Consider the following 72089-nt stretch of genomic DNA (forward strand, 5'->3'; position numbering starts at 1 on the left):
TCTACCATGTCACCCCGCTCCTCCGTGCACTCCACTGGCTTCCAGTCGAAGCTCAAATCCACTACACAACCATGATGCATGCCTAAATAGCAGCAAGGGTAACTGCCCTCCCTACCTTCAGTCTATAGACAAATCCTACATCCCAACACGAGCATTCCGTTCCGCCCAACCCAACCCTACAGGTCAGCTCCCGCTAAGCCCAATGCTCGTCTCTGTCCTGGCACCCAATGGTGGAATCGAACCAGCTTCCCTCTGATGCTAGGACACCAGTCCTTGTCCATCTTCCGAAAACATCTGAAACCCACCTTTTCAAAGTATCTTAAATAAGACATCGCAGTCTCAGTCTACCCCCCCCCCCCAAAAAAACCCCAGATAATTTCATTGAGGAAAAAAATGCACATGCTAGTCATGTGGGGGCAGGTGCACCTTTTCTAAAAAGTTTAACGATTATCAGTTGAACTATTCGGTTATTGAAAAGGAAGCGCTAGCACTCATTTGGGCGCTACAACACTTCGAAGTGTATATCGGGTCGGGGGTAGTACCTATTGTGGTCTACACCGACCATAACCCCCTCACTTTTTTGAGGTCCATGATGTGTCCTAACCAGAGGATAATGCGATGGTGTTTATTTTTACAATCATTCCATCTCGATGTGCGGCACATCCGGGGGACTGAAAACGTGATTGCTGATGCACTCTCTCGTGCGCCATGTTCGTAAATGTTTACGTGAAGGTTGCTGAGGTCTAGGGAGGAGGTTGGCTGGGGCAAATGGTAAGTGAACACGTAACTCCTCATCAATTTGGGACGCAGAAGCTGTGCCAAGTTGGGACGCAGAGGGCTGTGTCGTTGTTCCGGGGCCCTTGTTGGTCCCCGGCTTCATGGGGGAGGGGGGATTGTGACGACCCTCCCACTCTGTCTGCCGTATTCTCTCTTTGTTGATTCCTTATTAGGATGCCGGTGGGCGGAGTTGGGAGGGTCGTCAGCTACATGGGAAACACCTGGTCCCGGTGTCTCCCAGGATAAATACACCACTTCCCCATTCATGGAGGAGACTCTCTCCATGCAGACACCTTTATGGATTTTGTTGTGTTTCTTGGTGTTTTTTGAGTTGTTTGCTTTAGCATCTTTTCAACACCCTGCATTATCACATTCATGCATGCAAAACACTCACTTACACCACTGATTACTGATTACACACACCATTGTATATTTTCCTTAGTTGCTTTAGCCTTATCTCCACGTTGTCTCCCTTTTGTTACGGGCTTTGAGCCGGTTCGTGACATGATACAGTGATATATGTGCATGAAAAGAGCAAACAAGCTGCACAAGAACTCACTACTGTAACGGTCCAGGTTACAAAGTGGCTCAGTGACTCGTGTTTGCATCTCAATGTGAAAAAAACTGTTTGCATGTTCTTTACAAAGAGGGCAACAGATGCTACTGAACCAGATGTGTCTATGTGTCAGGGGAGAAACTCCAGGTGGTATCTGATTTTAAGTACCTTGGCATCATACTTGATTCCAACCTCTCTTTTAAAAAGCATGTGAAAAAGGTCATTCAGATAACCAAATTCAACCTAGCTAATTTCCGATTTATACGAAATTGTTTGACCACAGAGGTAGCAAAACTGTACTTCAAATCTATGATACTCCCCCACTTCACATACTGCTGGACTAGTCGGGCCCAAGCTTGCTGTACAACATTAAAACCTATTCAGTCTGTCTACAAACAGACACTCAAAGTGCTTGATAGGAAACCCAATAGCCATCATCACTGTTACATCCTCAGAAAGCATGAGCTCCTGAGTTCGGAAAATCTTGTGCAATACACCGACGCATGTCTTGTATTCAAGATCCTAAATGGCCTGGCTCCCCCTCCACTCAGTATTTTTGTTAAACAGAAAACCCAAACATATGGCAGCAGATCCACAAGGTCCGCCATGAGAGGTGACTTTATAGTTCCCTTAAGGAAAAGCACCTTTAGTAAATCTGCTTTCTCTGTGAGAGCTTCCCATGTCTGGAATACACTGTCATCAGACACACAACTGCACCACCTATCACACTTTCACAAAATGTATGAATACATGGCTAAAGGTCAATCAGATTTGTGATCAAATCGTCAGCTACATGGGAAACACCTGGTCCACCGTCCATAGACGTCATTTCCGGTCACAACTTGCAGGCTTGTTTTCGAGTTGCTGTGCGTTTTGTTGCTAACCTGTTTTGCTACCTGACAACTTTACGGTTTTCACTTTTTAATTACCGTTCATATATTTATTTATTTTTTCCTCAACTTTTTCACTCCGGACGCTTTATCTGGACACGATTCGTCAGGACCTCCAACAGCCGAAGCTAAGTAGTAACATTAACATGATGACTTCTAATTGCAGCCGCTGTACTCGGCTTACGGCGAGGATAGTTGTGCTGCAAGCCCAGCTTCAGACGCAATCGTTAGGCAAGGGTAATTTCAGTGTAGGAAAGGATGAAATAGCGTCTGTGGCACCAGTAAGTACAGATAGTAGTGTAAATCCCCTGGCACAGTCCCCGCAGCCGGACAACTTTCTCACGGTTTCTGGAAGGAAATGCTGTAGGAACGCTCAACCGGTGTCGCTCATTCAGCCGACAGAAACTTTCAACCGGTTTTCCCCATTAAGCAGCGGGTCGGAGTCAGAGGCCGATTCTTCTCTGGTCTCTACTCCTCCCGTTACGGGGTCTGAGACGCCGAAGCTTCCCACCATTAGCTCTGACAAATTGAAAACTCTAGTCATTGGCGACTCCATTACCCGCAGTATTAGACTTAAAGCGAATCATCCAGCGATCATACACTGTTTACCCGGGGGCAGGGCTACCGACGTTAAGGCTAATCTGAAGATGGTGCTGGCTAAAGCTAAAACTGGCGAGTGTAGAGAGTATAGAGATATTGTTATCCACGTCGGCACCAACGATGTTAGGATGAAACAGTCAGAAATCACTAAGCGCAACATAGCTTCTGCGTGCATATCAGCTAGAAAGATGTGTCGGCATCGAGTAATTGTCTCTGGCCCCCTCCCAGTTAGGGGGAGTGATGAGCTCTACAGCAGAGTCTCACAACTCAATCGCTGGTTGAAAACTGTTTTCTGCCCCTCCCAAAAGTTAGAATTTGTAGATAATTGGCCCTCTTTCTGGGACTCACCCACAAACAGGACCAAGCCTGACCTGCTGAGGAGTGACGGACTCCATCCTAGCTGGAGGGGTGCTCTCATCTTATCTACCAACATAGACAGGGCTCTAACTCCTCTAGCTCCACAATGAAATAGGGTGCAGGCCAGGCAGCAGGCTGTTAGCCAGCCTGCCAGCATAGTGGAGTCTGCCATTAGCACAGTCAGTGTAGTCAGCTCAGCTATCACCATTGAGACCGTGTCTGTGCCTCGACCTAGGTTGGGCAAAACTAAACATGGCGGTGTTCGCCTTAGCAATCTCACTAGGATAAAGACCACCTCCATTCCTGTCATTACTGAAAGAGATCATGATACCTCACATCTCAAAATAGGGCTACTTAATGTTAGATCCCTTACTTCAAAGGCAATTATAGTCAATGAACTAATCACTGATCATAATCTTGATGTGATTGGCCTGACTGAAACATGGCTTAAGCCTGATGAATTTACTGTTTTAAATGAGGCCTCACCTCCTGGCTACACTAGTGACCATATCCCCCGTGCATCCCGCAAAGGCGGAGGTGTTGCTAACATTTACGATAGCAAATTTCAATTTACAAAAAAAATAAAGACATTTTCGTCTTTTGAGCTTCTAGTCATGAAATCTATGCAGCCTACTCAATCACTTTTTATAGCTACTGTTTACAGGCCTCCTGGGCCATATACAGCGTTTCTCACTGAGTTCCCTGAATTCCTATCGGACCTTGTAGTCATAGCAGATAATATTCTAATCTTTGGTGACTTTAATATTCACATGGAAAAGTCCACAGACCCACTCCAAAAGGCTTTCAGAGCCATCATCGACTCAGTGGGTTTTGTCCAACATGTCTCTGGACCCACTCACTGTCACAGTCATACGCTGGACCTAGTTTTGTCCCATGGAATAAATGTGGTGGATCTTAATGTTTTTCCTCATAATCCTGGACTATCGGACCACCATTTTATTACGTTTGCAATTGCAACAAATAATCTGCTTAGACCCCAACCAAGGAACATCAAAAGTCGTGCTATAAATTCACAGACAACACAAAGATTCCTTGATGCCCTTCCAGACTCCCTCTGCCTACCCAAGGACGCCAGAGGACAAAAATCAGTTAACCACCTAACTGAGGATCTCAATCTAACCTTGCGCAATACCCTAGATGCAGTTGCACCCCTAAAAACAAAAAAAATATCTCATAAGAAACTAGCTCCCTGGTACACAGAAAATACCCGAGCTCTGAAGCAAGCTTCCAGAAAATTGGAACGGAAATGGCGCCACACCAAACTGGAAGTCTTCCGACTAGCTTGGAAGGACGGTACCGTGCAGTACCGTAGAGCCCTTACTGCTGCTCGATCATCCTATTTTTCTAACTTAATTGAGGAAAATAAGAACAATCCGAAATTCCTTTTTAATACTGTCGCAAAGCTAACTAAAAAGCAGCATTCCCCAAGAGAGGATGACTTTCACTTTAGCAGTGATAAATTCATGAACTTCTTTGAGGAAAAGATTATGATTATTAGAAAGCAAATTACGGACTCCTCTTTAAACCTGCGTATTCCTCCAAACCTCAGTTGTCCTGAGTCTGCACAACTCTGCCAGGACCTAGGATCAAGAGAGACGCTCAAGTGTTTTAGTACTATATCTCTTGACACAATGATGAAAATAATCATGGCCTCTAAACCTTCAAGCTGCATACTGGACCCTATTCCAACTAAACTACTGAAAGAGCTGCTTCCTGTGCTTGGCCCTCCTATGTTGAACATAATAAACGGCTCTCTATCCACTGGATGTGTACCAAACTCACTAAAAGTGGCAGTAATAAAGCCTCTCTTGAAAAAGCCAAACCTTGATCCAGAAAATATAAAAAACTATCGGCCTATATCGAATCTTCCATTCCCCTCAAAAATTTTAGAGAAGGCTGTTGCGCAGCAACTCACTGCCTTCCTGAAGACAAACAATGTATACGAAATGCTTCAGTCTGGTTTTAGACCCCATCATAGCACTGAGACGGCACTTGTGAAGGTGGTAAATGACATTTTAATGGCATCGGACCGAGGCTCTGCATCTGTCCTCGTGCTCCTAGACCTTAGTGCTGCTTTTGATACCATCGATCACCACATTCTTTTGGAGAGATTGGAAACCCAAATTGGTCTACACGGACATGTTCTGGCCTGGTTTAGATCTTATCTGTCGGAAAGATATCAGTTTGTCTCTGTGAATGGTTTGTCCTCTGACAAATCAACTGTAAATTTCGGTGTTCCTCAAGGTTCCGTTTTAGGACCACTATTGTTTTCACTATATATTTTACCTCTTGGGGATGTTATTCGAAAACATAATGTAAACTTTCACTGCTATGCGGATGACACACAGCTGTACATTTCAATGAAACATGGTGAAGCCCCAAAATTGCCCTCGCTAGAAGCATGTGTTTCAGACATAAGGAAGTGGATGGCTGCAAACTTTCTACTATTAAACTCGGACAAAACAGAGATGCTTGTTCTAGGTCCCAAGAAACAAAGAGATCTTCTGTTGAATCTGACAATTAATCTTAATGGTTGTACAGTCGTCTCAAATAAAACTGTGAAGGACCTCGGCGTTACTCTGGACCCTGATCTCTCTTTTGAAGAACATATCAAGACCATTTCGAGGACAGCTTTTTTCCATCTACGTAACATTGCAAAAATCAGAAACTTTCTGTCCAAAAATGATGCAGAAAAATTAATCCATGCTTTTGTCACTTCTAGGTTAGACTACTGCAATGCTCTATTTTACGGCTACCCGGATAAAGCACTAAATAAACTTCAGTTAGTGCTAAATACGGCTGCTAGAATCCTGAATAGAACCAAAAAATTTGATCATATTACTCCAGTGCTAGCCTCTCTACACTGGCTTCCTGTCAAAGCAAGGGCTGATTTCAAGGTTTTACTGCTAACCTACAAAGCATTACATGGGCTTGCTCCTACCTATCTCTCTGATTTGGTCCTGCCGTACATACCTATACGTACGCTACGGTCACAAGACGCAGGCCTCCTAATTGTCCCTAGAATTTCTAAGCAAACAGCTGGAGGCAGGGCTTTCTCCTATAGAGCTCCATTTTTATGGAACGGTCTGCCTACCCATGTCAGAGACGCAAACTCGGTCTCAACCTTTAAGTCTTTACTGAAGACTCATCTCTTCAGTGGGTCATATGATTGAGTGTAGTCTGGCCCAGGAGTGGGAAGGTGAACGGAAAGGCTCTGGAGCAACGAACCGCCCTTGCTGTCTCTGCCTGGCCGGTTCCCCTCTTTCCACTGGGATTCTCTGCCTCTAACCCTATTACAGGGGCTGAGTCACTGGCTTGCTGGGGCTCTCTCATGCCGTCCCTGGAGGGGGTGCGTCACCTGAGTGGGTTGATTCACTGTTGTGGTCATCCTGTCTGGGTTGGCGCCCCCCCCCCCCCTTGGGTTGTGCCGTGGCGGAGATCTTTGTGGGCTATACTCAGCCTTGTCTCAGGATGGTAGGTTGGTGGTTGAAGATATCCCTCTAGTGGTGTGGGGGCTGTGCTTTGGCAAAGTGGGTGGGGTTATATCCTTCCTGTTTGGCCCTGTCCGGGGGTGTCCTCGGATGGGGCCACAGTGTCTCCTGACCCCTCCTGTCTCAGCCTCCAGTATTTATGCTGCAGTAGTTTATGTGTCGGGGGGCTGGGGTCAGTTTGTTATATCTGGAGTACTTCTCCTGTCCTATTCGGTGTCCTGTGTGAATCTAAGTGTGCGTTCTCTAATTCTCTCCTTCTCTCTTTCTTTCTCTCTCTCGGAGGACCTGAGCCCTAGGACCATGCCCCAGGACTACCTGACATGATGACTCCTTGCTGTCCCCAGTCCACCTGGCCATGCTGCTGTTCCAGTTTCAACTGACCTGAGCCCTAGGACCATGCCCCAGGACTACCTGACATGATGACTCCTTGCTGTCCCCAGTCTACCTGGCCATGCTGCTGCTCCAGTTTCAACTTCCACCTGACTGTGCTGCTGCTCTAGTTTCAACTGTTCTGCCTTATTATTATTCGACCATGCTGGTCATTTATGAACATTGAACATCTTGACCATGTTCTGTTATAATCTCCACCCGGCACAGCCAGAAGAGGACTGGCCACCCCACATAGCCTGGTTCCTCTCTAGGTTTCTTCCTAGGTATTGGCCTTTCTAGGGAGTTTTTCCTAGCCACCGTGCTTCTCCACCTGCATTGCTTGCTGTTTGGGGTTTTAGGCTGGGTTTCTGTACAGCACTTTGAGATATCAGCTGAAGGGCTATATAAATAAATTTGATTTGATTTGATTTGATCATAATCCCTAGCTGTGTATTGCCGCTTTCCATGTTGTCTGTTGTCTGTAGCTTGTGAGGTGTGGAAACACTTTGTTGCTTTTAGGAATTTTGTCTTACTGCTTTTTGTTCTGTTGCTCTGTCTGTATGCTACGTCTTGCTTGTCCTATGTTGCTCTGTCTGTATGCTACGTCTTGCTTGTCCTATGTTGCTCTGCGTGTGCTCACTGCTTCAATGATTGTCTATATTGTAATTGTTTTTAATAACCTGCCCAGGGACTGAGGTTGAAAATTGGCCGGCTGGCTAAAACCGGCACTTTTACTGAAAAGTTGATTAATGTACACTGTCCCTGTAAAAATAAAATAAACTCAAATTCAAACTGTAGTCTGGCTTTTTTTTATGGCGGTTTTGGAGCAGTGGCTTCTTCCTTGCTGAGCGGCCTTTCAGGTTATGTCGATATAGGACTTGTTTTACTGTGGATAGAGATATTTTTGTACCTGTTTCCTCCAGCATCTTCACACGGTTCTTTGCTGTTGTTCTGGGATTGATTTGCACTTTTCGCACCAAAGTACGTTCATCTCTAGCAGACAGAATGCGTCTCCTTCCTGAGCGTTATGACGGCTGCGCGGTCCCATGGTGTTTATACTTGCGTACTATTGTTTGTACAGATGAACGTGGTACTTTCAGGCATTTGGAAATTGCTCCCAAGGATGAACCAGACTTGTGGAGTTCTACAATTTTTTTAATGAGGTCTTGGCTGATTTCGTTTGATTTTCCCATGACGTCAAGCAAAGAGGCACTGAGTTGGAAGGTAGGCATTGAAATACATCCACAGGTACACCTCCAATTGACTCAAATCATGTCAATTAGCCTATCAGAAGCTTCAAAAGCCATGACATAATTTTCTGGAATTTTCCAAGATGTTTAAAGGCACAGTCAACTTAGTGTATGTAAACTTCTGACCCACTGGAATTGTGATACAGTGAATTATAAGTGAAATAATCTGTCTGTAAACAATTGTTGTAAAAATGGCTTGTGTCATGCACAAAGTAGATGACCTAACCGACTTGCCAAAACTATAGTTTGCTAACAAGAAATGTGTGGAGTGATTGAAAAACGAGTTTTAATGACCCCAACCTAAGTGTATGTAAACTCTGTACCTACAGATGCAAACTCTTTGAATTACATGTGTGCATACATGTATACACTGAGTGTACAAAACATTAGGAACACCTTCCTAATATTAACACAGTTGTGTGAAGTTAGCTGTGTGGTGGACCATTCTTGATACACACAGGTATTTGTTGTGTGTGAAACCCAGCAGCATTATAGTTCTTGACACACTCAAACTGGTGCGCCTGGCACCTACTACCTAGACCATACCTCATTCAAAGGCACTTGAATATTTTGTCTTGCCCATTCACCCTCTGAATGGTACACACGCAATCCATGTCTCAATTGTCTTTAACCTATTCCCCCTTCATCTACACTAATACAGTTAAATGTACAGTATCAATCAAATAACAGTCCTTAGGCTAGTTTTTAATTGGTTGAAAAACCACCCCGAAATGTACATGCAAATGACTACTTCCTTGAAAAAAGTCACAGAAAAATGACAAATACTTTTTCCATTCCCAATGCTCCCTCATTAGCTTTTTCTGATTCCAAACTCCTTCCCTAAACGTCTTCAGCTCAAATGGTGCCGAACGTTTTTTTAAAAACTTCTTCTCCTCTCTTCTTCCTCCCTCCCTCATTCAAACCTGCCCGAAGCTAATACCGGCTACACTGCATCTCTCTACTCCATTCTAATGACAGGGACTAACAAGGTGCAGATCTCCCGACGCTAGAGAGAGAGAGAGAGTCTGTACTGTAGGCTACATAGGGGAACACCTGGGGTCAACAATTAATATTTAAAATGACTTACACATCAAATTAGAGATGTCCTTTAGTGTGTGCTGGTGCCTGATAAAGCCTAAAAAAGCCTAATTTGCATTGAATCACCCCGTAATGGTGATGCCTGGAAGGGTTTCACAATGTTAGGAGAATTAACACAACCTCTCTTTTTGTTGTACAATCACCTTTGTTGAAACACAAAGTGTGTCTCAAGTTTTAATGTCACGTGCACAAGTCCGGTGAAATGCCTTTCTTGCAAACTCTAAACCCAACAATGCAGTAAGCAATATCAATGTTGTACTAAAAATAACATTGGTTGAACAAAAACACATGACAAATAAAAATAAGAAATAAGAAGAACGTGAGAAGTAAGTAATCAGTGTCAGTTCCAATACCATATTTACAATGTGCAGGGATACTGGAGTGATAAAGGTAGATATGTATAGGGGTAATGTGGCTAGGCATCAGGATATATAATAAACAGATTAGCAGCAGCGTGTAGAGTGTGTGTGTGTGTGTGTGTGTGTGTGTGTGTGTGCGCATGAGTGTGCATAGAGAGAGTGAAAAAATAAATACAAGGGGTCAACTCAGGTAGTCCATGTAGCTATTCTGTTATCTATTTAGCAGTCTTATGGCTTGGGGATAGAAGCTTGTTCAGGAGCTTGTTGGTGTCAGATTTGATGCACCGTTACTGCTTTCTATGTGGAAGCAAAGAGAACAGTCTATAGCTTGGGTGTGTGGAGTCTTTAATGATTTTCTGGTCCTTCTTTTCACCGCCTGATATGGACGTTCTGGATGTTAGGGAGCTCAGCCCCAGTGATGTACTGGGCTGTCCACACCACCCTCAATTAAGCCAAATGTATTTATAAAGTCCTTTTTACATCAGCAGATGTCACAAAGTGCTTATACAGAAACCCAGCCTAAAACCCCAAAGAGCAAGCAATGTAGATGTAGAATCACGGTGCCTAGGAGAAACTCCCTAGAAAGGCAGGAACCTAGGGAGAAAGCTAAAGAGGAACCTGTCTCTGAGGTGCACAGTCGCCCTCTGTAGAGCCATGCAATCGAGGGCGGTGCTGTTCCCATAGCAGGCAGTGATGCAGCCAGTCAAGATGCTCTCAATGGTCTCAATGCAGCTGTAGAACTTTTTTAGGATTTGAGAGCTCATGCCAAACCTTTTGAACCTCCTGAGGGCGATGAGGCGCTGTCCATTTTGTGGACCATTTGAACCTTTTCAGGAGTGAGTTCTAAATATCTCTAACAGTCACCCCAGCGTGAGTTTTTTTCATGCGCGTGATGTTAGAATGCAGTCACTGTTCCAAAATGTGATTGTTACGCTCTCAACCCAAGACACGCTCCCTGCTAATTATCTAAAAGCTTAGCCTATAGATAATTATCTTTCAACTTGTCAATTTCAAATGATTTTCTAACAAGGTTTATTCTCTAACAACAATTTGAATTGAGATGTGTTCCGCCTCCTCATTAATTCATATAGAAGTAGCCCATTTCACTGTTGTGGACAAGTTATGTTTGAGGATTTACTGAGCCGGACAAACTTCTCTGTTCCATGAGAGCCCAAGCACTTCCCCAGTGTTTCCTCAGATCAAGTATGCAGACAACTTTTTCTCCCTGGCACATTTTCGGTTCACCTTGCCTTCATTGTTGTTTTCCTTACAAATAACAACTTTGGACATGTGTGCGTTCCTATCAAAGTAAGTGCCTTATTTTCTGTATATTGTGCTGTAGCATACACCATTTTAAAGATAAACTTCTTGTAAATCCAATCACAGTGTCCGATTTCAAAAAGGCTTTACGGGGAAAGCACACTGTGTGATTATGTTAGGTCAGCGCCTAGTCACAGAAAACCATACAGCCATTTTCCAGCCAAGGAGAGGGCTCACAAAAGTCAGAAATAGCGATTAAATTAATCACTAACCTTTGATGATCTTCATCAGATGGCACTCGTAGGACTTCATGTTACACAATAAATGTGTGTTTTGTTCGATAAAGTTAATCTTTATATGCAAAAACCTCATTTTAAATTGGTGCGTTATGTTAAAAAATGCATTGTCTCAAACAAACATCCGGTGAAAGTGCAGAGAGCCACATCAAATTACATAAATACTCATCATAAACATTGATTAGTTAGTAGAAACATGTCAAACGATGTTTCAAATCAATCCTCAGGTTGTTTTTGTCATAAATAATCAATAATATTTCAACCGGACAAAAGCTTCGTCAATAGAAAAGGAGAAACAAGAAAGGCTGTATTGCCCTCATTTTTCAGAGTAAAAGTCTGAAACATTGCCTAAAGACTGGCCACATGTAGAGGAAGCCATAGATATCGTGAACTGGGTCCTAAGTCTTTGTATGGTGGACAGGCTTTCAATGGAGAAACAGCCTTTCAAAATAATAGTACTTCCTGGTTGGATTTTCCTCAGGTTTTCGCCTGCCATATACGTTCTGTTATACTCACAGACATTATTTTTAACAGTTTTGGAAACTTTAGAGTGCTTTCTATCCAAATCTACTAATATATGCATATCCTAGCTTCTGGGCCTGAGTAGCAGGCAGTTTAATTTGGGCACGCTTTTCATCCAACATTCCAAATGCTGCCTCCTACCCTAGTGAAGTTAATAAACGCAAAAGAGGGAGAGTGATGAGTTTCAGTACTTGCTCTCAACTTGTGCTGGGTGGCGTGCTGCCCGGAAATGGGTCCTCTTCCTTTGGGCAGAGAAAAAGAAGAGAGAGACAGGTGAGTCAAGCATTGCCTAGTATCTTCTTTGCCGTCTGATCGATGTGCTTATCCTACTCACTCCGGTTCTTCTGAGGTCTAGGCGTACCCTCTGCCTGGTTGCCCAAGTGCCCGAGTGACTGCACCTCTACTTATACCCATTTGGGGTGATGAGGGAAAGGTGGGACCAATTCCAGGTGCTAATTGGTTGCAGCACCTGGACTGGGTAGTATTGGTGTTGAATCACCAGCCGCAGTTGGTGCCTGTAGAGCTGTCCATGTTACTGACTCACCTTGGCCTCTCTAGCCCTCTGGAGCTGACCAAGGTCCTCCTCCTTCTTTCGTGCAGTAGCTTCCTACTGGCCCCCGGGCAGCCACATACCCTCCCAAGGTCAACGTCGGCTGAAGGGCTGTCAATCAACCAGCATGCATCCCTCTTGGACAGGGCATTGACATTCTCCACAATAAAGTTAAAGGCTTGCAACTCTAAAAAACATCTAGTGACAGTTATTGATATCTTTGGCCGTGGCCATCCATTTGATGGAGGCATGATCTGTCACTAAGGTACATTTCTTCCCCAGTACATAGTAGTTGAGCTTCATTAAGGCCCATTTTAAGATGGCGCCGGCAGACACGTTAGCTCTACTTATAGCTAAGCAACTTTGCAGTGTTTTTTTTTGTGTGTTATTTCTTACATTATTAGCCCAGAACGTTTTGGTTATTACATACAGCTGGAAAGAACTTTTGGATATCAAAGTGACTGTAACTTGCCTGCATTATGACTAGGAATACGACTTTCCCAAATTGGATCCTTTGTACCCCCCAGGGCAATTTAACTTATCCCAGAGGCTGCTCCAAGACACCGCCGACGGAGAAGATGTATTCGGAGTATTGTCCAACCAGGAGGCATGCACACAATCCACCGCTTCTGAGTATATTACTCGCTACTGTTCAGTCTCTGGACAATAAAGTAGACGAGCTCAGGGTGAGGATCTCCTTCCAGAGAGACATCAGGGACTGTAACATACTCTGTTTCACGGAATCATGGCTCTCTCGGCATATACTGTCCCCATCCGTACAGCCAGCTGTGTTCTCAGTTCATCGCGCAGACATGAATAAAGAACTCTCCGGGAAGAAGAAAGGTGGTGGTGTATGTTTCATTAGCTAGTCATGGTGTGATTGTGATGACTTGAGTTTCTGTATGTTCTTTTGTTCAACCGACCTAGAATACCTCACAATCAAATGCCGACCGTATTACCTCCCAAGAGAATTCTCTTTGGTTTTAGTCACAGCCGTGTATATTCCCCCTCAAGCTGATACCACGATGGCCCTCAAGGAACTACACTGGATTTTATGCAAATTGGAAACTACATATCCTGAGGCTCCATTTATTGTAGCTGGGGTTTTTAACAAAGCAAATTTGAGGAAAATGCTACTGAAGTTCTATCTACACATTGACTGTAGTAGTCACTCTGGAAAAACACTAAACCACTTCTTCTTAACTTTTCAAGATGCCTACAAGGCCCTCCCCCACCCTCCCCCACCCTCCCTTCTGAAAATCAGATCACGACTCCATTTTGTTCCTCCCTTCCTATAGGCAGAAACTCAAACAGGAAGTACCCGTGCTAAGGTCTATTCAACGCTGGTCTGATCAATCGGAATCCATGCTTTAACCTGTTATGGCTGCAATCCCGATATCGGGATCGATATGACAACTACCAGTAAAAATAGAGTGCGCCAAATTCAAACCACAGAAATCTCATAATAAAAAAATTCTTTAAAAAATGAAAACATACATGTGTCTTATATAATTTTAAAGCTATTCTCGTTGTTAATCCCACCAAAGTGTCCAATTACAAGTAGGCTTTTCAGCGAAAGCACTACAAACGATTATGTTAGGTCTCCACCAAACCACAATAAGCACAGCCATTTTCCAGCAAAATATAGCATTCACAAAAAGCATAAATAAAGATAAAATGAATCACTAACCTTGAATTATCTTCATCAGATGACACTCATAGGACTTCTCATAGGAACTACATGTTACACAATACATGCATGTTTTGTTTGATAAAGTTCATATTCATATTTATATAAAAACAATCTGAGTTTACATTGGCTATTTAGATTCACTAGTTCCAAAAACGTCAAGTGATTTTGCATAGCCACATCGTTTCAACAGAAATACTTATAAATGTAATCATAAATAATCATAAATGTAGATGATAATACAAGTTTTACACATGGAATTATAGATATACCTCTCCTTAATGCAACCGCTGTGTCAGATTTCAAAGAGTTTACGGAAAAAGCAACCCATGCAATAATCTGAGACGGCACTCAGAACAGTAGCCAAATTAGCCTCCATGTTGGAGTCAACAGAAACCAGAAAATACATGATAAATGTTTCCTTATCCTTGATGAACATCATCAGAATGCAGTCCTAGAAATCCCAGGTCCACAATAAATGCTTGATTTGTTCGAAAATGTCTGTTATTTATGTCCAATTAGCTACTTTGGTTAGCGCGTTTGGTAAACAATTCCAAAGTCACAAAGCGCGTCCACTATAACGTGACGAAGTGTTCAAAAGTTCCGTAACAGTCAGTAGAAACATGTCAAACGATGTACTGAATCAATCTTTAGAATGTTGTTTACATATATCTTGAATAACGTTCCAACCTGAGAATTAGAATGACTTCAGATGAGCGGTGGAACGCAAGTCCTTCCCCTGTGAAAGCGCCTGGTGAAAGAATGGTCCACTCATGGCTGTGGTGACTATTTCCTGTGTCATTCGACCCCCCTTCACATTAGAGTCATCAGACAAAGTTCTATTGACTGCTGACCTCTAGTGGAGGACGTAGGAAGTGAAACCCCATCCATATCTCACTGTAATTTCAATGAGCCCTTGGTTGAAAATATGCCACCTCCAAAAAGAAAACAGGAAGTGTAATTTCTCACATGTTTGCCTGCTATATGAGTTCTGTTATACTCGCAGACATAATTCAAACAGTTTTAGAAACTTCAGAGTGTTTTCTATCCAATACTAATAATAATATGCAAATATTAGCAACTATGACTGAGGAGCAGGCCGTTTGAGATGGGCACCTTTCATCCAAGCTACTCAATACTGCCCCTGCAGCCATAAAAAGTTAAAATAGTTTTGATTACATGGACTGGGATATGTTCCTTGATATATCACTTTCATATTCAACCTGTTCACTCAGGATGTCTCCAATAACTGTATATCTACCCCTTGGCTACAGGATTTCTCAAACACACCCCTATTCTTCTGTATGTTATCTTAGTGGGTGTAACTGAGCCAAACGTATGCAAATTAAACACTTCTTGTCCTACTACTGCTAAGTTAAGTGAAATGTGTTCTCTACTGAAACTGCTTTGGCTGCCTCCAACTAGTAAACACCCGCCTACTTGACTCTGTTTAGGCGTTTCTATAAACACTGTAGCTGTTTGCAGTGTTACTGTGCTACCTTCACTGTTACCTGGTGAAATTGAAACTACAGCATCTGTGTCCATGCTCTCTCCATGGCACATCTCTGTGTGCAATGGGTACTCTGGATGCCCTGGGCTCTGATTGGCAGATAGAGTGCAGATTGTTCGGTGCCAGTGGTGTCATTACAGTCTTTGGATTTGTGATCCATTCTGTGACATAATTTGCACTTTGACTCTTCCCTTTCCCGTGTGTGAAACATGAGGATGTGTTGGGCTTTCTTCTCTCGAATGTTCTCCTCCCATGTCCTGTATGGCGTTCCTTCTCTGTAATGGAACATTCTCCTGCTTTTGTGTCCATGTCAGATTAGCGTTCTCTCTCGGCTTTTGAACCCACTTCTACAGGAAACCCATGAGATCTTACACACTAGCTAGGTTTCCATCCATTTGCAACAGATTTTCATGCGAATATTCAAAAATCGCCAGAAAATAATATGCACATTTTCCTACTACGGATGTGTTTCCATCAAACTGATTTAATGCGGATAGAAGTCAGTGCCTGATGACGTAGTGCACATAAATCAACATTTGCTGTTAAATTTCCAATGTAACAAATGAAAGATACAAGTTAAATAGGTTTCCATCACATTTTCAACTATACTGATGGTTTTGACACAAATGTGCCCACTCTGGTCATATGAGCTCATGGCTAGAGGTCCTTGATGATCTTCTTGGCCTTTGATACACAGTGCTGTAAGTGTCCTGGAGGGCAAGCAGCACATCCCAGGTGATGCGTTGGGCTGACCGCACCACCCTCTGGGGAGCCATTCGACGTCTCCCCCTACCCACAGCTGCCTGCAGACAAGTAAGGCCCCTGTATTGTGCTGTTATTATGGAAGGGGGGAAAGCCTGTTGTATATAGGGCTGGGAATTAGTTGACAACATGAGGTGCATATCGAGGTTTAACAAATGGAGAAGTTACCCCCCACATACCACACCCTCATTCCCCAGATTACACACCATATCACTGTTATAACCAGGCACGTTGATGAGAGCAGGAGCCTGGTAGAATACAGGTTAATAGGAATCTGCAAATTAAACTCAGACGGGGGACAGAGCCCTCGCTGCACTGTTTTTTATCTTCTCCCCACCGGCAGTTTTCTGACCTGGATAACAGGTTTCCAATCCAACCATTTCATGTGGATGATATACCTGACGCATTAAAAAAGTCACGACCAGGTTAATGGAAACAGGATATTTCGGTCTAATTTTATTAAAGCCGACAGACAATTTTTGTTCGACATGGTGGGATCTTTTTGTGTCAGTAAAATTAATTATGCTTGAAATTGCGTTGGAAACGCCTTTATGCGCAAATATTGATAAACTTGGAGTCACAGGGTGATAAATTGTGTGTTCCTCCCACTACGACACCGGAAACCATGCAGTTTATTAGGCTAAAATAGGGGACGATTGTCAAAAGTCTTTTTTTTTGCTTTGGGGAGTGTTGTGTGTTTTATTTTTGGGGCACCAGGGAGGGTAGTGGTTGTTCCCCCTGGTTTGCTTTCACACTGTTGCAGGTTTTACTATATCATTTATTCCATCCTAGCCAAATGTCCTAATCTGCTTGCATGCGCTCCTCCCCTGTGGCAAGGTAAACATGGCGTCAAGCGATGATAAATTGTCTGGTCCTCCCACTATGACTCGAGACAACATGCAGTTTATTAGGCTAGAGATTAAATTATTATGAACTTCACTGGGTGGTGAAAGTGCATGTGATGAGCTTGATTGCACCTTTCAAATAAATATCTAGGGGCTTATACTGGTGACATGATTATCAATGTGGCTACAGTTTGACAAATCAAAATAATGTCGCTCTTATCCATAATAATATAATGTAGGTAGCCTACCAGCACTGCATGGCTACCTGAGTCACGGTTTGTTCACTCCGCTACTATCTATAGCAGGAAGAGACGGTACAGGTGCATCAAAGCCAGGACCGAAAGACAGAAAAACAGCTTCTATCTTCAGGCCATCAAACTGCTGAACAACCATCATGTAGTAAGTGAGAGACAAAGATAGACTCACTCACACAAACATACACACAAACACAGCCAACTAATATATCTAGTATTGTACACTGCATTTTTGTTACACTGTTTATACACACCACCTATTTACTGTATTATAGTTGATTCTTATTTATATACTGGATTATATAGCGGATTCTTACTTATTCATATACTGTATTCTTCACATAGCTCATTCTAATATATCTACTACTCAGTGGCGGTCGGTGACGTTTAAGATTAGGAAGGACCATTTTTTTTAAATGAGCACGGCCTTATTTCTATTACAGCATATTGGATGACTGTCATTCATGTTCCATTCACCCAGCTCAATGTAACATCGATAGGTTTAGGCTGCTACATGATACTCGAATTTGCCCTATACCAGTCATGAGGTTAATAGCCTATATATGAAAGTTTATAATGTAGGTGCACAGTTCGAGAGACTAATTGGAAAAATCAAGGTGATAGTGACACATTCAATAGCTTCTGTGTCTAGCGTTCTGTTTTCCAACTATAACTAAAGTTTCCATTGGACAAATTCAGGTAGGCCCATGTCCGTTTTGTTTGCTTCCGTTTAAGAAAGGTTTTGCATCAGAACTGGCGGAATGACACCCCTGAACACCCAAGTACACACAGTTCACTTTCATAGCAGCCACACAGGCCTACAGCATAATCACTTTGCTCGTTATATAATTTCTTCTCGCATCTACGCACTCTCTTCTCACTTTTCCCTTCGCTTGTGGACTTCAGTGCACAACAAAACAGCTGTCTGTGACCAAGCGGAAAAACCTCTCCAAGTCAAATCTTCATACCATAACTGCTAACCGCTACACAGCCTGCAACGTTGTCACGATATTAGCTAACATCATAGTCAACATAGCTAGCTACTATAACTAACACATTAGTAACCCACAATCCAATCCATGTGTACAATAACACAGTACAGTGTACAGCAAGCGGTTTAGCAGTTACACCGACGGGCCCCGGTGGCAATAAATTAATAAAACCGAAAGCTTACCTTGACATGGAAAAGTTGCAGTGTTGGATAGCCTTAGCCAGCTAGCTAACATAAATAACATTCCTCTCTGTTTGAGTCAGGTTGTTGAGTAGAATAATTTTGCTGCATTAGCTAGCAAAGTTAGTGAAAGGTAAACTAAGTAGTAGAAAAAAATACAAAAAAATATCGCTCTCTCTCTCTCTCTCTCGCCTGTTTCTCCTTAATTTTTGAAGAAATGTACTTGTTAAACTGTTCAGCTATTGTCTTTCTCTCTCTTTCAGTCAACTACTCACCACACTTTATGCACTGCAGTGCTAGCTATCTGTAGCTTATGCTTTCAGTACTAGATTCATTCTCTGATCCTTTGAATGAATGGAACACATGTCAGTTCATGCTGCAAGAGATCTGAGAAGTTGAAGAACGTCCCCTGGAAGTTGTCATAAGTTCTGTGTAAGTCTATGGAAGGGGGTGAGAACCATGAGTCTCCTAGGTTTTGTATTAATATTAAATTCAATGTACGGAAAATAGCTGTCCTCCGGCAACACCATGGTGCTACCCTAGAAGGGGCTGTTGAGGCTACTGCATACCTTCATTGCAAAACAGTGTGTTTTAATCAGTTATTTGGTCATGTGAATATACTGTATTTAGTATAGTTTTATCTAAAAAGGATAACTTTAATGTTTCACTACTTTTATTTTTATGAAATTCACTGTCTTCTGAGAATCCTTAACTACTACAACTGTACATTCCATTTTTGATACACTGCTTATACTGCTTGTATTTATATACTGTATACTTCACATAGCTCACTGTAATATATCTTCATCTGTACGTATCATTCTTAGTATTTATGTATGGTGTATAAACTCATAGATTGCATTTGGATTATTGATAGTGATTACTGATACGATGTTATTTGGGTTGTTAACTGGATGCATCCTGACATTCGTGATTTCTTGTTTTTTAGGTTGGTATTATTGTTTGTGTACTTGTTTCACTGCATCTTTAGGAGCTAGTAAAACAAGCATTTCGCTGTACCCGCTATAACACCTGCTAAACTGTGTATGTGACAAATAAACTTAGATTTTGATTTGAAATGGCTGCTTCCTCAGTTTTTTATTTTAATTAGATTTATTTGACCTCCTTTTTCTCCCCAATTTCGATCTTATCTCATCGCTGCAACTCCCTAATGGGTTTGAGAGGCAAAGGTCAAGTCATGCTTCCTCCGAAACATGACCTGCAAACCATGCTACTTAACACCAGTCTGCTTAATGCGGAAGACAGCCGCACCAATGTGTTGGAGTAAACACTGTTCACCTGACGACTGAGGTCAGCATGCAGGCGACGGGCCAACCACAAGGAGCCACTAGAGTGCAATGAGCCAAATAAAGCCAGCCCAGCAAAACCTTCCCCTAGCCCGGACGACGCAGGGCCAATTGTGCGCTGCCCTATTGGACTCCTGATCACGGCCAGTTGTGATACAGTCCCTGATTGAACCCGGGTCTGTAGTGACGCCTCTAGTACTGCGATGCAGTGCCTTAGACCGCTGTGCCACTCGGGAGGCCCCCACTGGTACCTCAGTTTGAAGCATTTTCACAAAGTCGCTGAGTCAATCGTGCCAAATTCATTAGAGCTGGATGGGTAGCTATGTCATTACATTTCCATTGTAGGAAAACTAAACTGCTTGAACATGTTTTACTCCATTATGATGATATCAGACATTGTAATCTCACAGAGTTCCTCATTCTGTCATTTGCAAACAATTTTATGAAAATTCTATATAATACATTTAAATGAATCTGCTTAGATTTAATTATTGCTTTCAAATAATGAATACCAGTAATTCAGGCCACTAGAACTCTAGAACTCCCATTGATCTGTTGCTCCATCAGGATTCTGTTGAGGCCTCCGGTCCCCCCACCCCTCCATGATCTGCATCCCAGCCCGGCCCTGAGTGATGATGTCATAATGTCAGCCTGACCCATGCATCAGTCTCTCTGGAACTCTAGAAGTTCCCATTGATCTGTTGATCATCTCGGCAGTGAACACTCAGAGTAGCGAACAGAGCCGAGCAGCATTATCCCGAGTTAATTGCTTGTAGCGAATACAACCAGGCCATTTGCTGTCTAGACGAGACCGTAATGCAGGAGTGAGTGGTGAGTGCATTGCGGTGTGGGTGTCTGTGTCGGTCCCCAAGGCCATGGTACAGTGGTGTAATGGTGTAATGTGGGCTGTGCTAGTCTGGGCTGTTGAGGGCCCCACTATGAGCCTCCTCCTGCCACACACACGAATGCGCACACACCACGTCATATGGGACACATCTATCAGTCATGTATACCCTGAGAGATATATATCCATCAGTAACCCTGAGAGAGAAAAATAAGCTAATGGAACAACCCAGAGATACTCTACATAATGATGAGATGGTCTTCTCTCCACCCTAACTACGGGTGTCGTAGACGCAAAGGCGGAAAGGCAGGAGAAAGGAGGCAAGATGAGTTGGCAACATTTTAGCCAATGAGAGGGCAGATACCCGTGTGAATAACAGACACAACAATATTTTTTCCCAAAGTTCTATCAACACATTGACTGTAGGACCTCTTGCAGGATGGGGAGGCCAATGTGTCATTTTGTAATTTGGGTGAACTATCCTGTTAATTAATTATTCAATCTATGGGTTTCCCAAATCGAATGCTTTTGAGGGAATTGTGCGAAAACTGTTACAATATTTAGCTGTCAAGGATATTACTTTTTTACTCACATTAACACCTAATAAAGCCCACCAGAAAGTGTAAAAACATCACCTCCCAGTTAACACATTTAGTTCCTTGGAACTTGATTTTGGTTTCCCATTGGTCCTGAGAACAAAGCCATACATTTCCTCACTGGTAAAACAGAACCTTTTTTTAAACGTTCTGAGAATGGAAGTGAAAATTTTGCCAGTTCTGAGAATGTACATTTTAGGGTCGCAGGGAGGTTCTGAGAACCTTTATTATGTTTCCCAGAATGTTTTCCTGGGAGGTTTTATTAACATTCTGAGAACAGAAATGAAAGATTATTTTGAGTTTTTTGAACAACTTCCTTAAACTTTCACTGTATTTTTCCATAAAACTTTTAATAAAACTGCTAGCTTAGTTTGGGTTAACTTTTTTGAACTCCAAGCACATATAGTTAATCATGCAAACACATGTATTTTTTTTATTGTGGCACAGCGTCAGTGAGATTCAAACCTATGATCTTCTGTTCTCTATCCATGAAATTAGCATGCCATACAAAGCTATTCATTTCAGTCTATTCAAATTGACCCCATTTCAAAAGAAAACAAGTACTCACTAAGATCAGGTGGACTTGGCGTCAGTGAGATTCAAACCTATGATCTTCTGTTCTCTATCCATGAAATTAGCATGCCATACAAAGCTATTCATTTCAGTCTATTCAAATTGACCCCATTTCAAAAGAAAACAAGTACTCACTAAGATCAGGTGGACTTGGCGTCAGTGAGATTCAAACCTATGATCTTCTGTTCTCTATCCATGGAATTAGCATGCCATACAAAGCTATTCATTTTAGTCTATTCAAATAGACCCCATTTAAAAAAAAATTAAAGTACTCAGGCTTGGCCAACACACCTGAGCACACTTAACAAGATAGAGGATAGAGAAAGTTTTGGTGACACTGAGAAAATAATGTATATCTTTTTAAATAACATTCTTAGAACGTTAATGTTTTCTTGTGGTTTTTGTGAAAGGTTTACTTAATGTTTGTTTTAGATTAACACCACAATCATGAGTAATGAGCCTCTACTTTTTTTTTATTTCACCTTTATTTAACCAGGTAGGCTAGTTGAGAACAAGTTCTCATTTGCAACTGCGACCTGGCCAAGATAAAGCATAGCAGTGTGAGCATACAACAAAGAGTTACACATGGAGTAAACAATTAACAAGTCAATAACACAGTAGAAAACGAAGGGGGGGTCTATATACAATGTGTGCAAAAGGCATGAGGAGGTAGGCAAATAATTACAATTTTGCAGATTAACACTGGAGTGATAAAAGATCAGATGGTCATGTACAGGTAGAGATATTGGTGTGCAGAAGAGCAGAAAAGTAAATAAATAAAAACAGTACGGGGATGAGGTAGGTGAAAAGGGTGGGCTATTTACCAATAGACTATGTACAGCTGCAGCGATCGGTTAGCTGCTCAGATAGCTGATGTTTGAAGTTGGTGAGGGAGATGAAAGTCTCCAACTTCAGCGATTTTTGTAATTCGTTCCAGTCACAGGCAGCAGAGTACTGGAACGAAAGGCGGCCAAATGAGGTGTTGGCTTTAGGGATGATCAGTGAGATACACCTGCTGGAGCGCGTGCTACGGATGGGTGTTGCCATCGTGACCAGTGAGCTGAGATAAGGCGGAGCTTTACCTAGCATAGACTTGTAGATGACCTGGAGCCAGTGGGTCTGGCGACGAATATGTAGCGAGGGCCAGCCGACTAGAGCATACAAGTCGCAGTGGTGGGTAGTATAAGGTGCTTTAGTGACAAAACGGATGGCACTGTGATAGACTGCATCCAGTTTGCTGAGTAGAGTGTTGGAAGCCATTTTGTAGATGACATCGCCGAAGTCGAGGATCGGTAGGATAGTCAGTTTTACTAGGGTAAGCTTGGCGGCTTGAGTGAAGGAGGCTTTGTTGCGGAATAGAAAGCCGACTCTTGATTTGATTTTCGATTGGAGATGTTTGATATGAGTCTGGAAGGAGAGTTTGCAGTCTAGCCAGACACCTAGGTACTTATAGACGTCCACATATTCTAGGTCGGAACCATCCAGGGTGGTGATGCTAGTCGGGCATGCAGGTGCAGGCAGCGACCGGTTGAAAAGCATGCATTTGGTTTTACTAGCGTTTAAGAGCAGTTGGAGGCCACGGAAGGAGTGTTGTATGGCATTGAAGCTTGTTTGGAGGTTAGATAGCACAGTGTCCAAAGACGGGCCGAAAGTATATAGAATGGTGTCGTCTGCGTAGAGGTGGATCAGGGAATCGCCCGCAGCAAGAGCAACATCATTGATATACACAGAGAAAAGAGTCGGCCCGAGAATTGAACCCTGTGGCACCCCCATAGAGACTGCCAGAGGACCGGACAGCATGCCCTCCGATTTGACACACTGAACTCTGTCTGCAAAGTAATTGGTGAACCAGGCAAGGCAGTCATCCGAAAAACCGAGGCTACTGAGTCTGCCGATAAGAATATGGTGATTGACAGAGTCGAAAGCCTTGGCGAGGTCGATGAAGACGGCTGCACAGTACTGTCTTTTATCGATGGCGGTTATGATGTCGTTTAGTACCTTGAGTGTGGCTGAGGTGCACCCATGACCGGCTCGGAAACCAGATTGCACAGCGGAGAAGGTACGGTGGGATTCGAGATGGTCAGTGACCTGTTTGTTGACTTGGCTTTCGAAGACCTTAGATAGGCAGGGCAGGATGGATATAGGTCTGTAACAGTTTGGGTCCAGGGTGTCTCCCCCTTTGAAGAGGGGGATGACTGCGGCAGCTTTCCAATCCTTGGGGATCTCAGACGAGATGAAAGAGAGGTTGAACAGGCTGGTAATAGGGGTTGCGACAATGGTGGCAGATAGTTTCAGAAATAGAGGGTCCAGATTGTCAAGCCCAGCTGATTTGTACGGGTCCAGGTTTTGCAGCTCTTTCAGAACATCTGCTATCTGGATTTGGGTAAAGGAGAACCTGGAGAGGCTTGGGCGAGGAGCTGCGGGGGGGGCGGAGCTGTTGGCCGAGGTTGAAGTAGCCAGGCGGAAGGCATGGCCAGCCGTTGAGAAATGCTTATTGAAGTTTTCGATAATCATGGATTTATCAGTGGTGACCGTGTTACCTAGCCTCAGTGCAGTGGGCAGCTGGGAGGAGGTGCTCTTGTTCTCCATGGACTTCACAGTGTCCCAGAACTTTTTGGAGTTGGAGCTACAGGATGCAAACTTCTGCCTGAAGAAGCTGGCCTTAGCTTTCCTGACTGACTGCGTGTATTGGTTCCGGACTTCCCTGAACAGTTGCATATCACGGGGACTATTCGATGCTATTGCAGTCCGCCACAGGATGTTTTTGTGCTGGTCGAGGGCAGTCAGGTCTGGGGTGAACCAAGGGCTGTATCTGTTCTTAGTTCTGCATTTTTTGAACGGAGCATGCTTATCTAAAATGGTGAGGAAGTTACTTTTAAAGAATGACCAGGCATCCTCAACTGACGGGATGAGGTCAATGTCCTTCCAGGATACCCGGGCCAGGTCGATTAGAAAGGCCTGCTCACAGAAGTGTTTTAGGGAGCGTTTGACAGTGATGAGGGGTGGTCGTTTGACTGCGGCTCCGTAGCGGATACAGGCAATGAGGCAGTGATCGCTGAGATCCTGGTTGAAGACAGCGGAGGTGTATTTGGAGGGCCAGTTGGTCAGGATGACGTCTATGAGGGTGCCCTTGTTTACAGAGTTAGGGTTGTACCTGGTGGGTTCCTTGATGATTTGTGTGAGATTGAGGGCATCTAGCTTAGATTGTAGGACTGGCGGGGTGTTAAGCATATCCCAGTTTAGGTCACCTAACAGAACAAACTCTGAAGCTAGATGGGGGGCGATCAATTCACAAATGGTGTCCAGGGCACAGCTGGGAGCTGAGGGGGGTCGGTAGCAGGCGGCAACCGTGAGAGACTTATTTCTGGAGAGAGTAATTTTCAAAATTAGTAGTTCGAACTGTTTGGGTATGGACCTGGAAAGTATGACATTACTTTGCAGGCCATCTCTGCAGTAAACTGCAACTCCTCCCCCTTTGGCAGTTCTATCTTGACGGAAGATGTTATAGTTGGGTATGGAAATCTCTGAATTTTTGGTGGCCTTCCTGAGCCAGGATTCAGACACAGCAAGGACATCAGGGTTAGCAGAGTGTGCTAAAGCAGTGAGTAAGACAAACTTAGGGAGGAGGCTTCTGATGTTGACATGCATGAAACCAAGGCTTTTTCGAACACAGAAGTCAACAAATGAGGGTGCCTGGGGACATGCAGGGCCTGGGTTTACCTCCACATCACCCGCGGAACAGAGAAGGAGTAGTATGAGGGTGCGGCTAAAGGCTATCAAAACTGGTCGCCTAGAGCGTTGGGGACAGAGAATAAGAGGAGCAGGTTTCTGGGCATGGTAGAATATATTCAGGGCATAATGCGCAGACAGGGGTATGGTGGGGTGCGGGTACAGCGGAGGTAAGCCCAGGCACTGGGTGATGATGAGAGAGGTTGTATCTCTGGACATGCTGGTAGTAATGGGTGAGGTCACCGCATGTGTGGGAGGTGGGACAAAGGAGTTATCAGGGGTATGAAGAGTGGAACTAGGGGCTCCATTGTGAACTAAAACAATGATAACTAACCTGAACAACAGTATACAAGGCATATTGACATTTGAGAGAGACATACAGCGAGGCATACAGTAATCACAGGTGTTGAATTGGGAAAGCTAGCTAAAACAGTAGGTGAGACAACAGCTAATCAGCTAGCACAACAACAGCAGGTAAAATGGCGTAGACTAGGCAACGGGGCCAACAGATAAAACAAACAAGCAGAATGGAGTACCGTGATTTATGGACAGTCCAGCGTGCATCAGCTATGTAGCCAAGAGATCAGTGTCCAGGGGGCAGCGGTGGATGGGGAAGGGAAGCTGGACTGGCGAGTGTTATCCAGGTTAAAAAAACGAACAATGACTAAATAGCTTGTAGCTAGTTAGCTGGTTAGCTTCTGGAGGTTCTTGAGTGTGTTCTAAAAATAAAAAAAAAATAATAGCGATTCCGTATCACATTGGGTGAGGCAGGTTTCCGGAAGGTATAAACAAATTAAAAGTCAAAAGAGATAGAAAGTAAATATGGGTCCGGTGGGCGTTTGGGACGCGGCGATTCAGGCGGTTAGCAGGCCTGTGCTAACAAGCTAACAGTTTGTAGGCCCGGGCTAGACAAGGTAGCAGTTAGCGGACCGGAGCTGGACAAGCTAGCAGTTAGCAGGCCGAATTAGCAAGCAGGGAGATAGCGAGGGCTAGAGAGTTAGCCTTTGGGGGACGTCGCGATGGGGTGAGTCTGTTTATTCCTCTTCATGCGGTGACATCGATAGACCGGTCGTGGGCCCGGGTATTGTAGCTCAGGAGTATGCTACGGTGGTAGCGCAGGCCGGGCTAGCTTCAAGCTAAGTGGGTGGAAACGCTAGCCAGGGGTAATCATCCAGGGTTGCAGTTTAGCTAGATAGCTAGTTGTGAAGATCCAGCGTATTTGGAAGCTTAGGTTTAGCAAAATGTTTTTAAAGGGATAGCTATGTAAAAAACGAAAAATATGTAAAAAAACGAAAAATAAACAAAATATAAACAAAATATACAGGGACACGACACGACAGGACGACTTACTGCTACGCCATCTGCTACGCCATCTTGGATATTTCATGAATGGAACTTCATTAATGGAACAGCATACAGTTGATTATATCCATGACTAGAAAATAGTTTCTACATAGCACAGGAAGCATCAATAATATACTCTGTTAGTATGGGGGCAATTCACAACACTTGAATGAATGGATTATACATATACTGCCGTTCAAAAGTTTGGGGTCACTTAGAAATGTCCTTGTTTTTGAAAGAAAATCCAATGTTTTGTCATCAAATTGATCAGAAATACAGTGTAGACATTGTTCATGTTGTAAATGACTATTGTAGCTGGAAACGGTTGATTTGTGGAATATGGAATATCTACATAGGCGCACAGAGGCCCATTATCAGCAACCATCACTCATGTGTTCCAATGGCACATTGTGTTTCGCTAATCCAAATGTATCCTTTTAAAAGGCTAATTGATCATTAGAAAACCCTTTTGCAATTATTTTAGCACAGCTGAAAACTGTTGTTCTGATTAAAGAAGCAATAAAACTGTCCTTCTTTAGACTAGCTAAGTATCTGGAGCATCAGCATTTGTGGGTTTCATTACAGGCTCAAAATGGCCAGAAACAAAGACCTTTCTTCTGAAACTCGTCAGTCTATTCTTGTTCTGAACAATGAAGGCTATTCCATACGAGAAATTGCCAAGAAACGGAAGATCTCGTACAACGCTGTGTACTACTCCCTTCACAGAACAGCATCCCGGAGTCTTCTCTTCACTGTTTGCAGTCGGAGTTTGTTTTTTCAGAGTTCCCAGTTTTGTTGAAATCTGCATTCAATTGGGAAGGTGGTTATTGCCAGTTGTGAAGTCGTAAATTCCAATTGGATGCATTCACGTGCTTGAGAAAAACTGATTGGCTAATGACCAAGTTCCATCAACCATGAACTAAAAGTACTGCTATCACACTTAGTGTTAAAAAACATATTAATAGATATTCTTTCATAAATAATGTTTTGTTGCATTTAACTGCCTGCAAATGCTGTTATTGAGGTAATTTCAATAGTAAGTGATTTCAGAGGTCAGCATGTGGGAGAAATTGAAGCTCAGGGATGATAGATGAATTTCCCACTAGTAACTACATGTAGGAGGGTAGTTCAAGTAGATACATATCCCCTTCCCACTTGGTTATGAACGCAGCATAAAGCACTGAAGTACGAGATTTCCTAGCACCCAGTTGTCTTGAACGCAGGTAACACTCAGTGTGATGACATCATGACAAGGCGCCTTGGTGCACAGGATGTCGAAACTGGCAGTTCTTGGGAAAATATTTATAGAAAAATAACTTTAACTTTGTGAAATGTGAGTATTACGTTTGTTTATTCAACAAATTATGTTAAAATGTTCATCAACATACTGTACTTTCATATGAATGTTAAGGGAATTAATTAATTAGGACATACCACACTGCATATCTGTTATATTGCCATGCTGGCATTGTTCCCTCTCTTTTCATGCCCTGACAGTGAGTTGATAAGCTGTGCTTGTTTTATCTGATTTATTTATATGAACCGAGAACTCGAACTGTTGTGGACATTCTTTCATTTTTGAAAGGGTAATTGTAATCATACTTTTAAGACTTTGATCTGTACAACTAATAAGCCTAACAATAACTCGCTGTAATTGTGTATCAATTAATGCACCATGCTATGATCATGCTTCAAAGTAATCTAAATAAGCTTCATAGCATGGGTATTCAACTCTTACCCTAAGATGCCCGGAGCATGCTGGTTTTCTGTTCTAGCTGATAATTAATTGCACATACCTGGTGTCCCAGGTCTAAATCAGTCCCTGATTAGAGGAGAACAATGAAAAAATACAGTGGAACTGGCTTCGAGGTCCAATGTTGAGTTTGAAGGCTATATAGACTACCTAAGGTAAGGCATTGTTATAAAGAACATGTTTTGAAGTATGGAATGAGGGGTAACAAGCCCCAGGATAACAAGCCCCAGGTGAGGCTGGTCAGGTGACCTAACGAGGGTGTGGCTGCTCTCTCTCTGCAAACACTATTCCCCCTCCCGTGTGTGTGTGTGTGTGTGTGTGTGTGTGTGTGTGTGTGTGTGTGTATTAACCCTCTCTTCTCTCTGTCATGGTTCTAGTCCATCTATGGGCGACCAGGTGGACCTTTTCACCAAGCAGGCCTTTGCTACCTTCTTGCATCACCAGCAGAGCCAAAGTTCTATAATGAGGTACTTTGTTTGGACCAGCGGCAGCTGCTGATTGGCTGAATAAACAGGGCGCAAGGTGGTTGGAGTTGTCAACAAAGCAGCATGACAGAAATATGATGCCATGTTTTCAAGCTACTAGTAGTTTCTTTGAGAAGATATATAAAGCGATCTTGGCATTTATACAACAGCATAAATACATGTCAACCAAATGGCCACTGCTGCACATCCTGCCACTGTTTTGAACAGATTCAATTATACTATTTAGAATGAGCAGTCAGCTCTCACAAAAGAACGAGAGCACCAGGATAGCTAGCTAACATGTCACAATGCATTATGCGCTAGCCAGTTAACTTTAATTCTGAAATAACTTCATATTTCTGACTTGGTCAGATATTAGTTTAGAAAGACTTGAAATTGGCATGGGAGCTAGCTAGCTAGCAAGTTGCTAGCTAGCTATCTGCGTATCAAAACTGGCTAATTTGTTTGATCATGGTTTGTTATACACCCAGTTTTATGCAACTTTATTGCACACGTCACCCTGTCACCTACAGTAGAACCTTATAAACAACATCATCGGGGAATATTTTTGTCCTACCAGATCCACGATGAGAAGGTTCTAGCTATTGTATCCCTAGGAACATACAGTTCCTAGGTGTATCCCTCTGTCCTTCGACATGAAGGTAGTTGTTTGGTTTATCAGGTCGCAGGATACCCTTACTGTTATGATTATTTATACAGTGCCTTGTGAAAGTATTCGGCCCCCTTGAACTTTGCGACCTTTTGCTACATTTCAGGCTTCAAACATAAAGATATAAAACTGTATTTTTTTGTGAAGAATCAACAACAAGTGGGACACAATCATGAAGTGGAACGACATTTATTGGATATTTCAAACTTTTTTAACAAATCAAAAACTGAAAAATTGGGCGTGCAAAATTATTCAGCCCCTTTACTTTCAGTGCAGCAAACTCTCTCCAGAAGTTCAGTGAGGATCTCTGAATGATCCAATGTTGACCTAAATGACTAATGATGATAAATACAATCCACCTGTGTGTAATCAAGTCTCAGTATAAATGCACCTGCACTGTGATAGTCTCAGAGGTCCGTTAAAAGTGCAGAGAACATCATAAAGAACAAGGAACACACCAGGCAGGTCCGAGATACTGTTGTGAAGAAGTTTAAAGCCGGATTTGGATACAAAAAGATTTCCCAAGCTTTAAACATCCCAAGGAGCACTGTGCAAGCGATAATATTGAAATGGAAGGAGTATCAGACCACTGCAAATCTACCAAGACCTGGCCGTCCCTCTAAACTTTCAGCTCATACAAGGAGAAGACTGATCAGAGATGCAGCCAAGAGGCCCATGATCACTCTGGATGAACTGCAGAGATCTACAGCTGAGGTGGGAGACTCTGTCCATAGGACAACAATCAGTCGTATATTGCACAAATCTGGCCTTTATGGAAGAGTGGCAAGAAGAAAGCCATTTCTTAAAGATATCCATAAAAAGTGTCATTTAAAGTTTGCCACAAGCCACCTGGGAGACACACCAAACATGTGGAAGAAGGTGCTCTGGTCAGATGAAACCAAAATTTAACTTTTTGGCAACAATGCAAAACGTTATGTTTGGCGTAAAAGCAACACAGCTCATCACCCTGAACACACCATCCCCACAGTCAAACATGGTGGTGGCAGCATCATGGTTTGGGCCTGCTTTTCTTCAGCGGGGACAGGGAAGATGGTTAAAATTGATGGGAAGATGGATGGAGCCAAATACAGGACCATTCTGGAAGAAAACCTGATGGAGTCTGCAAAAGACCTGAGACTGGGACGGAGATTTGTCTTCCAACAAGACAATGATCCAAAACATAAAGCAAAATCTACAATGGAATGGTTCAAAACTAAACATATCCAGGTGTTAGAATGGCCAAGTCAAAGTCCAGACCTGAATCCAATCGAGAATCTGTGGAAAGAACTGAATACTGCTGTTCACAAATGCTCTCCATCCAACCTCACTGAGCTCGAGCTGTTTTGCAAGGAGGAATGCAAAAAAATGTCAGTCTCTCGATGTGCAAAACTGATAGAGACATACCCCAAGCGACTTACAGCTGTAATTGCAGCAAAAGGTGACGCTACAAAGTATTAACTTAAGGGGGCTGAATAATTTTGCACGCCCAATTTTTCAGTTTTTGATTTGTTAAAAAAGTTTGAAATATCCAATAAATGTCGTTCCACTTCATGATTGTGTCCCAATTATTGTTGATTCTTCACAAAAAAATACAGTTTTATATCTTTGTGTTTGAAGCCTGAAATGTGGCAAAAGGTCGCAAAGTTCAAAGGGGCCGAATACTTTCGCAAGGGACTGTAAGTTAATTACAATTTGCTTTAGCGCCATCTGTACCTGATAAAGCAGATCTAGTCTGACTTGCAGAAGTAAGCTGTCTGGTTTGAGAGACTCATTGGGAGGAGACTAGAGCAGACTCCTTATCTTGTATTTGCATATTCATCTGGTATTTGGATTGTTACCCCCCGACACTAAAATGAGAGAGGCTTCTTCTTTCAAAAACACATTTTGCCCTAGGCTACTAGCTAGCTAGCTAGCGTTACCGCGTAGATATTTGAATAATGGAGAACTCATATTTTCATCATGGACAACAAGCAAAGTGAAGCTACAGCTTTTCAATAATGTATTGCCCTGAATTCAACTGGTGCCATTGGCTCAAAACAGTTTTACCTGTGTTCAAAATCAAACACTGCTCTCAAATCATAAACAAAGTGATCAAAATGATATACACTCTCAAGCAGTCAGTAAACAATACACTGAAAAATAGAAAACACATTGTTCAAAACATACAATTCCCAGGGAGAAGTACATTTTTCATCTAAAAGAATATTCATATTTTTCTGTCATTGTCTTTTGATGAACGAAAACATGTTCTATCATATTAGCTGAAAATTGATCAGAAATTACTACTCTGCTTTGCTCTTTGCAATTTTGTTTTTTGTTCTTCCTCCTCCTTGTACCCCTATTTTTACAGTACTGTACCCTGCATCTCACAAACTTGTCCTTTGTCTCTGTGATACTGTAATTCTTGTTCTTTGTTGATATGAACCTGCAACCAGTCAAAATCTATTGAGCAGTCAGTACTGTTAATAAATGGAAAGCACAATGTTCAGGGCCATACAATTTGTCCATTGTATAGTATACAGCCTGCAATGCACTGTACTACAGTATCCATTCTCAGACTTTCTCCTTCCCACCTTCAACAACCTGTTTGCTCTCTGAACTGGCTTATATTGGTTGTGTCGCATCATTTGAAACAGGTTAAATCAATTTTGAGTGGTTGTGTTCAATCAATGACACATGTTCTCTATTTGTATTTGATTGTTGCCACTTGTACCAGTATGGATGATGTGCATTAGAGTGCAGAATGTGTTTTGAGAATGAGAATGTGTTTAGAGTTTTGCTGAAAAGTCTAAGTGAGATCTGAAAATTGTGTTTTACCATGTGAAATGGTTTAAGGTATTGACAACAGACTGCATAATTAGCTAAATGAGTCCAGGCAACTGAGAGCTTTGTTCAGCCAATGGGTTTTAGTGTTTTACCAATTGAGAAAAACTGTAATACCATTATGCATTTGAATCACATATATAGCTACCATCTAAGCTATTCATTTCCCTCCACAAGGGGGCATACATGTAATGCTTCCAAAATGAGATTGTGTTGTACATGTAATGTTATGCCCCCTTGTGAGTTAATAGTATTGCATGTAGCATGCTTATATACAGAGGAAGCCCTCCATTGACGATTCAATTCATTGTAACATCTTGTCTCGACAGGTGTTAGTTAGTTAGTTAACGTTTGTTGGTTAGTTAGCTAGCTAGCTAATGTCAACGAAGCTAACGTTAGCTAGTTAATTCTCAGAAAAGTGAGAACTGCTCAAGATTGGAAATGTACGTTAATGATTGTAAAGCCATGTTGGCTTTATGGAAACGATATACAATACATGGGACAGAATATAGTTCAGGAAATAATACAAACCTAGTTCTGCCTAGTTAGGACATAACTTTAGCTAGCTAGCTAACGTTACTGTACTGTAAATTAGCTCATACAACGCCAACGGTCAAACCCGGCTTTCTAATATTTACGTTAATTCTTCTGAACTATAGCTATAGTTACCTTATGGAAGCTATTCACAGAAGACCATAATTGTCTTTGTTATTCATTAGTATTTTATATTATTATATAAATTATTTCGATACATATTCAGAGCCAAACATCAACCCAACTTACCTTTTTAACTGTTGTCTCATTCAAACTTGGTAGGAGCGTTTTCAGTTGCAATTGCGAAGTTCCCCGATGAACTCCAGCAACAATCGGGGTTCAAAGACCCTAAGATTCTTCGGGGATCTTAGAAGAACTCCAGTTGAACCCCCAATTTTTAGAGTGTACCAGTACCAGTCTAACCTGCCCTCTATCCACCATTCATAGTAACAATACTGGTACATGGATCAATTGTCCAGATCTGCAATAGGCTAACTAGCAATCATACCAAACATACAAGCATTCAAAACTGCATACATTTTCAATATGAATCCACAAGAAGTAGAAAGAGGCCAGGTCATCATTGAGCATAAAAGAACATTGAAGACATGAGACATGCAGCTCAAAAAGCTTCTCTATTGATCTTGTTTAGGGACAATACAATTATCCTACCTAGACTAGCCTACAACACCACAATGAAATTAATAATTGCCTTATTGTTTTCAACTGAGTACAACATTCAACTCTAGTCTGCAGTGAAAATATCATTTAAATAGCGGAGCAAAAGCCGTGTGAATTGAATGTTTCATTCCATTTAGATCAGTTGTGGGTCTACTCTCGACAGTTTATAGGGTCTAGAAAGGAACACTAGCAGGCCAGTTTGGCTTTATTTTTTACTTCTGATACTGAATGCGCTGTCTGTTCCAGATCATTCTCCCAAGTCCTTCTGTAATAATGTGGCCACATACTGTATGCTCCCGGCAGTCCCAGTTATTCAGGAAAGCTTAACCTGCAATTCCAGTGGCTATTCCTCGCGCACCTCGAACCTAACACATCACTGTAGCCTAAATATGAATCCTTTAACTTTTTAAAATGTATTACCTTTTTATATGTTGCATTAACACAATCCGTCACAATGTTCTAATCTGATTAGTCTAGACAAAAGTCTCCTGTAGGCATACTCACGTTCTTCAAACATATGGTATACTTCCATCATCCTCAAAATGGCTTGACGTTAACTAGGTTTCCATCCAACCTTTGTATGCAAGACATCATGGGAAAGCATGCAGTGCTTTGTAGAAGCAACTTTGGCAGAAATTACAGCTGTATCTTTCTGGGTAAGTCTCTAAGAGCTTTACACAACTGGGTGCAACATTTGCCCATTATTCTTTTCAGAATTGGTTGTTGATCATTTTCAAGTCTTGCCTTAGATTTTCAAGTAGATTTAAGTCAAAACTGTAACTCGGCCACTCAGGAACATTTACAGACTTATTGGTAAGCAACTCCAGTGTAGATTTGGCCTTCTGTTTCAGGTTATTGTCCTGATGAAATGTGAATTAATCTCCCAGTGTCTGGTGGAAAGCAGACTGAACCAGGTTTTCCTCTAGAATTTTGCCTGTGCTTAGCTCAATTCCGTTATTTATTTTTATCCTCAAAAACTCCCCAGTCCTTAATGATTAAAAACATACCCATAACATGATGCAGCACCTACAGTGCTTGAAAATATGGAGACTGGTACTCAGTAATGTGTTGTATTGGATTTACCAAACATAACACTTGAATTCAGGCTTTGCCACATTTTTTTGCAGTATTACTTTAGTGCCTTGTTGCAAACAGGATGCGTGTTTTGGAATATGTTTTATTCTGTACAGACTTCTTTCTTTTTACTCTGTCAATTAGGTTAGTATTGTGGATTAAATATAATGTTGTTGATCCATCCTCAGTTTTCTCCCATCACGGCCATTAAACTCTAACTGTTTTAAAGTCACTATTGACCTCATGGTGAAATCCCTGAGCTGCTTCCTTCCTCTCTGCAGCTGAGTTAGGAAGGACATCTATCTTTGAAGTGACTATGTGCATTGATACACCATCTAAAGTGTAATTAGTAACTTCACCATGCTCAAAGGGATATTCAATGTTAGCTTATCTTTTTTTACCGATCTACCAGTAGGTGCCATTCTTTGCAAGGCATTGGAAAACATCCCTGGTCTTTGTGGTTGATTCTAGAGGTCGACCGAAAAAAAGCCGATACCGATTAATCGGTCGATTTTTATTTTTTACATTTGTAATAATGACAATTACAACAATACTGAATGAACACTTATTTTAACTTAATATAATACATCAATAAAATTAATTTAGCCTCAAGTAAATAATGAAACATGTTCAATTTGGTTTAAATAATGCAAAAACAAAGTGTTGGAGAAGAAAGTAAAAGTGCAATATGTGCTATGTAAGAAAGCTAACGTTTCAGTTCCTTGCTCAGAACATGAGAACATATGAAAGCTGGTGGTTCCTTTGAACATGAGTCTTCAATATTCCCGGGTAAGAAGTTTTAGGTTGTAGTTATTATAGGAATTATAGGACTATTTCCCTCCACACCATTTATATTTCATTAACCTTTGACTATTAGATGTTCTTATAGGCACTTTAGTATTGCCAGTGTAACAGTATAGCTTCCGTCCCTCTCCTCCCTCCTCCCTGGGCTCGAACCAGCAACACAACGACAACAGCCACCATCGACGCAGCGTTACCCATGCAGAGCAAGGGGAACAACTACTAGAAGGCTCAGAGCGAGTGACGATTGAAACGCTATTAGCGCGCTCTAACTAGCTAGCCATTTCACTTCGGTTACACCAGCCTCATCTCGGGAGTTGATAGGCTTGAAGTCATAAACAGCGCAATGCTTGACGCCCAACGAAGAGCTGCTGGCAAAACACACAAAAGTGCTGTTTGAATGAATGTTTACGGGCCTGCTTCTGGCCTACCACCGCTCAGTCAGATACTTAGATACTTGTATGCTTGTATGCTCAGACAGATTATATGCAACGCAGGACACGCTAGATAATTTCTAGTAATATCATCAACCATGTGTAGTTAACTAGTGATTATGATTGATTGTTTTTAATGAGATAAGTTTAATGCTAGCTAGCAACTTACCTTGGCTTACTGCATTCGCGTAACAGGCAGTCTCCTTGAGGAGTGCAATGAGAGAGAGGCAGGTCGTTATTGCGTTGGACTAGTTAACTGTAATGCAAGATTGGATCCCCCGAGCTGACAAGGTGAAAATCTGTCGTTCTGCCCCTGAACGAGGCAGTTAACCCACCGTTCCTAGGCCGTCATTGAAAATAAGTATGTGTTCTTTAACTGACTTGCCTAGTTAAATAAAGGTATATTTAGAAAAAATATATATTTAAAAAAATCTGCAAATCGGCACCCAAAAATACAGATTTCCGATTGTTATGAAAACTTTAAATCGGCCCCAATTAATCGGCCATTAGTTGAGTCGACCTCTAGTTGAGTCTGTGTTTGAAATTCACTGCTTGATGGAGGGACCTTACAGATAATTGTATGTGTGGGGTACAGAGATGAGGTAGTCCCAAAAAATTGTTAAACACTTATTATGTGACTTATTAAGCAAATGTTTACTCCTGAACTTATTTAGGCTTGCCCTAACAAAAGGGTTTCAGCTTTTCATTTGTAATTTATTTGTAAAAATTTCGAAAAACAATCCACTTTGACATTATGGTGTATGTTGTGTAGGCCAGTGACAAAACATACATTTAATCAATTTTATATTCAGACTGTAAAACAGCAAAATATGGAAAAAGTCAATGGGTGTGAGGCACTGTATCTGCGAGCTGTTGGCTTGTGGGCACATTTGCTATACAGTATCTATGCAACTTTTTTAGTGACAAAACCATCAGTAGACCTAGAGTTGAAAATTAGATGGAACCCCATTTAACTTGTATTTTTTACACTGTACATGGGAATTTAATCCTTAACCCATAAGAGTCTAGACTTTGTCTAAGCTGGGCGGAGGTTCTACTAATCTATGTGGAATAGTTTTAAGGTCATAACAAGGATCATTTAGCAATTTGCTTTGAAATTTTAAAGTATAAAAAAGTATAAATGTTTTTATAAAACTATTTGATGAAAAAAATGTTTGGACCTAACTGCTATTAGCCGAAAAAAACACATTGAATAACATCACTACATGGAACAACAGCCACAAAAATAAAATAAGTTTGTTCTGAAGTGTCTGTCCTATATCTGAGAGGTATAAAAAAAAGATCAGGAAACATTTGTCTTTGTTTGTTTGTTTTTTTGGGGGCGGGGTGTTCTACTAAACTACGTTGATTTTTTAAAAAGAAGGTCATACCAAGGATAATTTTGCTATTTGATTTGGAATTTTAAAGACTCCTTGAAGTATTACATTTGACATTTTGGTACAGTACGGGGGGACCTTCAGACAAGTCTTGGCCTGTAGGCATCCTAGAGCAAAACAACCGTCTCACCTTTGCACAGAGGGGTCATATTAGTATGTAGCCCAAACTTTTCGGACACTACAGACAGAAGTTGTCTGATCGGCTGTACGGACTTCAGACGAGTCCCATTCGACAAACACTGCTATAGCTCAGTACAATGCAAAAAAACAAACAGATTAGTCCATCGGACTGCCAGCTGGTGAAGTGTGATCCATCACTCCAGAGAACATGTTTCCACTGCTCCAGCGTCCAATGTTGACGTGCTTTACACCACTCCAGCCGATGCTTGGCATTGCGCATGGTGATCATAGGCTTGTGTGCGGCTGCTCAGCCATGGAAACCCATTTCATGAAGCTCTCGACAAACAGTTGTTGTACGGACATTGCTTCCAGAGGCAGTTTGGAACTCGGTAGTGAGTGTTGCAACTGAGGACAGATCATTTTTACGTGCTATGCACTTCAGGACTCGCCAGTCACGTTCTGTGAGCTTGTGTGGCCTACCACTTTGCGGCTGAGCCATTGTTGCTCCTAGACATTTCCACTTCACAATAACAGAACTTCCAGTGGACCGGGGCAGCTCTAGCAGGGCAGAAATGTTATGAACTGACTTGTTGGAAAGGTGGCATCCTATGACGGTGCCACGTTGAAAGTTACTGAGCTCTTCTGTTATGTCATTCTACTGCCAATGTTTGTCAAATTTTATTTTTTTTCACCTTTATTTAACCAGTTAGGCTAGTTGAGAACAAGTTCTGATTTGCAACTGCAACCTGGCCAAGATAAAGCATAGCAATTCGACACATACAACAACACAGAGTTACACATGGAATAAACAAAACATACAGGTAATAATACATTATAAAAAAAGAAAACAAAAAGTGTATATACAGTGAGTGCAATGAGGTAAGATAAGGGAGTTAAGGCAATAAATAGGCCATGGTGGTGAAGTAAGTAATTACAATACAGCAATTAAACACTGGAATGGTAGATGTGCAGAAGGTGAATGTGCAAGTTGAGATCCTGGGGTGCAAAGGAGCAAGATAAATAAATAAATACAGTATGGGGATGAGGTAATTGGATGGGCTATTTACAGATGGGCTATGTACAGGTGGAGTGATCTGTGAGCTGCTCTGACAGCTGGTGCATAAAGTTAGTGAGGGAGAGTCTCTAGCTTCAGTGATTTTTGCAGTTCGTTCCAGTCATTTTGAGCAGAGAACTGGAAGGAAAGGCGACCAAAGGAGGAATTGGCTTTGTGGGTGACCAGTGAGATATACCTGCTGGAGCGCATGCTACGAGTGGGTGCTGCTATGGTGACCAGTTGAGATAAGGCGGGGCTTTACCTAGCAGAGACTTGTAGATAACTTGTAGCCAGTGGGTTTGGAGACGAGTATGAAGCGAGGGCCAACCAACGAGAGCATACAGGTCCCAGTTGTGGGTAGTATATGGGGCTTTGGTGACAAAACTGATGGCACTGTGATAGCCTCCAACACTCTACTCAACAAACTGGATGTTGTCTATTTTGTAGATGACATCGTAGAAGTCGAGGATCAGTAAAATGGTCAGTTTTACGAGTGTATGTTTGGCAGCATGAGTAAAGGATGCTTTGTTGCGATATAGGAAGCCGATTCTAGATTTAATTTTGGATTGGAGATGCTTAATGTGAGTCTGGAAGGAGAGTTTACAGTCTAACCAGACACCTAGGTTTTTGAAGTTGTCCACGTATTCTAAGTCAGAGCCGTCCAGAGTAGTGATGCTGGACGGGCGGGCAGGTGCGGGCAGTCATCGATTAAATAGCATGCATTTAGTTTTACTTGCATTTAAGAGCAGTTGGAGGCCACGGAGAGAGAGTTGTATGGCATTGAAGCTCGTCTGGAGGTTAGTTAACACAGTGTCCAAAGAGGGGCCAGAAGTATACAGAATGGTGTCGTCTTTGTAGAGGTGGATCAGAGAATCACCAGCAGCAAGAGCAACATCATTGATGTATACAGAGAAGAGTCGGCCCGAGAATTAAACTTTGTGGCACCCCCATAGAGACTGCCAGAGGTCCGGACAACAGGCCCTCCGATTTGACACACTGAACTCTATCAGAGAAGTAGTTGGTAAACCAGACGAGGCAATCATTTGAGAAACCAAGGCTGTCGAGTCTGCCAATAAGAATGTGGTGATTGACAGAGTCGAAAGCCTTGGCCAAGTCGATGATTACGGCTGCACAGTAATGTCTCTTTTCGATGGCGGTTATGATATCGTTTAGGACCATGCATGGCTGTGTGGCTGAAATAGCCGAATGCACTAATTTGAAAGGGTGTCCACATACTTTTGTATATATAGTGCATTTTCTGTTTGTCGAGATTGACGTAGTCTATTTACTGTGGTGTAGAAAAAGAAAACCATGATATTGAAGTTCTCGAGGTCAACATGCATTGTTTATATTTAACCTTTATTTATTTAACTAGGCACAGAAACATTGGCACAGAAACATGTTGTTGAAAAATGTGTTGCATATATTTGATATAAATATGGAATCAAAATGTTGAAAATCTGATTTCCCCCTGGCTGATCTTTGTCTGCAGCCGGCTCTGAACGAAATGTAACGAAACGGGCAGGAAGAGTGAGGTTGTCCATGGTGGTCGGCAAACCCTTGACCTTCTGTCCCATAGCCCTGCATGGCATTGATTGCGCCACAAAAGCATACTGAAGTGGCAAAGTCTATCTCTATGTTTATAAAACACAGGGTCTCTACAGTTGTTGAAAACATTATTTTTGAGTTAATTCTATGATGTGGAAAGGGTGTGCAAATAGTTTTACAGTCGAATGGGAGGGTCACGTTTAACTATTAAATGTTGAACTGTCCATATGTCTTCCACGGAGAGAAGAACAGGTGAATTTATCATCCAATTATCTAACATCAGAAAAAAACGATTTCATTAGCTACGTTTCCATACAATTAGGTACAGATTTTCATGCCAATATTCTAGAATCTGCATGAAGAAATATGCGCATTTTCCCACCAGTGGAGTGTTTCCGACAAAAGGACTGGTTGCTGGATAAAAATCAGTGAGTAATAACATATTGCACACAAATGTACTTTTTCGCTTAAGTTAAAGCTCAATGTGTTTCCATCACATTTTCAACTCTACCGATAATTTTGTAACAAAAACTGTTTTGCGTTAAATACCAAATGTGCCTACTCAAGGCTTTGCACGTGCATTCTAGCCAACATTCCTGCCCAGCCAAACCAACTATAGAAGGTCCCCAGGCAATGAACAGCCTCCCCACACAGCTCACAAACCAGAGCTAGAACAACTCCAGCTCACAGGTTGAACAGGTACCTTTTATACATCTTATGGCCCTCCCCCTTTGACCATACCATTAATCATGGAGCTCTTTATCCAAATATGGCACATTAAATCATGTAACAGACATCTTCATTATACCCACATTGACATATTCTGTCTAAATTAACATCTTAAACATTCCAGATTTATCCTCAAAGCGGGAATACTTTCCATAACTGAATACATATTTCATAACAATATTTATTACTTATGGAGCCATGTACTCGAGCGCACATGGAGCTCTGAGACACGCAAACTTCAAACACAGGACACATTACAATGTGGAAATAAATCAACGTTTTTCTTGTCAGTGTATGTGTTCATGTGCACCTGAACATCGCATCCACTGGGAGGATTGCAAATGACTTCATTTAAATATGAAACTGAAATGCGTCACAATGCAACTTGAGCAAACATTTCCTCGACACATAATTAGCGGTGCTCACAGTAAATACCCATACTGGCAAAATGGTAGTAAAATGGTAGTAAAACAGAATTTAATATACATTTAAGATAAATGAATTACTAGATGTATGGGGAAACATGAACACACAAAATAATTTATAACGGGATTTAAATAATGCGCATTTGTTTCGAGATGAAGAAGACCCCCCCCCCCCCCCCCAAGAAGTCACAGCATGTCACATCAGCGATGTATGAATTGTGTATGTAGTGTAAAAACTGTAGGAAATAGGACTCAAAAAGCGCCAACAATAATAAACAAGAAGAAATATGAGCAATAACAGTAGTGTGCTTTGCTTGCTGCAAGCACAGAAATAATAATCACTTTTCATATGTTGTAACAATAGAAAATAGGACTAATATAATATACTGAATAGCCAGCATCTTACCATCAAAACAAACACCGCACAGTTGTTTGAGAAACCTTGGTAGGCCCTGTGGTGTGAACAAGGTACCATATTCAATAAAGGAATGACAATCAAATGGTACAGTTCAGTGGAATAATTTAAAGGAATATATAACCTGATCGTCATCCACACCAAAAGTCCTCCAAGGTCCAGGGGACAAGATCCGAGCACTGTTTCTGTGAACACAGTGTATGTGAAAGTATAGAACAAATACAATTCAACAGCTTTTTATACTCCAGCGTGCATAACAGTTTTGAACACAGTTGGAACTGAATTAGCCCAGAGGTTTTAACTCCACATGTTTTTTTGGGGGGGGGTCATAATGGGTTCAATGGGAACTGCCCCACCGATAATGTTGTCGATGGTTCTGTTTAATGCACCAAATGGGAAATTATGTATCAAATCAAATCAAATCAAATCAAATTTATTTGTCACATACACATGGTTAGCAGATGTTAATGCGAGTGTAGCGAAATGCTTGTGCTTCTAGTTCCGACAATGCAGTAATAACGAACAAGTAATCTAACTAACAATTCCCAAAAAAATACTGTCTTATACACAGTGTAAGGGGATAAAGAATATGTACATAAGGATATATGAATGAGTGATGGTACAGAGCAGCATAGGCAAGATACAGTAGATGATATCGAGTACAGTATATACATATGAGATGAGTATGTAAACCAAGTGGCATAGTTAAAGTGGCTAGTGATACATGTATTACATAAGGATGCAGTCGATGATATAGAGTACAGTATCTACGTATGCATATGAGATGAATAATGTAGGGTAAGTAACATTATATAAGGTAGCATTGTTTAAAGTGGCTAGTGATATATTTACATCATTTCCCATCAATTCCCATGATTAATACATGGGTATAGGTTAATACATTAATACATCCCATACATGTGTGTAAGTACATAGATATTTTACATATTACTTTAAATAAAACAGATTTTTTTTTAAATGGACAAGTGGTAAAACTGAACTACCACTATCCAGATGTGATGAAACCAGGTGCCCTAAAAACCTGAATGGTTGGGTACAACATTCATCTCTCCAGCCAGTGCCATGGAGGGGATCAAGAACTAAAATCTCCCTAGCTTGTGGCCTCAGTCAGTATCTGTTAAATGTGTTCAAATATGAACAGACACATTTTGCCATACAACTTTCAAACCTATGACTTTAAAGTTGTAGGATTTATACTGAAAAACTAGAGGTAGTGGTTAATGAAACATAGCTATGACGCATTGTAATTCTAGCAAAGAATAAGATCGGCAATGGGCAACTTCATTTACAGTAAACAAACAATAACAAAGGCTAAACTAAATTTACTTACACATATTTGTTTTTATCCATGTAGTTTAGGTTCGATTAAGATTCGCTTTCGTTGACACCTTCGAAGTGAACCTCAAATTGTTGACCTTGAAGGAGAAGGGTTTGGGTTAAACGCGTTTGACTCCGCCCACATTGAGCCTGGTCCCGAACTGCACACTGCAGTCAGGGTCTTCTCCATCCAACAGTAAATAATGTTTCACTACTCGATTTGAATTACCCTTACCAAATAAGTCTAAACGTAGAATTTGACTGGAAAATATAAGAAAAATTATTAGCCAAATTAAACTAGCAATAATAAAATAAAATATGCCCTACTAGACTATAGGTGATTTTGTTTGTGGGTAAAATAAAGAGAGAAGATTCAAGTTAATGTCAAGTTTAAGAGGCTATTGCTATACCATCAACTTCTTAAACAGGCACATCAATAATTGTTTTAGACAAAGTACAATAGACAGAATTCAACACGATAACCCAACAACAATTTCTACAGTGACTCTGGGCTCGAAATTATAGGCATCCCGCCATCCCGGGGATGATAAAAAAAGATGTAATGAGCTGTTCGAAACAGACTGGGCCAGTTCTGGGACGATAAATACACCATTCATACAAACCCTCTAATACAACAGATCAAAACGTTTAGCTTAAAATGGACTATTATTTATTCACATGTATTCACTTCATACAGCTCAGTTGGCTACATGTGTGGATGTAAAAAAAAATGCAACAGGTGGGAAAACACCTTCTCCAAAGCGTACGATTCTCCCAAAGCTCACCATTTTCCCAAAGCGCACGGTTCTCCCAAAGCCCACCATTTTCCCAAAGGGCACGGTTCTCCCAAAGCCCACCATTTTCCCAAAGCGCACGGTTCTCCCAATGCCCACCATTTTCCCAAAGCGCACGGTTCTCCCAAAGCCTACCATTTTCCCAAAGCGCACGGTTCTCCCAAAGCCCACAATTTTCCCAAAGCGCACGGTTCTCCCAATGCGCACTGCTGCCTCAAATGCAAGTGGTTTCATGTGTTGATAATATGATTAGGATTGTGTGTTTGGCTTCTGGACATCAACAATAGAGTTTATTTGAAAACCAACAGAACAAGAGAAAATGCTGGTTTCAATGGCTTAATGTTAATGAGTACATTTTTAGCCTATGGTTGGATTTTGGTCAGGCTACTTTGAAACTAGGTAGGACATGCCTCATACAATTACATAAAACGTTCAGCTGCTGTACTCCCTCCACACAGAATTCAAGGTGGGTGATGTGCTATTGCCTCACTCCTCTCTATCTGAGATATCTAATGCAGCCCTCATTCTCCACATACAACACCCGCTCTGCCAGCCACATTGATTTCTGGTCCCAAAGTACACATCCCTGGGTCGCTTGTATTTTCAGTTCGCTGCAGCTAGCGAATGGAACGAGCTCCAACAAACACTCAAACTGGACAGTTTTATCTCTTCATTCAAAGACTCAATCATGGACACTCTTACTGAGTTGTGGCTGCTTTGCGTGATGTATTGTTGTCTCTACCTTCTTGCCCTTTGTGCTGTTGTCTGTGTGCCCAACAATGTTTGTACCCTGTTTTGTGTTGCTACCATGCTGTGTTGTCATGTGTTGCTGCCATGCTATGTTGTCATCTTAGGTCTCTTTATGTAGTGTTGTGCTGTCTCTCTTGTCATGATGTGTGTTTTGTCCTATATTTTAATTTAATTAATTTTTACTTTTAATTCCAGACCCCAGGCCTTTTGCCTTTTGGTTGGCCATCATTGTAAATAAGAATTTGTTCTTAACTGACTTGCCTAGTTAATTAAAAATAAATCAAATTGGCACTGCCCTTTCTCTCAGTTCTGTGACCAGTTGATCTTAACAAACTGTGCCTTGCCTATGTCGACAGAATCAAGACGATAATGTTTGTTAACATTATTTGTCAAAAATGACTGGTGTTTAGCCTAAACTATATTTTTGAAATTAAAAGTCCCATTAAATCAAATCAAATCAAATGTATTTATATAGCCCTTCGAACATCAGCTGATATCTCAAAGTGCTGTACAGAAACCCAGCCTAAAACCCCAAACAGCAAGCAATGCAGGTGTAGAAGCACGGTGGCAAGGAAAAACTCCCTAGAAAGGCCAAAACCTAGGAAGAAACCTAGAGAAGAACCAGGCTATGAGGGGTGACTAGTCCTCTTCTGGCTGTGCCGGGTGGAGATTATAACAGAACATGGCCAAGATGTTCAAATGTTCATAAATGACCAGCATGGTCAAACAATAATAATCACAGTAGTTGTTGAGGGTGCAGCAAATCAGCACCTCAGGAGTAAATGTCAGTTGGCTTTTCATAGCCGATCATTAAGAGTATCTCTACCACTCCTGCTGTCTCTAGAGAGTTGAAAACAGCAGGTCTGGGACAGGTAGCACATCCGGTGAACAGGTCAGGATTCCATAGCCGCAGGCAGAAAAGTTTAAACTGGAGCAGCAGCACGGCCAGGTGGACTGGGGACAGCAAGGAGTCATCATGCCAGGTAGTCCTGAGGCATGGTCCTACGGCTCAGGTCCTCCGAGAGAAAGAAAGAGAGAAAGAGAGAATTAGAGAGAGCATACTTAAATTCACACAGGACACCAGATAAGACAGGAGAAGTACTCCAGATATAACAAACTGACCCTACCCCCCGACACATAAATTACTGCAGCATAAATACTGAAGGCTGAGACAGGAGGGGTCAGGAGACACTCTGGCCCCATCCGATGATACCCCCAGACAGGGCCAAACAGGAAGGATATAACCCCACCCACTTTACCAAAGCACAGCCCCCACACCACTAGAGGGATATCTTCAACCACCAACTTACCATCCTGAGACAAGGCCGAGTATAGCCCACAAAATCTCCGCCACGGCACAACCCAAGGGGGGGCGCCAACCCAGACAGAAAGATCACATCAGTGACTCAACCTACTCAAGTGACGCACCCCTCCTAGGGACGGCATGAAAGAGCACCAGTAAGCCAGTGACTCAGCACTTTGGCTACATTTCTGGCACCTCCCTCATGTCAGGTTTGCAGTCTCATCACAGTGGAGCTACATTTATGCTCATTCAAGTCACAAGTGTGTCCCAAAATTGAAGGGTTTATTAATCCCTTTGCCACTTTCAGGAAGTCACCCTTTCATCAGTAACATGTGAAAACTGAGGGCCCACCGAGCAAGTTGGCACATTGTTTGATTTTTAAGTAATTCATTTGCATTTTATTGCATGACATAAGTATTTGATACATCAGAAAAGCAGAACTTAATATTTGGTACAGAGGCCTTTGTTTGCAATTACAGAGATCATACGTTTCCTGTAGTTCTTGACCAGGTTTAGGTCAAGGTTGTCCTGGCCAAGTCCCTGCACAAGGCTGTCCCGGACAAGTCTCTCATCAAAGTTATTGTGCTCCTCCAATGTAGGTATTGGCAGTATGGGTTCCCTGTCCTCCTCATCCCTCTGGGGTTCTTGGTCCGGCGGAGCTCTTCCAGTTGCACTTATTGTTTGTACAAGTTTAATCAGATGCTCCACCTTGAGGTGAAGCTTCCCCAGCTGTTCGAGGATGATCCATTCAACTAGGGTTAGATGAAAACAGTTCCATTAGTACTAATCCTAAAACACAGCGGTTTTCTGATTTCAATAGAAAGACTAGGCCAAATATAGCAGTGCAATTTGATTGGTTAACCGTTGGGTGTTGGCAATGGACTATGGTTGTCTGCTTGAAACATGTTGGTATTACAGACTCATTAAGGGACAGGTTGAAAATGTCAGTGAAGACACTTGCCAGTTGGCCAGCGAATGCTTGGAGTACACGTCCTGGTAATCCATCTGGCCCTGCGGCCTTGTGAATGTTGACCTGTTACATTAACCTAGGCCTAGTGAGTTAACTTGTAAAAGCCATCTGTAAGGGACACTTACATTCTGAAAAGGTCGGCCATTGATGCCCGACTGGCGCTGCTCTTGTTTGTCTCCATCTCTGATCTCCAACTGGGTGTTGTGGCTTGAAGAGAACAAAAATCATTAATTTATGTTGTTGACCCCATCGTATTTGGACAGATACCTAAATAGTTAGGGTTAAGTTTGCTCTAGGATAAGCAAGTTGTTAGTCAGTTGATAGTGGAAGGCCTAGTGAATTAACTTCTGTAAACCATCTGTAAGAAACACATTCTGAAAAGACCATTGATGCCCGACTGGGGCTGTCTCCATATCTGGTCTCCAACTTGATGTTGTGGCTTGAGGAGAACAAAAATCATTAGTGTTGTTTATCACACTGTATTTGATAGTATATGCCATCTCTTCACTCTGTCACATCTCTTACGTTCAAAGGAGGCCCGCCTTGATATGTCTTGAAGCCTGGAAGTTTTTGTTGCGACTTGAAGAACGCAAAGATCAACATTTTTTTTGCTTCATATCTTACCCTTTTTGTCCCTTGTACGCATGTCAAGCTTACTGACACTGATATTATTTTGGTGGCTGGTCTTATAACCAGTGGTAAAGGAGGAGGGGCTTTCAGGGGGGGGGGGGGAATTAACTTGGGGTTGGGTCTTCTTCCTCTGAGGTGGACGATGATGTCCTAAACCTTTTGGGTCTAAATGTAAATTCATAAAAATTTGAATGCATACAATGGGTTTGTTAAAACAAGCATGGCAATAGGTATCCACTGTCCCATCAGCCCAGTCAGGCAATTCATTGCTTAACACATGCATACACCTAAAGATGGCCTCTTGGACACGACACATCCATTGTCTCTTTGCCTGAAGATGAAATTGACAACCACTAGGAAAATCCAAATATTTGTGGATGTGTAGGGGTTCACGCTGTTACAACATGGTAGGTATGGGACCAAAAAAGTGGAAAAGTTTTTAGGTTAAATGGTTTCCAGATCCATGGACGGCCAAGCGAAGTGTATGCACGCAATACCACATACCTTCAGGAACAGGTTTGGATGACCAAGGGTTGGAGTCAGAGGTATGATGGTCGCTTTTTGAAGGAATGGAGAGAAACACATGAATACATATAGAAAAAAATACCTATTGGAAGCAAGCCTATATCCTGCCAGTGACTAAATTATTTTAGTTTAATGGAAAGCGTTATATGATATGATCTATAGGACACAGTGAAAGTCTATGGTAAGGCAGGCAGGGCTAGTTTTGAATACCCGTTCTACATGTGCACTACTCCCACTTACATTAGAAGACTACATGAATACAGAGGTTACACCCCAAATGGTACCATATTACCTACATAGGAATCTACTTTAGACCAGAAACCTATAAACCGTGGTCAAAAATGGTATACTATATGGAGAATAAGGTAGAAACATTGTAAGTCTCATCTGTAATGTTTCCCTTGTTGCACTGATGGATAACAAGACATTTCGATCGATCTTGCCGGGAACCTAATTTAGCTACGGTTAGCTAGGTATTCAATGGAATGAACAACAACAATGCGCGCTTGTCTTGTGGTCCTGCATGGTGAGTAAATTCAATAAGTAAGTTAGCAACAATAACTGTCCTCCAGTCCAACATTTTAGATAGCTAACGCCTGTAACGTTAGCTAACATTAGCTCCTGTAGCTAGCAACCGTCCTTAAATTAACGTTACAGTTACAATTTTTTCATCTAATCTGTGCAATAGTTTGCTAGCTAGCTACCTCGTTAGTTTAGCTGCAAATTATTCTAACGCATTACCGTTAGCTATAGGCGACCGACGGCACAGTAATGTTAGTTAGCTAGCTAGTAGATGATATAACTTTAGCAATATTTTTATGTTATTCAGCATTTACAAACGTGTAGCTAGTTAAATTCAGTAACAATTAGATGTAGAAATAATAATAAATAATAATAAATAATTACCCAATTTAACATTAGCTTCTTCCGCTTCAACTAGTAGCTAACGTTACTGGCAACACAGGCAAACCACACAGGCAAATTGATCCATGTAACATTAGTTTCTCACACTAGCATTGATCATAGCTGTACTGATCTTTTTCTGATAGTCTTCTATTTACCTAACTATAGACAGCAACCCTCAATTAATTTAAATATTTCATTAATTAATTTTGGGGGAATTATATGAATGGATCCTCACAGCCGCACTCCCGCCAACGTTCTAAATGGAACATGATCTACTAACGATATAACGCGGTCAGGTCGACTTCGGCGAGATGTATGTGTGCTTTTGGGATTATAGCATCACGCAGTGATCAAGGAGGAGGACAACTACCATGCACTGAGTACTATTTGATGCATCCTAACATGAGATCGATAAGTAGTCATTTAACTTACAAACAGGACCAAATCCTAACCCCGACCTATTGAGTATTCTGATTAAGTTCAGGTAGCACAGGGTAGCTGTAATGGCAGACATCACAAAAGCATTTCCGCTAATCTCCCTAAACGAAATGGACAGACAAATCCCAATGTCAAATTAAGAAATCAAGATGTATACTCTGAGAATGACAAGAGTTCCATTTTGAGCATCCGCAAGCCACTGGCATAACGCAGTTTCTCTGCAAATGTTTTCACCATGGCCTGTAGGTCCAGATTGCGGCCCAATTTCTATTCTGAGAAAAAAAGGTTCTGCATAGAACCAAGAAGGGTTCAATGCTTGCTTCATATATGGCACACCTTAATATTCTACTCCATATAGAATCCTATATAGAACCAATTTTGGGTCAGTGAAGAATAACCCATGGGGTTATGATCAAACAACCCTACAAAAGGATTCTATATATAACCTTTAGGGGTGTCATATATTTGGTTCTATCCAAATCATTTTTTTTCTAAGAGTATACTGAGTATTGTCAACCTAAACAGTCTTTCCTGAGACATTGTGCACTATACACTATATATAAACAAAAGTATGTGGACACCCTTTCAAATTACTGGATTTGGCTATTTTGCATTTTTCATGTTCAAAACATCTTACTGTTGAGCTTCACAATCAATTTTAGATACTGTCGGATGATTTGGACATAAATGCATGAAAAATGCTAATATAGGTCCCATAACTTGAATGTGATTTGTGCCACAAATGCTAAAACGTCAGCATGTGTAAACAGTGTCAGGGAAATTAAACCAAAGCGTGGATTGCTGTCATAGCTTGTCCATAGACTGCTTACAGGGTAAGGAAACCAATGTGTAATTTTTTAATACAACTATTAACATAACTCACATTACCTATCGTTGTGTTATCAGGGCAGTAACTCGTGTCACTATCAGAGGCCTCATGATGGTGTGTCCTTTTCATATGAGTTAAGGGAGACTCCTGGCAACAATGGAGGAGGTGTCCACAAAAGGTACTTCTGTCGAATGACGCACTTTTATTCGGAGGTCTTGCCTGACCAGCAGTGGAAGTAGCAAGTGAACTGTGCATGAAATGATTTTGAGGTCGCTAAACCATTGTAATCACATTGATACCCACCTTTGCTCCTTCTGATAGGATCCGGCATCCATTCATGACCAAGGGATCAGTCTGGCACTCAACTGTGCACTGTCTAACAGAAAAACAGGGTTAACGGTTGTCATCATCCCTCAATTATTATCATAGCTCGAGAAATAGCGTAATCTTGTTTGGAAGCTAATTCTGTGCTTTTCAGATGTAGACTGACTGGCTCCAGATTGGATTAGATTCAGGCCGGTGGCGCCGTTACCCTATGCAACTAACTGTGACATGTTTTGGTATGGCCCTGGGTTTATTTGAGTTTGTTGCTGCTAGTTAGTACACTGTTGTAGTCAGACATGAGTTAGCTACTACCAACATAGCTGTATCCAATATTTACTTGTGCCATAGACATGGGTTGCACTTCAGAGGCTAATGTGTCTGTTTCGTCTAAATTACACAAATTTAGAATGGCATGGAAATATGATGACATTGCTAAGTAGGCAAATAATTAGTAGGAAAAAATGTTGCCATATTATGATGTCAACATTATGAGATCTTAGCTAGCTGGCTAACATTATACGTTACTACATTGTAAGTTGATTTGGCAACATCTCAATCATGACAAACAGATTTCCTACTAATTATTTGCCTTCTTTTGAAATGTTATCGTGTTTCCCAGCCAAATCCGAGTTGTATTGAGGTAGGCTAACGTTAGCCAGCTAGCTAGTTGGTAACGTCAGCTATTCTAGCGATGATAATGATTTTCAATATATACGTAGCCAGCAGTCTGTGGTCTAGCTACCATTATACTCGCCACCACTGTGGACCAACAAACTCCAACCACTAGTGATGGGTCGTTCGCGAACGAGTCGGCTCTAATAGCCGACTCAGTGTAGAATTTGCCAAAACAAAATCTCATATAAAGCCGGTTCTATGCACAACCTACACCAGCATAAGCAAACTGTGCACCCAACTGTGAAGCTAGCTGTAGCAGAGCTTCGAGAAACTACCGTACCTGCTAGTGATAGTGGTGGAGCCAGCACCTCCACACGGGGAGATGCGTCCACTCAGTCAAGTAGGCCTACTCCGCGACCCACAGCAACACAGTCTTCTATGGACCAGTTTATGCCAAAGTCTATGTCTGTAGCAAAACAATGCCAAATTGATATTGCATTGGCTAAAATGATTGCCACCGATTTCCAGCCATTTTCGATCGTGGAGGACAGAGGTTTTTAGAAATTATAGCAATAGTCTAAATCCAATGTACACAATTCCAAGCAGGAAAACCCTTTCAAAATCACTTATTCCGCAACTGTATGAGAGCACATAGGCTTCAGTGTGGGAAAGAGAGCAGCTGTGGAATACTTCCACATGGGCACAGTAGGTGCTGAAAAACTAAAGTCTACACAACACCAGATGGGGATACCTGAGCTGAGGCCTAAACAAGACTGCACTACAAGGTGGAGTTCAACATTGTATATGTTGAAGCGGTTTCTTGAGTCAAAGGATGCCAACTCTACCCTGGCCATTGTCAATGCACCTGTTGATGCTCTGACTCAAGATGAATGGGAGGTGGTGTAGGAGGTGTGCAGAGTCCTGGAACCCTTTGAGCAGGTCACTGTGGAGATCAGTGGAGAGAAGTACAGTAAGCAGTTATTACTACATCATTATTTAATCCAGTATTATATATGAAAATGAACAGTAGATGAGAATGTAGTATCATACTCCTGTGTAAGGGTCTGCAGCGAATCACAGCCAGCCGCCAGAGAGAAGCAAATATAACCACAGGACATGTGACAGAGTTGCTGGATACCCTATGTTCATCAATGGACAGAAAGTTCCACAGAAGGGAATATAATCACGTGCTATCAGAAACCGCTGCACTTGATCCCAGGTTTAAGAAGTTAGCCTTCAGTGATGCCAAAGAATAACCTCAGCATCAGGGAGGGACAGCCCCAGCAGTCAGCTGGCTCAGGCACCAGGGCAACAGGAAGATGGGATCAGATGGATAAGAAGCACCAGCAGTAGTGCCACAAACGTCTGCTGTTTGGATGCTGTTTGAGGAGAGAGCAACTGGGGATGCAGAATTAAGGAATCCCTTAGCAAATGCCATAATGGCGGTCCGATCCTATATGGAGGAGCCCCTCCTCCAAAGATCTGCAGATCCTCTGATTGGTGGATGAACAAGGCCTCTGTCTACCTACGGCTAGCTAAAGTCATGACAGGGAGACTCTGCATAGCGGCCACATCCGTTCCCTCTGAGAGGGTCTTCTCGAAAACGGGACAAATAATTACTGAGAGAAGAAACCGCATCAGCCCATCGAAAGTGAGGCAGCTTGCATTTCTGAATGCAAATTTCTCATAAAAGCTAAACATGGTCAGCGTTGCTGTCTGCTGCTGGTTATAACATGGCAATAAAGAAGAGAGAGAAGAGAGACCAGTTTAATGTTTTATGTGGGATGCTGCAGTTTTGCAAATTTTTTTTGTTTGTTGATATGGTACAATATTCTATTATGTTGTTCAGATTGTAATCGTTTTGAATTGTTACATTTATATATGCACTTTGTTTATATACATTAAAAAAGTTATATTTTAAATGCACATGTGTAATAGCATCCTTCTTTTTTACATTTATTTCAATTTGTGGGATGCTGCAGTTTTGCAAATTATTTTTAATTTTAATTTTATATGGTGCAATATTATATTATGCTGTGTTTATGCAATGTTTATGCAAATGTTTAAATACATTGTTTTTAAAGTAAGAGTATGATTTCATTTAATAATTAAATTAGAATTGTTTTAACACCAATCAAAGTCAAACTATCGCAAACGGTTTGACTTGAAAAAATACAAAATATATTTTTTTAAAGAGCCGCTTGGGAGCCAAAAGAGCCGTCTCTTTTTGGTGAGCTGAGCCGAATGAGCCAGGTCACTGAAAAGAGCCGGAATGCCCATCACTACCAACCACCTTCTCTGTATGATAGGGTCCTTTGGCAGGGCATGCTAACCATAGTTGTTGGTTGTGAATCCTTCTGGAAGCATGCATTGATAGCATGGTCAATCCGTATAGGGGCTTTTCAGTTTGAAATGGCCATGATCCTTTGAAAGCATTGGTTGGGGGCCCCATTCACTGAAGTGGGTGGAGGGGATGATTTGCACGTGGAGCTTGGCAATATGGGGCATGATTTCTTGACAATTGTAGTCCAAAACAAACCTTCATTTACTTGTTGTGATGCACTGAGTTTGTGATGCAATTTTAGACATAATTATTTGTGACAAAAATGATCCTATTTACACTTCATAGTAAATGTTGACACTATAATAAATGTTTTTGACTCATATCGATGCCACATAGGCCGTTTTCAAAGGGAATACAATTCTAGGAGAAATCCAACAATTGGCCACTAGGTGACACTGTAGAAAATAAATGGATATTCCACATAAATAATAAACACTTTTCATACAATTTCTATACACAATATGGCTCTAATGCCCGAGACCGCTACTCACCTCAACCAAAGGCATAGGAGACATTAAACACAACAGGGGAGCCATTCACATCACAACCATGCCCTCTCTGCCCTCTCGCTCGCTCTCTCTCTCTCTCTCTCTCGCTCTTTCTTTCTTTCTCGCTCTCTCTCTCTCGCCCTGGGACTCAACCATTACCTTCTGAGAGAATGAAGGGATTGAGGAGAGAGAGTATTTAAAAGAATAAGAAGACAGAGCATCTCAGACTCGGCATGGTGTCTCAGTGATGATGGAGGTGGGGATAGATGGATGGATAAAGGGATGGAAGGATGAGGGAGAAACAGCAGGAGGGATGGACATGAAACGTACCTCAGCACTGGGGGGAGGAAGAGGGAAGGATGGAGGAGGGAGAGAGGGAGGCAGTGTCAGAGAGGGGTTTGTAACAGAGGCTCACAGACCCCCAGCTACTTTGTCACACACCTCTCTCCCATCCTCCCCTTACTATAGTCCACAGAGTGATGAAGCTCTGCATCAATAGTACATGTGAGCTCTGAATCTTTTACAGACTAGACGGATAAGTTGGTCCGTTCAAATGAACACACAGATAGAAAATCGGCAGCAGCCTTCCTCTCTCTATAGTGTGCTAGGCTTAGGCTGACAGTCAACATTATCTAACCCACCCAGACAGCCCCCGCCGATGCCTTGAAAAACGCAATAATTGGGTCATGTTCTAGTTTTCTGAGAGTGAGAATAGCGGAGTTCAAACTAGCAGGGGAGGAGAATATGTCTGTGCTGTATCTGAATAAAGGCCATTCTTATTAGGGTTCAACCACACTCATCAAAGGCAGAGCCATAGAATCTCATCTAATTCAAATGAGCCTTTCAGTGAGATTCCTTTATTTTCATCTTTTTAGTGGTGAAATCTAAACTCAAGGCGTTTGGCTGAACATATGGTTTTTGTTTGCTTTTAATTAAACACCTCTGGCTATAGAAGGCCCTGCTCTCAGAAGAGAGAGGCAGGGGGGAGAGCGAGGGAGGCGGGAAGTGGGGAGAGGGGAGAGAGAAGCATGTATCTTCTTTCATTCCCTCCTACCAGGCTCCCCTTCTCCTTCCCACCCCACCTGTGTGTCAGAGCCAGTTGTTCCTGCAGTTGTTGTGTGTACTACTGTCACAGGACTGGTATAACAGATTGGTTGTGTAACTGTCTCAGGCAGGTTTCTGTTGGCAGTTGCTGCCCTAGCGTGCTCCTGTGGTTCTCCTGACTTGCATGTGAACCAAATGAAAAACATGAAGTGACCCACCGTCTGCGGTTTAGGCTAGCTTGGTTTTATTGAGAACACTGCCTCTCAGATTGACTCATGGTAAGAGTATTAGTGCCAAACCATACTATAGTGGAAATAACTATTTTTGAATCAAAAGTATGTATTTTCTGGGTAGCTTTAACGTGAAAAATACCCTGAATTGCGTGATTGATTACGGAACTTATTTCCCGAACATCCAGAGAAATCACATGAAACTCGATGACCTGCAGCACGCGCGCACACACACACACACACAAAAACTATTTAGTAAAAACAGAAGGATCTCATTGGACTGTAATGCAGAGGGAGAAATATTATCTTAGAAATATAAACGGAACATGTAAAGTTTTGGTCCAATGTTTCATGAGCTGAAATAAAAGATCCCAGAAATGTTCCATACGCACAAAAATTTGTTTACATCCCTATTTGTGAGCATATCTCCTTTGTCAAGAAAATCCATCCACCTGACAGGTGTGGCATATCAAGTAGCTGATTAAACAGCATGATCATTACACAGGTGCACCTTGTGCTGGGGGCAATAAAAGGCCACTCTAAAATGTGCAGTTTTGTCAATCGGCCTCACAACCGCAGACTACGTGTAACCACAACAGCCCAGGACCTGGTATGAGACCAGCCATCCGGAAAGATGATGAAACTATGGGTTTTGCACAACCGAAGAATTTCTGCACAAACTGTCAACTTCTCAGGGAAGCTCATCTGTGTGCTCGTTGTCCTCACCTGGGTCTTGACCTAACAGCAGTTTGGTATCATAACCAATTTCATTGGGCAAATGCTCACCTTCGATGGCCACTGGCATGCTGAAGAAGTCTGCTCTTCACAGATGAATCCCGATTTCAACTGTACCGGGCAGATGGCAGATAGTGTGTATGATGTCATGTGGGCGAGCGGTTTGCTGATGTCAACGTTGTGAACAGAGTGCCCCATGGTGGTGGTGGGGTTGGTATGGTATGGGCAGGCATAAGCTACAGACTAACGAACACAATTGTATTTTATCGATGGTCATTTGAATGTACAGAGAAACCGTGATGAGATCCTGAGGCCCATTGTCATGCATCTGCAACCATCACCTCATGTTTCAGCATGATAATGCACGGCCCCATGTCGCTACGATCTGTACAAAATTCCTGTAAGCTAAAAATGTTCCAGTTCTTTCATGGCCTACATACTCACCAGACAAGTCACCGACTGAGCATGTTTGGGATGCTCTGAATTGACATGTACGACAGCGTGTTCTAGTTCCCACGGGTGGGACAACACAGACCACAATCAACAGCCTGATCAACTCTATGCGAAGGAAATGTGTCAAGTTGCATGAGGCAAACGGTGGTCACACCAGATAGTGACTGTTTTTCTGAACCACAACCTTTTTAAGGTATCTGTGGACAGATACAGTGTCTTGCGAAAGTATTCGGCCCCCTTGAACTTTGGCCCCCTTGAACTTTGCGACCTTTTGCCACATTTCAAGTCAATTTTGACTTTGCATTACACTTTTTATACATCACAGAGGACTGAAATATAACAACCGTTTGACCTAGAAACACCGGATTTTCGGGATAAAAAATAATAATATACAGTTGAAGTCGGAAGTTTACATACACCTTAGCCAAATACATTTAAACTCAGTTTTTCACCATTTCTGACATTTAATCCTAGTAAAAAGTCCTTGTTTTAGGTCAGTTAGGATCAGCACTTTATTTTAAGAATGTGAACTGTCAGAATAATAGTAGAGAGAATGATTTATTTCAACTTTTATTTCTTTCATCACATTCCCAGTGGGTTAGAAGTTTCCATACACTCAATTAGTATTTGCTAGTATTGCCTTTAAATTGTTTAACTTGGGTGAAACATTTTGGGTAGCCTTCCACAAGCTTCCCACAATAAGTTGGGTGAATTATGGCCCATTCCTCCTGACAGAGCTGGTGTAAATGAGTCAGGTTTGTAGGCTTCCTTGCTCGCACACGCTTTTTCAGTTCTTCCCACACATTTTCTATGTGGATTGAGGTCAGGGCTTTGGGATGGCCACTTCAATACCTTGGCTTTGTTGTCCTTAAGCCATTTTGCCACAACTTTGGAAGTATGCTTTGGGTCATTGTCCATTTGGAAGAGCCATTTGCGACCAAGATTTAACTTCCTGACTGATGTCTTGAGATATTGCTTCAATATATCCACATAATTTTCCTGCCTCATGATGCCATCTATTTTGTGAAGGGCACCAGTCCCTCCTGCAGCAAAGCACCCCCACAGTGTGATGCTGCCACACCTTGCTTCACGGTTGGGATGGTGTTCTCCGGCTTGCAAGCCTCCCCCTTTTTCCTCCAAACATAACGATGGTCATCATGGCCAAACAGTTCTATTTTTCATCAGACCAGAGGACATTTCTCCCAAAAAGTATGATCTTTGTCCCCATGTGCAGTTGAAAACCATAGTCTGTCTTTTTTATGGTGGTTTTGAAGCAGTGGCTTCTTCCTTGCTGAGCGGAAGAAGGACTCGTTTTACTGTGGATAGAGATACTTTTGTACCTGTTTCCTCCAGCATCTTCACAAGGTCCTTTGCTGTTTTTCTGGGATTGATTTGCACTTTTCGCACCAAAGTACGTTCATCTCTAGGAGACAGAATGCATCTCCTTCCTGAGCGTTATGATGGCTGCGTCGTCCCATAGTGTTTATACTTGCGTACTATTGTTTGTACAGATGAACGTGGTACCTTCACGCATTTGGAAATTGCTCCCAAGGATGAACCAGACTTGTGGAGGTCTACAATTTTTTTAATGGGGTCTTGGCTGATTTCTTTTGATTTTCCCATGATGTCAAGCAAAGAGGCACTGAGTTTGAAGGTAGGCCTTGAAATACATCCACAGATACACCTACAATTGACTCAAATGATGTCAATTAGGCTATCAGAAGCTTCAAAAGCCATGGCATCATTTTCTGGATTTTTCCAAATTGTTTAAAGGCATAGTCAACTCAGTGCATATAAACTTCTGACCCACTAGATTTGTGATACAGTGAATTATAAGTGAAATAATCTGTCTGTAAACAATTTTTGGGAAAATTACTTGTGTCATGCACAAAGTCGATGTCCTAACTGACTTGCCAAAACTATAGTTAGTTAATAAGAAATATGTGGAGTGGTTGAGAAATGAGTTTTAATGACTCCAAACTAAATGTATGTGAACTTCAACTGTATGTTTATTAATTATGAAATCATGAATTACATTCCACCCATGAGGCCACAAGTATATTTGACTACAGTAAAGGGCTACACTTGTCTTTTCTGTTGGGGATGAAGAAACGCATCAGAGACATAATGTTAAAATTAATATTTTGAATGAACCAAAATCACATTGTCCATCAACATTTTTGGCCTAATGGCTAACGGCTGGTAAACAAGTCGGGTTCTTGCCTGAGGAGATGGTGAGTGAGAGAGAGACATTTCAGCACTAATGTAGTTTAAGTTAACCAACACAAAGTTTTAGTATACTGTGCAACACTACTACAAATGTGTCCCTGAACTTTGTCAGTAGTGTCACATAATTTGCCAAAATAAAATATTAACTATATGATTATTTTTAGTACCGGTACTATCGAACGTAACACGGTACTCTTGTCCTGCTTTATCTTAATAAGGTAAGTAGCTCCCTCTTTCTCTTCATCTCTGTGACCTTTACTTGAATATCACCCACCATATTTTCGGTGCATAATGTTGCCAGGTGTGCATTCAGTTTTACAGAATGGTGTGCAAAGTTTCATTCAAAGGAAACAGTACAGTCGTGGCCAAATGTTTTGAGTGACACAAATTTTAATTTCCACAAAGTTTGCTGCTTCAGTGTCTTTAGATATTCCTGTCAGATGTTACTATGGAATACTGAAGTATAATTACAAGCATTTCATAAGTGTCAAAGGCTTTTATTGACAATTACATGAGGTTGATGCAAAGAGTCAACTGATGGCAGCCCATTATTGCATAATCAATGCTTGGAATTTGTCAGAATTTGTGGGTTTTTGTTTGTCTACCCGCCACTTGAGGATTGACCACAGGTTCTCAATGGGATTAAGCTCTGGGCAGTTTCCTGGCCATGGACCCAAAATATCAATGTTTTGTTCCCCAAATCACTTAGTTGTCATGCTGGAAAAGGCATTGTTTGTCACCAAACTGTTCCTGGATGTTTGGGAGAAGTTGCTCTTGGAGGATGTGTTACATGTGGTACATTCTTTATTCATGGCTGTGTTCTTAGGCAAAATTGTGAGTGAGCCCACTCCCTTGGCTGAGAAGCAACCCCACACATGAATGGTCTCAGGATGCTTTACTGTTGGCATGATACAGGACTGATGGTAGTGCTCACCTTATCTTCTCCGGACAAGCTTTTTTCCGGATGCCCCAAACAATCGGAAAGGGGATTCATCAGAGAAAATGACTTTACCCCAGTCCTCAGCAGTCCAATCCCTGTACCTTTTGCAGAATATCAGTCTGTCCCTGATGTTTTTCCTGGAGAGAAGTGGCTTCTTTGCTGCCCTTCTTGACCCCAGGCCATCCTCCAAAAGTCTTTGCCTCACTGTGCGTGCAGATGCAGTCACACCTGCCTGCTGCCATTCCTGAGCAAGCTCTGGTGTACTGGTGGTGCCCCATTCCCGCAGCTGAATCAACTTTAGGAGACGGTCCTGGCGCTTGCTGGACTTTCTTGGGCGCCCTGAAGCCTTCTTCACAACAATTGAACCGCTCTCCTTGAAGTTCTTGATGATCCGATAAATTGTTGATTTAGGTGCAATCTTACTGGCAGCAATATCCTTGCCTGTGAAGCCCTTTTTGTGCACAACAATGATGATGACACGTGTTTCCTTGCATGTAACCATGATTGACAGAGGAAGAACATTGATTCCAAGCACCACCCTCCTTTTTAAGCATCCAGTCTGTTATTCAAACTCAATCAGCATGACAGAGTGATCTCCAGCCTTGTCCTCGTCAACACTCACACCTGTGTTAACGAGAGAATCACTGACATGATGTCAGCTGGTCCTTTTGTGGCAGGGCTGAAATGCAGTGGAAATGTTTTTTGGTGATTCAGTTCATTTACATGGTAAAGAGGGACTTTGCAATTAATTTCAATTCATCTGATCACTCTTCATAACATTCTGGAGTATGTGCAAATTGCCATAATACAAACTGAGGCAGCAGAATTTGTGAAAATTAATAGTCAAAAATGTTGGCCACGACTGTATTGTACTGAACGACCAGTTGAAGAATCATGCAATCATTCTTCTTGTAAGTCTGCCACACCATCTCAATATTCTGACTGTGCAGACCTGTATGCCAGATCTACATAATTCTGACTGTGGTTGATCTTCACATGACTGTAGCCCTCCTGTGAAAGACTTGCATACGCTCTGAACTCACCACTGACTACCATTCTCTGACTTCTTCATATGCTTCTTGATGATATGAACCAGTTCCTCATCTTCACAAGCTGAAGTCTGGAGTTATCCCCGGATCTTGAACATTCCAAACGCACGTCTTCCTCCTCTATGTATTGCCAAAGCATTTTCTGGCATACTGGAAATAAATATAGTGTCAAAGTATCGTTAGTGAACAAGGAATCAATCTGCAGTTCAAACAAAAACACAGTGGCCACTGCGCCACAGTTTTGATAAACAGCTGAAGAATGGAGCTGGAGAAATGTAACAACACCCAAATTCCTATACAGGGCTAAAGATGCAATGACTGACCATCAATGATACAAAAAAAGTTTCTTTGCCATCCTGGAGAGCGTTGTAGTGTTCTTAGAAACCCATTTTGCAGCATGTCCACTTGCCGCACAAAATGAAATGTAAGGTTGGGAAGATTATTCATCAGTTAATCGAACAGATCAATCAGGTACGGCCATGTTCAGACTTGGGAAGGGCCACTTGAAATGGAATTAAATGTAAATTCCTTGCACAAACAGCTTCCAAGCTATACTGTGAGGGTTCAGAGACATCTCAGACATGCATGCATTTAGAATAGTTTCTTACAATAATTATTTTTACACAAAAAAATATAAGAAACAATTGGGTCTCTAAAATCAATCATTTATAACATGCATTATTGTCAAACACAAAGCTATTTTTATTTTTATTTTCACACACTTATTTTCCATTGTCAGTGATAATTCAGTACTCATCTCTAGATTAAGGGGCTGATTTTGATCAAGTGCAGTGCACTGTGGCTGCAAGGAAATGTAGCTGCAGCTGTTCTTTACCTTCATCTATATAACCAAATTAAAGGTTTTTCAGCTTAAGGGTAGCCGATGTGTATATGCATTGCATCCACCTGAAGAGGCTGGAGTGGGACCACTGGAAAACTGTCCCAGTCCTCACGGTCCTCCACAATCGTCTGCATGGTGTTCAGCGGCATTCCCTGGGAATCAAATAATTAGTTTATGAAATGCATTATCAAACAACAAACATTCTATTATACTATCATGGGCGGATTGGCCATCTAGCAATTCTAGCAAATGCCAGTAGGGCCAGTCTATCTTTTGTTGAGGTGGGCTTTGAAATTGAAATTGACCCCAAAATTTATACAGTGTATATATAGACATAGAGTATACCAAACACCTTCCTACTATTGAGTTGCACCCCCCAGAATGTCCAGGAACTTGCAGGTGCCTTGGTGGAAGAGTGGGATAACATCTCACAGCAAGAACTGGCAAATTGGGTGCAGGCCTTGAGGAGCAGATGCCCTGCAGTACTTAATGCAGCTGGTCGCCACACCATATACTGAGTGTTACTTTTGATTTTGACCCCCCCTTTGTTCAGGGACACATTATTACATTTCTGTTAGTCACATGTCTGTGGAACTTGTTCAGTTTATGTCTCAGTTGTTGAATCTTGTTATGTTCATACAAATATTTACACGTGTTAAGTTTGCTGAAAGTAAAAGCAGTTGACAGTGAGAGGACGTTTATTTTTTTGCTGAGTTTATATGAATCTTAAAATAATAAACATTTAGTAAATATTGAAGCAGAAAGTGAATATCAAACAGAAATTTGAAATACATTTTGAGTAACTTTCGAAAGGATTACTAAAATGAAAATAATGCTTTCCAATATGGATAAAGTTATACTTTTTGTTTGTTTTAAACTTTGCAATAGGGGGAAAATCAGAATGTTGCTTGATAGTGATCTGTGTATTTAAATTAGAGGCCGCTCACTTTTCAAGGCCTGGTCCAATGCTCTCGTGTTCAAGCCATTTGGCTTTTGGACGCACTGTACGCACTGGACGCACAGAACGCACTGAACTCAAACAGGCTGTAAGAGAGACAGTGGGGAAATTCCAGACAGAGGTATCAATAATTGAAAAAGACACATTTTTATAATTTATTTCTCAATTCTATAGTTTTGGTAGCACCAGCAATTTAAGTAAGGTCATTTCATCTAAAACAATATTCTGTCCAGAATTTAAGTAGATAAAAGTAAATGTTTTTAGTACCGATTATTGAGCTGATAAGCCAGCACCAAGTTTTTGAAAAAAAATTACCAGCAACAGTGTGTGAAAACCTTGTGAAGACTTACAGAAAACGTTTGACCTCTGTCATTGCCATCAAAGGGTATATAACAAAGTATTGAGAAACTTTTGTTATTGACCAAATACTTATTTTCCACCATAATTTGCTAATAAATTCATTAAAAATCCTACAATGTGATTTTCTGGATTTTCTAAATATTTTTGTCTGTCATAGTTGAAGTGTACGTATGATGAAAATTACAGGCCTCTCTCATCTTTTTAAGTGGGAGAACTTGCACAATTGGTGCCTGACTAAATACTTTTTTGTCCCACTGTATTTTGTTATAGAAGCTAAAATCTAAATGCTTACATTAAAACGTATTCATAATTATCACAGATTAAGTGATAAGAGGAGGGTATAGAGGAGGGTAATAACTCATTTCTGTATTCAACTCATGTGCTTTCCTAATACCCGTTTTCTGTGTTCATGCAAGTGACCGATTGAACGAACCCTCACTATCAGTAGCTGCAGTTCGGCAGTACACCCAGACCTTTGTTTTTAGAACAAAGAAGCCTTGTGAGGTATTGGTCTGTCACATGTTATGAACCAGTATTGGTCGGTCACATGAATGAAACAAAACGGTAATGATTAATTAATTATGCTAAATTATGCAAATATAATTTGTCTGTGTATAGCCGTATATAAGACAACTGCTGAGACTTTCACTATTGTGGATCAAGTTTGTTGGAACCTCTCCAGTGCACTGATAATAAACAATGATTCATTTAATATTGACTTAGAGTGTCCCTGTTTAAGAAAGATTGACTTCGAGTGTCCCTGTGTAAGAGTTTCCACAACTGTTTTTTCATCAGAGCTGGGATGGAGGTCACAAGCTTTGAATCGGGAGCTGGCGCTTACGTTCCCTGTTTACCCCAATACCTCTATGTGAACACTTATTTGTCAATAGGGTATTACATTCTAATTTAAAGTGTTGGCCCTAGAACCATGGCTCATATCGATCACACACCCCCGTGCACACAGCAAAGGAAAAACCTTTGGTGTCCCTGCTAAGTCCAGTGATGAGAGAGAGAGAGAGAGAGAGAGAGAGAGAGAGAGAGAGAGAGAGAGAGAGAGAGAGAGAGAGAGAGAGAGAGAGAGAGAGAGAGAGAGAGAGAGAATTTTATTGGTCACATATTTAGCAGATGTTATTGTGGGTGTAGCGAAATGCTTGTGTTCCTAGCTCCAACAGTGCAGTAGTATCTAACAATTCACAACAATACACACACATCTAAAATAATGGAATTACGAAATATATTAATATTAGATTTAGCAATGTCAGAGTGGCATTCACTAAAATACTGTAGAATAGAATACAGTATATACATATGAGATGAGTAAAGCAGTATGTAAACATTATTTAAACATTATTAAAGTGACTAGTGTTCCATTATTAAAGTGACCTGTGATTCCAAGTCTATGTATATAGGGCAGCAGCATTTAAGGTGCAGGGTTGCGTAACTGGGTGGAAGCCAGCTCACCCTTGTGGGGCCCCTGGGTTGAGGATCAGCGAAGTGGAGGTGTTGTTTCCTACCTTCACCGCCTGTGAGGTGGCCTGTCAGGAAGTCCAGGACCCAGTTGCACAGGACGGGGTTCAGACCCAGGGCCCCAAGTTTAATGATGATCTTAGAGGGTACTATGGTGTAGAATGCTGAGCTATAGTCAATGAACAGCATTCTTACAAAGGTATTCCTCTTTTCCAGATGGGATAGGGCAGTGTGATGGTGATTGCATTGTCTGTGGATCTATTGGGGCGGTAAGCAAATTGAAGTGGGTCTAGGGTGTCAGGTAAGGTAGAGGTGATATGATACTTGACTAGCCTCTCAAAGCACTTCGTGATGACCAAAGTGAGTGCTACTGGGTGATAGTCATTTAATTCAGTTACCTTTTCTTTCTTGGGTGCAGGAACAATGGTAGACATGATGTTGAAAATATTTGTTGGTCTGATGTGATTAATGAGGAGCATTTTGGGCAGCAGGGTTGCCTAGTGGTTAAAGCGTTGGACTAGTAACTGAAAGGTTGCACGTTCAAATCCCCAAGCTGACAAGGTCAAAATCTGTCGTTCTTCTCCTGAACAGGCAATTAACCCACTGTTCCTAGGCCATCATCGAAAATAAGAATGTGTTCTTAACTGACTTGCCTGGTTAAATCAAGGTTAAATAAATACATTTAAAAAAATGAGGAGCATACAGACACTGCACTTGATGAATTTATGAAATTGCATCTTCCATTTATAAATGAACATTAAGAAACTGACTAGCTCCATGGATTGATGAGGAATTGAAAAACTGTGTGCTTGAAAGAGATGGGGCGAAAGGAGTGGCTAATACGTCTGGCTGAACATCTGACTGTCTTACTTACTGCAAATTGAGAAATTACAGTGCCTTGCGAAAGTATTCGGCCCCCTTGAACTTTGCGACCTTTTGCCACATTTCAGGCTTCAAACATAAAGATATAAAACTGTATTTTTTTGTGAAGAATCAACAACAAGTGGGACACAATCATGAAGTGGAACGACATTTATTGGATATTTCAAACTTTTTTAAACAAATCAAAAACTGAAAAATTGGGCGTGCAAAATTATTCTGTATGTAGTTCTGTCCTTGAGCTGTTCTTGTCTAATGATGTTCTGTATTATGTAATTCTGTATTATGTTTCATGTTTTGTTTGGACCCCAGGAATAGTAGCTGCTGCTTTTGCAACAGCTAATGGGGATCCTAATATAATACCAAATACCAAATCTTGAAGCAAGTGGGGACAGCAGACTGGGATAACGAGAGATTGAATAGCCAGCTGGTCTGCACATGTTCTGCGGATGCTGCTAGAGAAGCTTAAATGTCTTACTCACGTTGGTCACGGAGAAGGACAGCCCACTGTGTTATCCTTAAAGCGGACAAAGAAGGTGCTTAGCTTGTCCGGAAGGAAGACATGCCTGGTTTTCCCTTTGTAGTCCGCGATTGTCTGTAGACACTGCCACATACGCATTGTGTCTGAGCCGTTGAATTGCGACTCCACTTCGTCTCTGTACTGACGTTTTTCCTGTTTGATTGCCTTATTGAGGGAATAACTACACTGTTTGTATTCGGCTATATTCCCAATCAGCTTGCCATGGTTAAATGTGGTGGTTCGCGCTTTCAGTTTTGCGCGAATGCTGCCATCTATCCATGGTTTCTGGTTTGGGTAGGTTTAATAGTCACAGTGGGTACAACATCTCCTATACACTTCCTGATGGACTCAGTCACCGTATCCATGTATTCGCCAATGTTATTCTCAGAGGCCACCCGGAACATATCCCAGTCTGCGTGATCAAAACAATCTTGAAGCATGGATTCCGATTGGTCAGAACAGCGTTGAATGGGTACTTCCTGTTTGAGCTTCTGCCTATATGAAGGGAAGAGCAAAATGGAGTCATGATCAGATTTGCTGAAGGGCTGAAGGGCCTTGTAGGGATTTAGAAAAATTGAGTAGCTGTGGTCCAATGTTTTTATTACAGACAATTTACTACAGTCAATGTGTTGGTAGAACATCGGTCGCGTTTTCCTCAAATTTGCTTTGTTAAAATCCTCAGGTACAATAAATGCAGCCTCAGGATATATGTGGTTTCCAGTTTGCATAAAGTCCAGTGTCGTTCTTTGAGGGCCGTCATGGTATCGGCTTGAGGGAGAATATAAACAGCTGTAACTATAACCGAAGAGAGTTCTCTTGGGAGGTAATACGGTCAGCATTTGATTTTGATGTATTCTAGGTCGGGTGGACAAAAGGACTTGAGTTTCTGTATGTTATCACAATCCCAGCATGAGTAGTTAATCATGAAACCCCCACCTTTCTTTTTCCCGGACTGTTATTTATTCCTGTTCTGCGCGATTTACTGAGAACCCAGCTGGCTGTATGGACGGGGACAGTATATGTTTCCGTGAAACAGTGTATGTCACAATCCCTAAATTCTCTCTGGAAGGAGATCCTCGCCCTGAGCTCGTTTACTTTATTATCCAGAGACGGAACAATAGTGGGTAATATACTCAGAAGCAGTGGATGGTGTGCACTCCTCCTGAGTAGGACTAGAAGTCCACTCCGAATAACTCTTCTCTGCCGGCTGTGTTTAGGAGTAGCCTCTGGAATATGTTCAATTGCCCTGGGTGTACGAACAAAGGATCCAATTCGGTAAAGTCCTATTCCTGGTCATTACCATCGCTCTGATATCCAAAAGTTATTTCCAGCTGTATGAAATAACACAAAAAACATTCTGGGCTAATAATGTAAGAAATAACACACAACAAAAACAAATACTGCAAAGTTGCTAAAGAGCTAGAAACAGAGCTGCCATATCTGTCGGTGCCATCTTAACGTAAGATTGACTTGAGAGAAAATACCTTATTTAGAGGCTGGGTTAGGGGCATGGAGGGAACTGGTAAAAAAAAGTATTTCCTGATGAAGATAAGGTGAAGGAGAAGATGAAGCCGAAAAAAGTTTCTGTGCTCTGTGTTTTCCAATAGCCGCCCATTCCCTATTCCATGTCCCCATCACCAGTGTTCCCATTCAGTAATATGGCCCATTTGTCCTGGCTGCTGGTCCTGTCACCGTGTCATCGTGCAAGGGTATCCCAGGATGTCCTTCTTTCCCCTCCGCTTGTCATGCTGGGCGCCTGGTTATGGTTATGTGTATGTGTGTGTGTGGCAGACAATGGTTATTGCGTGTGGAGATGGGATCTACCAAGATGGGGGACTGAAAATCTAATCTGCTGTCAATTTGATACAGCGCAGGGCTCTTTGCATTCATATCTTAACCCCCACACATTCTGCTGAGGTGGGAGAGGGGAATACACACACACAAACACACATATACACACACACACATCCACACACACAAAACCGCATGCAAGCACGCACACACACGCATACACACACAGACGGACACATACTGCCGAGGTGCATAAAGTTAATAGCCAGCTAGCGACAAACAGTGATGTGGAAAAGGGGGTTGCAGGAAAGAGAGAGAGATATGTGTAAAATAAATGGGTGAAAGGAGACAGGAACAAATGCGGAATTGTCCCCTTCTGTACCGTGGACATCTTTTCTATCACCATTCTGACCGGTACCTATCCGGCCATAACAGCCCACATATTAGAAACAGACCTTAACATGATGATGATGGCCATGATGATGATGGGGACAAAAACGATGATGGTTGTGGATATGATGGCTTACATCTCTCCCCGCGTGGCTGTAAATCGCACGCAGTAAAATTACTCAAGTAAAAGTGAAAGTCACCCAGTAAAATACGACTTGAGTAAAAGCCTAAAAGTATTTGATTTGAAATATACATACGTTTCAGAAGTAAATGTAATTAAACATATATACTTAAGCATCAAAAGTAAAAGTATAAATAATTTCAAATTCCCTATCTTAGGCAAATCAGACATCAATATTTTCTTGTTTCTTAAATTTACAGATAGTCAGGGTCACACTCCAACACTCAGACATCATTTACAAATGAAGTTAGTCTGCCAAATCAGAGGCAGTAGGGATGAGCAGGGATGTTCTCTTGATAAGTGTGTGAATTGGACCATTTTCCTGTCCTGCTAAGCATTCAAAATGTAAAGAGTACATTTGGGTGTCAGGGAAAATGTATGGAGTAAAAAGTACATTATTTTCTTTCGGAATGTAGTACTGTAAAAGCAAAAGTTGTCAAAATATAAATGGTAAAGTAAAGTACAGATACCCCCAAAACTACTTAAGTAGTACTTTAAAGTATTATTTTACTTAAGTATATTATATTACTTAAGTACTTTAAACCACCAATCGCACGGCAGAGAGCCCCAGTGATTGGCTGGAGCTTTCTTTCTGATCCCACAATGCACATTGATTGAGGTGCAATAGATCCATCGCCCCCCTCCTCCACCCCCCCTCCATCTCATCATGCCCCCAATTCTATAAACTCCTATCAAGGTGAGTGAGTGTGACAGGACTACTCTGTAAAAGAAAAATGGCCCTTTGGCTTAGCCTAAAAAAAATGGTGTCAACTGGTTACAACTAAATGAGTTTTCTCGATTGCAAAAAACCCTGGCATTTCTCAAAACGAAATATATGATTCAATACCAACAGTTAGGAGCAAGGTGGGGGCTTGGCCCGCTACAGTGGTGCTCATCACTACCGTGGTGCTTAAATAGCTTAAACAAACTCCGGCCCGATGAACTTGGCCCTCTCCATGTTCATCCATTAGTCCAGCTCGAGCAAGCACAACATTTGAATGGGTCTCTTTAGGAGATTGTTCGATGGCATTCTGATGCTACATGAGCGTATCTTACCATCTCTTCCTGTGAACACCTCTTCCATGCATCCCATCTTCCACGTAAACTCAGCAACAACTAAAAACGTCCTCTCACTGTCAACTGCGTTTACTTTCAGCAAACTTAACATGTGTAAATATTTGTATGGACATAACAAGATTCAACAACTGAGACATAAACTGAAGAAGTTCCACAGACACATGACTAACAGAAATGGAATAATGTGTCCCTGAACAAAGGGGGGGTCAAATCAAAAGTAACAGTCAGTATCTGGTGTGGCCACCAGCTGCATTAAGTACTGCAGGGCATCTCCTCCTCATGGACTGCACCAGATTTGCCAGTTCTTGCTGTGAGATGTTACCCCACTCTTCCACCAAGGCACCTGCAAGTTCCCGGACATTTCTGGGGGAATGGCCCTAGCCCTCACCCTCCGATCCAACAGGTCCCAGACGTGTTCAATGGGATTGAGATCTGTGCTCTTTGCTGGCTTTGGCAGAACACTGACATTCCTGTCTAGCAGGATATCACACACAGGATGAGCCTGCAGGAAAGGTACCACATGAGGGAGGAGGATGTCTTCCCTGTAACACACAGTGTTGAGATTGCCTGCAATGGCAACAAGCTCAGTCCGATGATGCTGTGACACACCGCCCCAGACCACAACGGACCCTCCACCTCTAAACCGATCCCGCTCCAGAGTACAGGCCTCGGTGTAATGCTCATTATAACATCTTTGGTCTGACAGACATTTACGTCACAACCAGAATGCATTGCATGATGTCAACAAACATGGCTCCACACATAGCTGACAATTATCTTAGCATTAGCTCATCATAATCAGTGTAACCTTCAAAAACGTATTTTACACACATATGTGTCAATTGGAATCTATGTAAGAATCAGAATGCATGATTTGTCACCAGTACTTGAAAACGTAAATAAGACAGTAAATACTTTTTGCATAAAAGGCACATGACAGACCGCTTGGAGTTTGCCCGAAAGACACCTAAAGGACACTGACCATGAGAAACAAGATTCTCTGGTCTGATGAAACCAAGATTGAACTCTTTGGCCTGAATGCCAAGCATCACTTCTGGAGGAAACCTGGCACCATCCCTACGGTGAAGCATGGTGCTGGCAGCATCATGCTGTGGGGATCTTTTTCAGTGGCAGGGACTGGGACACTAGTCAGGATCAAGGGAAAGATGAACGGAGCAAAGTACAGAGATCCTTGATGGAAAACTGCTGCAGAGCGCTCAGGACCTCAGACTGGGGTGAAGGTTCACCTTCCAACAGGACAAGACCCTAAGCACACAGCCAAGACAAAGCAGGAGTGGCTTTGTGACAAGTCACTTTATATTTTTTTTATACATTTGCAAAGATTTCTAAAAAAGGTTTTTACTTTACTTTGTCATTATGGGATATTGTGTGTAAATTGATGAGGGGAAAAAACAATTTAATGCATTTTATAATAAGGCTGTAATGTAACAAAATGTGGAAAAAGTCAAGGAGTCTACTACTACTACCTTATATACTTTCCATATGCACTGTATAAAAAGGCTATGTGTGAACACTTGCAATTTCTTTCAACATGGAGCAGGATAGACAACAAGGGAGCAGAAGAAATCAAAGAGCTCCTGGAAAAGATACCTGTCAGAGAGGTCAGCATGGGCCCCATCAGAGGTCAATGAGGTGGTCATGGGCCTCATCAAAGAGATCAAAGAGTTGAGCAAGGCCTTGTCAAAGAGGTGGAAATGGGCCCCGTTAAAGAGGTGGAAATGGGCCCTGTCAAAGAGGTGGACATCAGAGAGAGGGAGGCAGGGATTAGTTCACGGTAGGGAACTGTTGAGTCTAATGAAGTCCGGACTATTGTCGTTGACCATGTGGTAAACAGAGGCCTTACCATGTCAGAGGCTGCCAGATATGTTCACCCCAATCTGAAAAGATCAACCGTCAATTCGATCATGACAACATTTTGCCAAGAAAACAGCTAAGTCTGCAGGATATGCACTATGCTTTACCATTACATTTACAGTAAGTTACATATTATAATTCATGTAAATTCACAAAACATGTTAAAGTATCCTTACTGTGTGATATATTGACAGTATACTCTGTTCTACCCTTAGAATTGACAAAATGGTTGTGGCCGGGACAGTGTGCTGATCGACCAGCAGGAGTTGACAGTGGTGGAAATGGTGAGGGCCAGGAATAACATACGGCTGTCCATAATGAAGCAGGGCATTGAGGAGAACGATGACACCTTTGCCAGTGTGGCATTCAACAGCCTACCAACAATCGCCCGCCTTTTGAAGAGGCACCAGGTATCTATAAAATACATTTACCATGTGCCTTTTGAGAGAAACAACAACCGGGGGAAACAACTACGGGCCGAGTATGTTCAGGTACAGCACTATATTACTATATTTCTGCTACTGTTTGAAGCACATATTGGAACTATACTGTAAAAATAACTAACCAAATTATATTTTTAGAGGGTGATGGTGCATGATGCTGCTGTGCACCAACAAGAGTATCTTTGTTGATGAAGCGGGCTTCAAACTGGCCAAAACTGGGCGCCGTGGGCGGAACCTCATCGGTCAACGGTCGACCGTCCAAGTGCCTGGACAACGTGGGGATAACATCTCCCGGTGGGCAGATATCTCTGAAGATGGTGTGGTAGGATATATGCCATAATTTGGATCCTACAACGCTGCAAACCTCATTGTGTTTCTTAATGAAATTGAACAGGCCTGTCAAGGTAAAGAGGTCACATATGTCATTGTG

The sequence above is a fragment of the Oncorhynchus kisutch genome, linkage group LG10 (assembly GCF_002021735.2).
Source record: "Oncorhynchus kisutch isolate 150728-3 linkage group LG10, Okis_V2, whole genome shotgun sequence".
NCBI lineage: Eukaryota > Metazoa > Chordata > Actinopteri > Salmoniformes > Salmonidae > Oncorhynchus > Oncorhynchus kisutch.